General features: G+C 32.7%; 10 protein-coding genes across 14 annotated transcripts; 3 read left to right on the plus strand and 7 right to left on the minus strand.

The window, feature by feature from the left end:
• Positions 1 to 13470: 13470 nt before the first annotated feature.
• LOC112747762 (uncharacterized) lies at positions 13471 to 13896 on the minus strand. The gene has a single exon (XM_025795952.1). It carries the CDS (start codon positions 13894 to 13896, stop codon positions 13471 to 13473), a length of 426 nt encoding a protein of 141 aa, XP_025651737.1.
• A 5670-nt stretch (positions 13897 to 19566) lies between these two features.
• LOC112747751 (homeobox-leucine zipper protein HAT4-like) lies at positions 19567 to 21466 on the plus strand. Its single transcript, XM_025795942.2, has 4 exons — positions 19567 to 19998; positions 20208 to 20536; positions 20619 to 20698; positions 20780 to 21466. The coding sequence occupies exons 1-4, from the start codon at positions 19875 to 19877 to the stop codon at positions 21093 to 21095; spliced, it is 849 nt and encodes a 282-aa protein (XP_025651727.1). The 5' UTR covers positions 19567 to 19874; the 3' UTR covers positions 21096 to 21466.
• A 2241-nt stretch (positions 21467 to 23707) lies between these two features.
• On the minus strand, positions 23708 to 29700 carry LOC112747749 (uncharacterized). 5 transcript variants are annotated; one of them, XR_011872726.1, is made up of 14 exons: positions 29447 to 29700; positions 28724 to 28808; positions 28504 to 28555; positions 28390 to 28410; positions 28239 to 28292; positions 27511 to 27561; positions 27080 to 27142; positions 26342 to 26407; positions 26199 to 26237; positions 25858 to 25980; positions 25664 to 25756; positions 24877 to 25117; positions 24203 to 24306; positions 23708 to 23865 (listed from the first exon to the last, which is right to left on the minus strand). XR_011872726.1 is itself a non-coding variant. In XM_072217554.1 (13 exons), the coding sequence occupies exons 1-12, from the start codon at positions 29523 to 29525 to the stop codon at positions 24905 to 24907; spliced, it is 939 nt and encodes a 312-aa protein (XP_072073655.1). In that variant the 5' UTR covers positions 29526 to 29700; the 3' UTR covers positions 23708 to 23865; positions 24877 to 24904. The 5 variants fall into 5 exon arrangements, 4 of the variants coding, with proteins under 4 accessions (XP_072073655.1, XP_072073656.1, XP_025651726.1 ...); XM_072217554.1 differs by lacking the exon at positions 24203 to 24306; XM_072217555.1 differs by lacking the exon at positions 23708 to 23865 and having other exon boundaries at positions 24009 to 24306.
• Positions 29701 to 32130: 2430 nt separating this feature from the next.
• On the minus strand, positions 32131 to 33425 carry LOC112747752 (RING-H2 finger protein ATL22-like). Its single transcript, XM_025795943.3, has 2 exons — positions 32631 to 33425; positions 32131 to 32442 (listed from the first exon to the last, which is right to left on the minus strand). Exons 1-2 carry the CDS (start codon positions 33271 to 33273, stop codon positions 32294 to 32296), a joined length of 792 nt encoding a protein of 263 aa, XP_025651728.1. The 5' UTR covers positions 33274 to 33425; the 3' UTR covers positions 32131 to 32293.
• Positions 33426 to 34696: 1271 nt separating this feature from the next.
• On the minus strand, positions 34697 to 37873 carry LOC112747753 (deSI-like protein At4g17486). The gene is made up of 4 exons (XM_025795944.2): positions 37294 to 37873; positions 36268 to 36555; positions 35591 to 35671; positions 34697 to 35115 (listed from the first exon to the last, which is right to left on the minus strand). The coding sequence occupies exons 1-4, from the start codon at positions 37445 to 37447 to the stop codon at positions 34970 to 34972; spliced, it is 669 nt and encodes a 222-aa protein (XP_025651729.1). The 5' UTR covers positions 37448 to 37873; the 3' UTR covers positions 34697 to 34969.
• A 2913-nt stretch (positions 37874 to 40786) lies between these two features.
• Positions 40787 to 41680, plus strand: LOC112747763 (uncharacterized). Its single transcript, XM_025795953.1, has one exon. It carries the CDS (start codon positions 40787 to 40789, stop codon positions 41678 to 41680), a length of 894 nt encoding a protein of 297 aa, XP_025651738.1.
• A 49-nt stretch (positions 41681 to 41729) lies between these two features.
• Positions 41730 to 42603, minus strand: LOC112747764 (protein MAIN-LIKE 1-like). Its single transcript, XM_025795954.1, has 2 exons — positions 42532 to 42603; positions 41730 to 42122 (listed from the first exon to the last, which is right to left on the minus strand). The coding sequence occupies exons 1-2, from the start codon at positions 42601 to 42603 to the stop codon at positions 41730 to 41732; spliced, it is 465 nt and encodes a 154-aa protein (XP_025651739.1).
• A 14570-nt stretch (positions 42604 to 57173) lies between these two features.
• LOC140179068 (uncharacterized) lies at positions 57174 to 57566 on the plus strand. The gene has a single exon (XM_072217661.1). It carries the CDS (start codon positions 57174 to 57176, stop codon positions 57564 to 57566), a length of 393 nt encoding a protein of 130 aa, XP_072073762.1.
• Positions 57567 to 58669: 1103 nt separating this feature from the next.
• LOC140179069 (protein MAIN-LIKE 1-like) lies at positions 58670 to 60655 on the minus strand. Its single transcript, XM_072217662.1, has 5 exons — positions 60364 to 60655; positions 59971 to 60216; positions 59258 to 59379; positions 58973 to 59170; positions 58670 to 58816 (listed from the first exon to the last, which is right to left on the minus strand). Exons 1-5 carry the CDS (start codon positions 60653 to 60655, stop codon positions 58670 to 58672), a joined length of 1005 nt encoding a protein of 334 aa, XP_072073763.1.
• Positions 60656 to 67542: 6887 nt separating this feature from the next.
• On the minus strand, positions 67543 to 68737 carry LOC112747760 (ethylene-responsive transcription factor 5-like). The gene has a single exon (XM_025795950.3). The coding sequence runs from the start codon at positions 68465 to 68467 to the stop codon at positions 67694 to 67696; it is 774 nt and encodes a 257-aa protein (XP_025651735.1). The 5' UTR covers positions 68468 to 68737; the 3' UTR covers positions 67543 to 67693.
• Positions 68738 to 71410: the final 2673 nt, after the last annotated feature.

The raw sequence follows: 71410 nt of genomic DNA on the forward strand, positions 1-71410 counted from the left end.
TTGCTTTGTCGTTTAACCATCACTTCCAATTATTGGGGTGCCTGATGACACGACATGCATGGTATTTCACCCCCCAAATATCTTTCTTTCGTTCTTTCCTTTTCTTTTTTAATTTCTAAGAACAACGAAAATGAAATAGTCCCAAAAAAAAAAGAGAAAAAATTTCTACGTTTTATTGTCTTGCCTTTCTCGCCTCTAGCTATAATATAATATTATATGATTAATAAAATTTATAAAAATACTGCGAGTATATAAAAAATCAATCATAATATATTATATATATCTTTTACTTAATTTATTTTTAATATTTATTTTATATTTTAATATATATTTTATATAAATGATTAACTTAATAATTAATTTTTATATGCAGGTAACATATTATAAAATTTGTCATTTTAGTCAACATCAAACAACAAAAGTATTTTATATTAAATTTTAAATTATAAATTTTAATAATATAAAAATAATTAATTGAGTATATTATTACACAATTAGTGTAAAACAAATATCCCTTTTTTAAAAAATAAACAATGTATATAAATTTAGTGAAAATATATACATATTGTATTTATGTAAAATTAATATTTAAAAATTATTATATATTTAATATATTTAATTAAATTATTATTTAATATAATTTTAACTATTAACTTTATATAAAATCAACTATACATTAATTTTTATCATATGAATTCAGATTTTAATGAGTTAAGAAAAATGAAGAGTTAATTAGTGTAAAAAATGAGGGAGTAGAAGTAGATGATGAATAGGAAATAGAGGGAATAATGAGAGGAGAGAGAAGAGGAGGGGGAGGGGACCTAGTTCACGTGAAAATCACATGGGGAGAATGAGAGTGAGGGCTCGCCTCGTACGGGGAAGAGAGGGATGAATAATGATGATGGGTGGTTTTGTCGGGTAGTGGCGTTAGGTAAGTGCACAACGCCAGGGGACACGTGGGACAGCTAGCACGCACTCGTGGGGGCACTTTTAATCATCACCCGACATCTTGTCTCTCTTTAATCACCCCCCTAATCCCTTTCTTCCTTTCCAATCAATCATTTTTTAATCTTTTCAATTTCAAAATTTAATTTTAATGTATGTGAGACTAAAACAATTAAAATAAATATATTTAATTATATAATATAGTATTTAATAACAATAATTAATTTTTATTAATAATATAAATAATTTAAAAAATATTATTAAATAATTATATAAAATATTTTATATTATTAATATATTAAAATTAAATTTATATAAAAATATTTTAATAATATTAAATGACATTTGATGCATACTATGTAAATAATTTAGTCATATATATGAATTACGTATAATTTTCTTTTCTTATTCTATCGCATGTTTAACCGTTCGCCTTTTAATTTTTATTTGAGTAAATGATATTTTTGTTTTTGGTCATTTTTTTCGCGGACATTTTTGTCTTCAAGCAATGGAAAATACATTAAAGTCTCTAACCCCTGAAAAACATGGATATTTATGTCCTTTCGTTGAATTCAACCGTTTGCACTGGATGGAAAAGGCTGAGCTGACAGAAGTGGCACGTAACGGAGGCGAGGTGGCATGGAGCATTTCGTAACAGAACATATAAGTCCATAGAGACAAAAACAACGCCGTTTTTGTATCCTCCCCCATTCTTTTAAATTTCTCTACCATTTTCTTCTTCCTTCGTTCTTCTTCCCTTCCATTCTTCTTCCTCGGCCCTGCCTCCATCACCGCCGCACAGTCCCGCCTCTGTCAGCCACCATTAACGTCGACGACCTCCTCCTTCCTCTCTTTTCACGTCTTCTTCCCTTTCTCACTTCCTTACTCCCATTAGTCTCTCTCTCTTCTCACCCTCCTTCCAATGTGAGATATACGAGGGCGAAGAAACAGAATCTGGAGAGAGATACGAGGGCGAAGATGATGATATAGATGATGAGGATGGAGATGAAGTTTTTGTTGAATGAATACAAAACATGGAATCGGAATAAATCCTTGGAAGGGATGACTTAGGGGCTGTGACAATCTCCTTCATATGAGAAGAGGAAACTTTACGCCTTAAGGCACTCCAACTACTCTCTCTTGCAGGAAGATGGGTTTCATGTTCATCAGGCTGAACCTTAGCACTTGATTTGAAACTTTCTACTTTACTGTAAGATTTATCCATCAAAGGCAAGAACTTTGAGAATACTTCCCAGAAGTTAGCAGGTTCATGAGCTTTCCTACTCACTTTAACGGGTCCTTCCGCTTTCTCATAGCGAATAATCTGACCAACAGCACCTCTGGCATCCCTTTCCATGATGGGATCACACTTCATACCAATCCAAACAAATATTGCAGTGGGAATATGTTCCAAAAAAGCTCCACTGGAGTCCAATGCAAAGAGGTAGGAATAAGAGGAACTGCATGCACCCTCTTCTGGCACTGCAACAACTGGCAAGCAAACCCTATATTCGGATCGGCAATACCCCTTGCAACCTTCACCAACTGAAAAGTCAAAAACATTTCATGTGAATCTCATTGAATTTTTTACTCCCCATCAGAAGAAAAACAACATCCCAAAGGTCAATTTCAACGGTTTTCTCGCAAAATAAACAAAAACAACATGGAAAAAAAAGGAAAAAAGAGTTCACCTTTACAATTATGCAAATTGAGGACCCTCAAGCATGTGAAACCATTGGCAATGACGTCGAGGTCGGAATCGGTGATGCCGGGATAGAACGACCGCAAAACAAACTGGGCAAGGTCCAATTCGAGCATGCGCGTGAATCTATCAGCCATTCTGCGAAGCCTGTGTGGACCTGCACGCGCCGCAAGCTTCTTCCTTTCGGTGCTCTGCAATCGGAGCCACCTATTACACACCAATCCAAAGATCTCCTTGTCCTTCTCGCTCTCCAGCTTCGCCAGGATCGACCGAAGCTCGTCGTCACTGAGAGTATCATTTATGCAGAGGTTCGAGGATCCCGATCCGACACTGTTCATTATTGTTCGTGCGGAGGAAAACCCTAACCCCTCGAGTTTTGAGACTAATTTTTGCAGAGAGGCGGCGGCGCGGCAGTAGTTGGTTGTCGAGAAGGTTGTCGCGGACGAACGGTGGGTGGAAGGAGGGTAAGAAGAGAGACTAATGGGAGTAAGGGAGTGAGAAAGGGAAGAAGACGCAAAAATAAAGGAAGGAGAATGTCGCTGGCGTTGATGGTGGCTGACGGAGGCGCGGCTGTGCGGCGATGATGGAGGCAGGGCCGAGGAAGAAGAATGGAAGGGAAGAAGAACGAAGAAAGAAGAAAAGGGTAGAGAAATTTGAAAGAATGGGGGAGGATACAAAAACGGTGTCGTTTTCGTCTCTAGGGACTTATATGTCCTGTTACGAAATGCTCCATGCCACCTGACCTCCGTTACGTGCCACCTCAGTGCCACCTCTGCCAGCTCAGTCTTTTCCGTCCAGTGCAAATGGCTGAATTCAACGGAAGGACATAAATGTTCACGTTTTTCAGGAGTCAGGGACTTTAATGTATTTTCCATTGCTTAAGGACGAAAACGTCCGCGAAAAAAAGGTCAGGGACGAAAATGTCCTTTACTCTTTTTATTTTTTTAAAGTTAATTTTTTTAAATAAAATATTAAGGACAATTAATCTATTTTATAGTTAAAATATATAATTTTTGTGAAATAAGTAATAAAATATTATATTTATATATTTTAATTAATATGTTTATATTATTTAGTGTTATTTTAATTTTAAAATAATTTATTTTAATATAAAAATTATATAATATTTATTACATTTAATCTTTGAAGATAAAAAATTATTAATCTATTATATAAATTAAATTTACAAAAATGTAACGCTAATTATATATTGTGTCGATTTTGGGGCAAATGACTTGATTAAACCCAATGGCTTTCAATGTGTCGTGAATGTTCCAAACCAATAAATGCAACGTAAAAATCCTAAACCACATTTTTATATAAATCGAATGAAGTGAATTCGATTTAGCGTAATACGTAGTAAATCGAATCCAATTGATTCGAATTAGGTAAAAAATGTAGTTCAACTAAAATCGAATCAAATCAATTCGATTTGAACAGATGAACTTAAATAGAATGTAATAGATTCGATTTATAAATGAACGTAAATCGAATCGATTAAAATCAATTTATACATGCACCAACGTTATGGTAAATCGAAACTAATTGTTTCGATTTACAAAGAAATTAGGTATATAAAAACGAGTTCATACACGAAATTTTGTAGAAGAGTGAGATTCACAATGGCTAGTGATGAGAGTTTTGTAGCTCTTGTGCACTATAGAGGGTCAATAAAAAGGAAAACGCGATAAGGAATTAAGTTTACTGACAATGATCTGTTGAGTGTTTTTCTCAAATCTTCGACCAATTTCGCTGAGTTTAAGAATACTATACTCTAGAGACTAGGACTGCATGGCGTGAAACGGGTGGAGAAGTTATTCTATAGAATTTCGATTTCTGTGTTACGCGATAATGTAAAGTGCGATTCATTCGTTATTAGCAGTGACGAAGATATGCAGGTGCTGTTTCATTGTCGCCGTCAGTTTTCTGAGGTGAGGACTTCGGAGTTGTTGGCGAAGCTTGTGGATGTGGCATCTAGTTCTGGAGGTTCGAATATGAATCTACACTCCACAAGACATCTAGCTAGCTCTAGTGTCGTGCCCGTTGGATCCTCGTCAGCAGTGTCGGTGATTGTACCTGTGCTAGATTTAGTGACTTCACCATCCTTTGCCGTTAATCTGAATCCAGGGGCGGAACTACATACTGCAAAAGGGGGCAATGGCCCTCCTAATTTTATTTTTTTACATGTAAATCATATGTAAATTTTAGTTTAGTCCAGCTCAAAAATATATTTTAATATTATTTTATTGTGTAAATAGTTTTAGCCTCCCTCTATTATTTCTTCTAGCTCCGCCCCTGTCTGAATCGCAGCTGTGATGCATTAGTTGGTGAGGCTGGACTGTTGAGAGAGGGTTCTTCCGCGGTGCCCAGCTCTCCTCCATTTGTTCCAATTTTCGGAGAGGTTGGAGCACCCAATGGGATTGAGGATGCATTGCATGTTGATGAAGATGATGATGTGGAGCCCGCAACAATTGTTGATGATAGCAACGAGGAAACACGACAGACGACTCTGCCTGTGGGTGGGGGAGCATCTAGTTCAGGTACTAATCAGTACCCCCCGCACTTCTCTGCTTTGGACTTGGATGCCATGGCACCTCAAGAGGATCCCTCTGTACCTGTTGGCTTCGGGGCAAGAGACACGCAAAATGCAGGAGGTGTAGCTGAATTTCAAGTCAGTCAGCAGTTTCAGCATAAAGAGAAAGTCGTGTTTAGCGTGAAGACCTATAGCATTCGCCGCGGAGTTGAGTACAAGGTATTGGAGTCGGATCATCGCAAGTACCATGGCAAGTGCAAGGAGTTCAGGAGCGGGTGCGTGTGGCTCATCTGGGTCAGCCGCTGCAAGCACAAAGGGATTTGGGAGATAAAATGGTACAATGGTCCTTGTACTTATCTAGCCACATCGATCTCTACTGACTACAGAAAGCTTGATTATCATGTCATATCGGCCTTCATTATGCCCATGATCAGAGCTGACGCTGCCACGTCGATTAAGGTACTACAGAATGCCACGGAAGCACACTTCGGCTTCAAATCGACGTACATGAGGGTTTGGATGGCCAAACAGAAGGTCGTGTCACAAATTTATGGAGACTGGGAAGATTCGTATAATGAGCTTCCACGATAGGTATTCGGCTTGCAGATCACTATGCATAGCTAAAGGGAGACTACCTCGACGCCAACGGGCATACCTCCTAACCGTCTCCTCATCTGTCCCCTGTGGAAGCTCATTAAATGTCTCTTCAAACTATGTGCACTTCACTGTGAACTTGTCAATACAATTCGCAGGAGGTAATACCCCAAGCAGCTCCTCAAACCACACCCATGGTGGTCGGCCACCCGCTATATATCGTGAAAAGTCTATCAGGCATCCGCTAACATACTGATCATTGATCAGGAGACCAAGGTGGTACGCTACATGCTGTAGGGTTATCGTGCACTCTTCAAATGGCATGTGAAATGTATGCGTCTCAGGGCGCCATCTCTCTACGAAGGCGCTGACCAAAGGCTCGTCCAATCGAAACCAATTCTCGTTCAATCTTGCAAGATGGTACATACCAGCCATCTGCAAGTAAGGAACGATCATATCATCCAAAATCATATCGTGCTGCCATCTCATATTGTTGATGCATCGATGGGAATGCATAAAAATAGAAAATGATGACTTTTCACATTTGTCACAAAAAAAACTACTCGATGTATCAAAATTTCTAGTTACCACAGACATTATATGCCATCACTTTGCAAACATTTTTACAATAAATTCCTACCAATCTTTTATAGATAAAAATGCTAACCACTACATTACTCACGATCCAATTCTTCATATTAACAAAAAAATTATTTATATGAGATAAAAATATGTTCTTTTTATTAAAGCACGTAAAAACCTGTACTTAACCTTGTTAACGACTCTACAGCTAACCCTATTCTATAGTTAATGACTCACTAAGTCTCACATGAACTAAATTCAAATATCTGCTTTTGGATTTATTTTAAAAACCCCACACTAACAGTTCTAACTAACTACTAATATATTTAAAAAAATATATATAGATATTAAAAAACACTAACCTCGAGGTGGACGGCACCAGCAATATGCGCGACTCCATCTAGTCGATACAGACGTTTCGGATCGTCCTCCATGCATGCAGATTTGGTTGTTCCCGGGTTGCTTTCAGAGAATTTTGAATCTGGGTGGTGAGGTTAGGGGTGGGGTATGAGGTTTATACGATCGAATTAACTGATTTCAATTTGTTTATATAGCAAAGATCCAACGAAATTGAATCAATTAGATTCAAATCATGCTCGACAACAAGTACATATAAATCGAAACAAGTAACTTCCATTTTCAAAACCATCAAATTGAATCAAGTGGTTTTGATTTAGATTGGGCTTGTAATCTGTTGGCTTAATCAAATCGTGTTAATTCAATTTACATGTATTTAAAAATCGAATTCACTAAATTCAATTTATTCATATTTTTACCATGAATATAATTCGAATTGATTTGATTCGATTTTCGTTCAAGTTCTTTTTTTAATTAATTCGAGTCTAATGGATTCGATTTACTACGTGTTTCACTAAATCGAATTCACTCAATTCGATTTATATAGAAATCTTTTTTTAGGACTTTGACATTGCCTTTTTTATTTTGGGACATTCAAGACATATTGAAAGCCAACGGGTTTATTCAGGTTATTTGCCCTCAATTTTGATTTGGTGTGATTTCATTTAGTCTAAAATTGGGTAAGAATATAAAAAAAAAAAGACCTGGTCATTATTTCGGGTCAGGTCCGGATCAAGGCGAGTCCGACTTTACCGGACCCATGTGTACCCTAAAAGAATTAAAAAAGATGTATATGTTTTAAATTAATTTAAATATTATATTATATTAATTATAAGCTTATTATTTTATTTTTAATCACACTTGTTGAATTAGAAAATAGATCAAAGAAGCATCAAATTAGAATTTATGGTCAAATTAAAGTTTAAATATAGATATCAACTTTTCGATAACAAGATTCTTCTTTATAAATAAGTGCATCATAAATAAGTTTTTTTATAAATTTTTTTTATAAATCATTGTTAAAGCTTTAAAGATCCGGTTTTCACCTGATTTGAACTCGGTATAGTTTTGGCCCGAAAATGTTTAGGTTTTATCGGAGTCTAAGTCCGGGTTAGAGTCTAAAAAATAAACTCGGTATATATTTAAGGTCAGGTCTAGCTCGGCATAAACCCGATTTTATCCGATCCATGAACAACTCTAATTCCTGCCATCCATGATCCGTACTTATTCTCGACTCGTTCCCGCAATAGGTAACAGAGATTTTTTATATGTTGGGGATCGAAATCTCTACGAACATTGTAAATTTTAAAAAACTAAAAAAATTAAAAGCAAAAAAAAAATTGAAAAAAATGATAATTCTCAATTATCATTACAATCATAATCTTCATCACCAACAATAATCAAACATAAGTCTACAAACTATACACAAACCAAATCAATCAAATACCAAAAAAATCTAAATCATAAAAATTTTTAGATCCATTCATTCAATTTAAAATCCACTTTAGCCAAATATAACTACATACCAAAATAATCAACCAGTCACATCAAACACCAATTTACATCTAATAATCACTAATTCTTAAAGAAAATTTAAACCAAACCTAAAATTATTTACCACGATCTTATACAAACCAATCATCAACCATCAACAACCAATAAATCTTTTGTATATCTATCTCAACCATCATAAAAAATAGAAACAGATTTAAAAAGAATTAGAACAGTATTTTTTTAGTAATAAATAAATCAATTTCTAAAAAAAAGATAAATAAAATACAAAAAATCAATTAAAAAAAAACCTTTTTTTTCGCCGACTGTAACATTGTCAATGGCAGAACAGTAGCGTCGCCTCTCTTTCTTTACCAAACGCTTCTTCGTCATGCAGCAACACCACAACCCTTCTTATCTCTTCTTAGGAGAGTGACGATTTTGCCTCCGGCGACGATAATTTTTTTTGGGTAGGTGTCAGGTGTACACCGACAGCTCTACTATCTGCAGTGACCTTAAGAGTGAAAGGTGGAAGCAGAGAGAGAGAGAGAGGGAGAGAGAGAGAGAGAGAGAGAGAGAGAGGATATATATATATATATATATATATATATATATATATATATATATATATATATATAATAGGAGTATTTTCGATATTTTCGCAGTTCTCGCTCTCATTCTCGCCTCCGCAAATGAAAAAAAATATCCCACATCCATATCCTAGCAGATAAATTTTTCAGGTATTTGCTCCGTCGAAAAAAATTATCATACCTACACATATGCCACGAAAAATGTGTACATATAATTTTAACAAAAATATTATAAAAATACTTATTAAATATATAATTTATTTTTAAAAAAGTGAAAATGTAAGAATTTACGGAAATATTTAATTATTTAATATCACATAAATAAAAATTATCATTTTTCACCTTTATTATTTGAATGGTTATAATTTTTTTATTATATAAAATATTTTTATATTATCCGCACATCAAAATAAAATTATAGTATATTTTTCTTCTTTTTTGCCGATAAAGGTGAGTAAAATTGGAACTATTAGTTATATATTAATTAAAATTTTGTTAATTACCCTGATTCCTTCACAATAAATAAAAAAAATTTATTTTACTATTTTTGTAATATATTTATTTAAAAAATATTATAATTTTTACACGTGTCTTTAAAATATTGACTGTCAAAATTATTTTCGGTTTAACATACAAGTAAGTGTCATCCAAAGTAATTGAGAAACTCGAAAATAAAATCGCCCATTATTTAGAATGTGAAAGGGAATGAAGAGAAAAGAATGATTTAATTGACTAAGTGAGTAATTACAAGTAAGGTATATATAAGAGTCTAACTAACTGCTATACAATAGGAAGAATGACTAATTAATTGCTAACTAATTAAGTTAGGTATCCATAATATCTCCCCTTAAGTTGGCAGGTATATCTTGATCATGCCAAACTTGGAGATGAAACTGTGGAACTGGGTTGGAGTAACCAGCTTCATAAAGACATCGGCAAGCTGATGCTAAGTTCGAACATGGATCAATTTGATGAATCTTGCCACAACTTTTTCTCGAACAAAATAGCAGTCTACCTCAATATGCTTGGTCCTCTCGTGGAATGTGAGGTTTGATGCAATATGGATGGCTGACATAGAGTCACAAAACAACACAGAAGATGGTGCCTTGATTTGAAAATCAGATAGGAGTCCTGTCAACCAAGTCAATTCAGCAGCCACAGCTGCCATAGCTCTATATTCAGATTCAGCAAATGATCAGGAAACCGTTTGTTGTTTCTTTAATCTCTAGAAAATCAGAGAGTCCCCAATAAACACACAGTAACCTGAAACGCTTCTCCTAGTGTCGGGACATCCCGCCCAATCTGCATCCGCATAAGCCATTAGCCTCTTCTGATTTTGCAGAAAATAATAACCATTGACCCACAGTTCCTTTCAAGTATCGCAAGAGATGGTGAAGTGCATTCATGTGAGTAGTTCTAGGCTTAGACGAGAATTGACTAAGGGTAGACACCGCATAGGTAATGTCCGGATGGGATATGGTGAGGTACATTAACCTCCCTATTAGTCTCCGATAGATGGAGGAGTCTGCAAGCAAATCACCATCGGAATCGCTCAGCCTGATGTTAGCCTCCATAGGCAGAGAAATAGACTTAGAATCTGTAAAATTAGTGTCCTCCAAGATGCTTAAGGTGTACTTTCTTTGACTGAGGACAATTCCATCACTGGAGCTTGCTAGTTCCAAGCCTAAGAAATACTTCAAATATCCCAAAATCTTCAATTTGAAGGAGGCCTCTAACAGTTTCAGCACCTTATGCATCATATCCTTGGAAGGACTAGCTAGTATGATGTCATCTACATAAACCAGCAAGTAAATAATCTTATTGCCACTACCATAAGAGAAGAGGGAGTAATCATGCTTAGACTGTTTGAACTTGTGAATGAGCAGCGCTGAAGTGAATTTATGGAACCATTGTCTTTAGGCTTGTCTCAATTCATAGATGGACTTGTTCAACTTGCATACGAGTCCAGGGCTTTTGGACTTGTAACCAAGAGGCAGGTCCATATAAACTTCTTCGAACAAGTCACCGTTCAAGAAGGCGTTGTTCACATCTAGTTGCAATAAAAATCAATTGTTGATGGCTGCCAAAGAAAGGAGAATCCTGACAGTGTTGAGTTTGGCCACAAGAGAGAAGGTGTCCTTAAAGTCAATGCCTGCCTGCTGCGTATAGCCCTTTGCAACCAAACAGGCCTTATAGCGCTCTAATAAGCCATCTGCCTTACACTTGACTTTGTACACCCAACGACATCCAATGGTGTATTTTCCTGGTGGAAGAGGAACTAAAGCCTAAGTATTTGTGGCCTCCATGGCTTGGAGCTCCTCATCCATAGCCTGCCTCCACTCAGGGTATTTCACAGCTTGATGGAAGAAGGAGGGCTCAGAAATTGCAGCAACATTAGCTATGAAATGAGAGTGATGGTGTGAGATGTGTTAAAACCGATCTAGAGTCCCATGAGAGACAATATTGCATTGATAATCCTTGAGGTAAGATGGTGGTCTGTGTTGTCTGGACGATTTTCTCAAGTTAATTGGTTAGTTTGGAATATTAGACTGATATTGTGAAGTAGGTTCAGTGACTAGCATATCCACAGATGGTTAAGATGGTGGTTGGGCAGAAGGAGGGCTGGTAAGTGTGACTAGAGGGACTGCATCACTGATGGATGCTGGGATAACTATGTCAGAAAAATTGTCCACCATGGACCTAGAAGTATCGATTAATTGTCGAAAAGGAAATTCAGTTTCGATAAAGGAAACATCTCTGGAGATGAAAATCTTCTTGTTCACTGGGTCATACAATTTGTATCCCTTGTAACCAGAAGGATAGCCAATAAAGATTGCACGCACTGCTCTCGGGGAGAACTTGTGTCTCTGAGATAGAAGAAAAGACGCATAAGTCAAGCAGCCAAAGTCTCGCAAAGACTGATAGTCAGGTTGCTTAAGGAAGAGTTTCTCATATGGAGAGCAGTGTTGAAGTGCTGGACTTGGTAAGCAATTGATGAGGAAAGTGACAGCCAAGACATAATTTCCCCAAAAGGTAATTGGGGCCTTGGACTAAAAGAACAATGCTCTGGCCACATTGAGTAGATGCTGGTGCTTTCTTTCAACAACGGCGTTTTGTTCTGGCCGCTCCACATAGGAGAATTGATGAAGCATGCCCTTGGAATTCAGATAATCAAGGAGCATTAATTCACCAGCATTGTCTGATCTCACTTGCTTTATCCTAGTATTAAATTGAGTTTTAATCATATTAAAGAAATTGATGAGAGTGTGAGAAGCATCAGATTTGCATTTTAACAAAAAAGTCCAAGTGAATATGGAATAATCATCCACAATAGTAAGAAAATATCTCATGTTATTATAAGTTGGAGCTCTATAAGGGCCCCAAATATCACAGTGAACCAAATCAAAGGAATTATTACAAAAATGATTATTGGATTGAAAAGACAAACAATTGGTTTAGCTAAGGGACAGACTTCACAAGTAAAATGATTGTATTTAAGAGTTTTATTGGACAAAAAAGGACTCAATTTGTTAAAGCTTTTTCTGAAGTGTGACCTAAATGAGCATGTCAAATAGTGCTATTAACATTGGTTACTGATTGACAGCTATGAACAGAACTCCTGGTATGGACTGTGTAGGGTGATTGTAGCAGAAACAGGTCATCAGTTTCATCACCTCTGCCAATTACTTTCTTGGAGGTCCTGTCCTGTATGATGAAGGCTAAGTCAGAAAAGAGGACTGTGCAGTTAGACAATTTCAATAAAGAACTAACAGAAAACAAATTAACTCGGAAAGGGGAATGAATATGACATTGTAAAGGATTAAAGAAGAATTAAGAACAACATTACCAATAGCTAAGGCACGAATTTTGGTATGGTCAGGTAAAGCAACAAAATGATTTGTAAGAGGTTTGGAATTTTCCAAAAAGTTAAAGGAATTAGTGATGTGAGTGGTGGCTCCGGAATCAACTATCCAAGAACTAACCTCTGCCATTTGATTCGAATAACATGAGAAAAATACTTCATCTGCACAAATTTCAGGTTCAATGTCCTGAAGAGCTTGCTGAGTTTGCAAGAGAGTCATCAATTGGTTGTACTGAGCCGCTATAAGTGAAAAGGTAGATATTGGAGATGGATCTTGACTTTCTTGATCATGAGCGACCTTGGCAACATGATGCACTTGGGATTTAGCATTCACAAGCTTGTTCTGGGAATATCCAGGAGGATATCCATGGAGACGATAACATTTATCTTCAGTATGTCCCAACAACTCACAATTAGCACAGAATGGACGATCTTTTCTCACTTTTATCTTGGGTCCAGAAGGAGCGGTGGGTCTTAGAGACTGTTTAACAGCAAAAGTCATATGTTGGCTTGGAGAGGTGAATGCTCTATGCTTCTCCTCTTGGAACACAAGGGAAAAGACTTTTCCAATCGGAGACAGTGGATCTGACAATAGGATCTAGCTTCGAACACTTGCCAAATTCTTATTGAGACTCATAAGGAACAGCATCACATATTCTTGATCAAGAAAGGCTTGAATCGGCTTAACGCCACCACAGGAACAAGATACCACTGGCTTGAAGGTGTTGAGTTCTTCCCAAAGTATCTTTAACTTTGTGAAATACTGTGAGACCGAGAGAGAGTCTTGAGTCAGAGACATGAGTGACCTGTTCAGCTAAAAAATGCGACGTGCATTGCTCTGAGAGAAGCGAGTCTCCAAATCTTGCCAGAGTAAAACCGCGGATCCAGCATAGATGACGCTTGTCGCAATATCCTTGGAGGTTGCATTCAGCAACCACGTAGTGACGATGTCGTTCGTGCACTGCCACGATTCAGCGAGCGCAAGGTCAAGAACTGGATCTGGCTTCGGGAGGGAGCCATCGATGAAGCAGATTTTGCGTTTTTCACTCAACGCAAGCCTCATCGATCTGCACCAAGAAGCGTAGTTGTCTTCTTGTAAGGGTTGTGAAACAAGCACGAACCCTGGGTGATCGTCGGATTGGAGCAGAAGATACGCATCAGGAATCGGCGAGGGCGGAGACGGAGCTCGAGGAGTATTGAAATCTTCCTGAGAAACTGTGGATACAGAAATCGCAGACATTCTGATTGATGAGTAGAAGAATAGAGAAAGAGCGAGAAGGTTCTTGTCGAAATGAGAAAAAGCGAGAAAGAGAAATGAAAAATCAAAAATTTTTTCTAAGAAAAATCAAAGAATAAAGAGAGAAAATAATGCGAAAGTGTGAAGAAGAATTATATGTGATACCATATTTAGAATGTGAAAAGAAATGAAGAGAAAAGAATGATTTTATTGACTATCAATTACAAATAAAATACAAGAACCTAAGAATGACTAATTAATTACTAACTGATTAACTTCGTGATGATGTACTTGGGTTTGTGAAACATCATATCACCTCCTTCACCTTCTTTATTAGTTCAGACTCCAATCTAGGAACCAGGAACGTAGCAGTTGATGAAATAAAGTTTGAGACCGCGAGATTTTTTGAAAGAAACATATATTGAAATAAGACTAAACATACTCCCGCAAATAATTAAAATTACAGCTACCATGTGTCGTTATCATTATGATGATCATGACGATATCATAATGAATTATTCACGATTTCACGCGATCCAATTAATTTGGTCGAACAGTTTAATTTTATTCAAGTTATTTTCTCTGTCTTTTTTCTTTCAAATCTATTCTATTGACGGACATATTCCTTACGCGCATATATTTTTGTGTAATCCACAATTTTTAGTTCTTAACAAAATGGTTTATTAATGAATCTATGATAAAGTTGAGAGGAAACAAAGTAAGAGCATGCTATGATTGGGGTGCGAACCTTTTTTTTTTGTCATTTTTGAAGGAAATATATTTTTCTAAAATTACTTCGGTCAAATGAATAGTGGTCAAAGAGAATTAGAATTTTTTTTTTTTTTATATATTTGTTTTTGTATTTTATATTTTTTAATTATTGTTGAAATAAGTTAGTAATTATAAATCTAATACATATGTTATTATAAATAAATATTATATATAAAATTACGAATATTAAGTTAAATAATTCTAATATTATTTTATAAAAAGTTGAGTAATATATAGATTAAACATTCATGTATAGAAAATAGTAGAGAGCTAATATTTCTAATAAAAGATAATTACTATTAACCTAAATATAAGATAAGTACAAAAGAAAAATATTGACTTTTAAATATGTATGCTTACCATTTAATTTTATAAGTAGTTTACATTTATTTTTAAATTTTTACCTTTAGAATGTGATAAATTTTAACCGGACTCCATCCTAGCTTTCTAATAAGATCCACAGCTGTATATTATGTGTTCATGTATTCAAGGAGAGTATTAGGCATATTATTATCTATTTATAAAATTTTAACCATAAACCATTTTAAAATGGAGAGAATAATTCTAACTAACATTTATATATCTCAAAAAGTTATCAAATAAAAAGATTTTGCTAAATTAAAATGCTTTCTTTCTAAAATAAAAATATTATTTTTTAATTATATAAAATATCATCAATATTATATTTTATATTAAAAATTTAAAATACAACTTATAAAACAACATAAAAATGTTATTTTCATCAAAATTTTTATTTATAATAATTTTAATAAATAGATGCGAGACACTTAAAATTTAAAATATAAAAGTGTCGCGAACAAAATCCGAGAAAATTGACTACTTACATAGAAATTATTAAAATAATTTGTATATAAAAATAATAATTAAAATATTAATATATATTATATTAAATAATTTATTATTATTTAACCATTTTTAACTACCAGTTAATTGCATCTGAGTATTTATATTTTATCTAGAAATTAAATTACCCTTAATATAAAGAGTATGATAGAAATAATGAAGTTCAAATGATTGTGATGTGGAAGATGTCGGTGCGTGAAGGGACAGGATGACACCCAGGAATTTGTAAGGGAAGGAGAGGAGGGGGCCCCACGTAGTGAACAGAATTAGTGAGATGGAAGCGGGTGTTGAAGCACGTGTCCTGAAGCCAAGCATGTTGGTCCACGTGACTAGGGGGGGCAGTTTTCCCATTCCACGCTTCCTTCTTTTCCGCATCTCTCATCCCCCACGTGAACTCCACTCGCACTTGTCCCCAACGCCTCTCCCCCTCTCCGTTTCTTCTCATTATAAATCCAAATCTATCATCACATTTACTTTATGTCAATAGTCAATTATTAACTTCTTATTTCTTTTCATTTATCAAAAAATCACTTTTTTTTTTTATAACCAAAAGAGGTGTTAGTAGTTAATTAACTAGTACTAGTAAGTTACTTATCACACTCACAAAGTTTTTATTGTGGACGTATGATCATGCACTTTGAGAAAAATAAGGACTATGATGTTTTTTAAAAATTAATTTCTTATTAAAAATTAAAAATAAATTATTTTAAATTTAAATTATTTATATAAAATAATAAATAAAAGTTAAAAAATTATTTAATTAACAAAAAATTCATCGCTCTTAGTAAAAATAATTTAGGATAGATAAACCATAATTATGAGCTTATAAGGAAGGGAAAGAGGAAATAATGAATTTCTTTTGCAAATTAATTAACCATCTATGAAGTACGAATATTTTACTAATTTATTATATTTGTGTATTCAATATATTTTAGATACGATATTTGTTGTTATTTATCCAATATGTGTATCTTTTATATCTAATTGTGTCTTAAAATAAAATATAAAATTATTATTAAGACACTTTTTGAATATTCCTAAATACTATTATGTATCAGAGTATTTAGCTTTATTTTTAACATGTATTATTGAAATGAGTTTAAAAATAATATATATTATTAATTATTAAAATAAAATTTTTTTAAATATTTTATATCAATAAAATATCAAAATATAATTATAACTTATCTAAAAAATTTATAAGAATTTCAAATTAGTGTGTCTATGTGTTTCGTGTTGTGTTGTGTTCGTACATCATAGCTAAGTAGCTAACAGCTAATGCGTTTAATTAGTTTGTATTTTTATTTTCAAAATTTTTTGAATTTTGTGAAAAAAAGAAAACAAAAAGTGAAAACAGAAAATAGAATTTTATTATTTTTACTATTTTTACTTTTTTCTTTATAAAATCTAGAAAGCAGAAAACACTAAAAATAAAAACAGAAAATAAAAACACAAACCAAATATACCTTTAAAATTTTGAATTTTTTATAAATTAAATTTTTATAGATAGGCAGACTAAAAGAATTTTATACAAAATATCACTAATATATTATTATATTATTAAAAGTCACTAATATTTAAATTTATTATTTCAGTTATATATAACAATATTTTAATTAGTTAATTTTAAAAAATTATTTATATTATTAGTATATTAAAATTAATTTGTAATACTTTTAAAAATCAAATATATTTATTATTGTCTTTTTCTAGAAAATAGGAAGATTATTAGGCATAATATTAAAAGATAAAAAGATAGATGATTCCTAAAGTAAATGTGTAAATAAAAAGTTTATGTTTCAGGTGTGGAAAACTCACAAGAGATGGTTGTTGGAAGGGGAAAAAAGGTTTGAGAAAATGGTGTTGATGGCTGGGGAGGGCCCTCGCATGGTAACCGCACGATATGTGTATATGAGTGTCACATAGGGTAAGGGATACAATATTATAAAATAATACAATAATTAATAACATGATGGTATAATAGGGACCCAGCATGGGACAAGAAAAATAAGATGAAAAGGTTATCTGTTTGGTTCATCCAACCCAATCCAATCCAATCCAATCCAATCATGACCATTACCTAGCTTCGTTGAATTGGACAATGAGTGCTGTAAATTGTAAAAAACAAGTCAATGGATACATGATGATGATGTTTCTTACAGTGACACTTCACCTAAGCCGTTCATACTTGGAGCCACCTTATCTTTTCCTTTAGGAGAAAATATTTCATTCATTTTTCTGCTTTTATTTTCACACAATTAAATAGTAATTAAAATATAAAAAATTATTAAAAAATTATCAGATTTTATTATTTTTTATTATTAATTAGCTATTAATATTTAAAAATATAAAATATATAAAATATGTTGTTAAATTACTAAACTAAAAAAATTGAGTTGATAACTAAATAATAATTAAAAATAATAAATTCTGATAATTTTTAATATTTTTCTTAAAATATTTAATAAAAAATATAATTTCCATCAATGGCAATTTTATCTAGAACCCTTTTTAGCCACTTTTAATAATTTAATATATTATCAGTACAAAATAATTTTATATATACAATTAATTATATAATCTTAAGTTAATAAAAATAATTTTTTATAATTATTAAAAAATTAATATAATTAAATTATTGTATAAAATATTTTATATTGTTAATATATTAAAATTAATTTTTTAAAGGTTTAATTAATAATATTATTTATTGACCAAGAAATTATAGTATAATTTTTCATACTCATTTAAGAGGTCGTAAGTTCGAATTTCTCACAAAAAAAAATGTTGTTTATTGCAATTCGGTACTGTGGACAGTATGGAATGGAAACCATGTGGGTTTATTACGGGCTTGTTGGATTTGCCTAATAAAGGAATTTAAGTGCACCATCCCTCCTTCCTATTTTAATCCCAATAAACGGTTCAATTATTTTCTTATTGTAAAAGATGGAGATCTTTGGCAATATTCAAACTACAATTATTAATGCCTCGCATTTGTACATGCATCTTGCAGTCATCATGAAACGAAAACAAAGAGATTCCGTGTCAATATCAATTGATGACCTTATTTCTGATATATAGCTTTTAGAATTTTAGTGTCAAAAGAATAATAATTTTTAATTTGAATAAATAGGAAAACAAAACCACTTGGTTTTAAAATGTACTAGTGCCACTATGAGCATGTGTTAATTGAATAAGTAGTTTTGTAATAATCATTTAATGATATTATGTGCACCTAGATTTGAATGACCTCTTGTCACTATATTCTCTTAGTGGGAAAACAACATTTTATCTTTTTTATTTAAAATAAATAGAGTTGTACTAAGCATAAGCGATGTATATAAGAGAAATTAAATTAGTACTTTTTAAAAGAGCATTTTTATATTAATTTTGAGTATTATATTTAAGTATACATTTTCAAAGTTTATCAAAGGAAGTTGTAATTACTAAATTATTATTCATATATATTTAAGTTTTAATATCTAATTATTTTAATAATAAACAAAAAATATAGTTATTACCTTTATTCCAAATTACCAATTTCTTCTTAAAAACGTGATAAATTAATAAGTAAAAATATAGAATTTAATTTTAAAAGTTATGTGGATCATTAGAAATACTATTATAATAAATTTAATATTTAATATGTGTAATTTCTTCTTAGTAATTGAGATATGTTCATTTTTATCCTTATACATAACTCCATTTAATTAGTATGCATTTGAAATAAATAAAATACTTTTAAACTTTATATACTTTGTACTGATAATTAGGATCATGGGGCATATGATAGGAAATAAAATTTCTCAAATTTTTTGAATTAATGTCATCAAATATGATTTTTATATATCAATTTAAAAGTTTTTACATTAAAATTAATATTATATTATCATATTAATAAAAATATTTAATTTTAAATTTACTATTTAAAAAAAATTAATCTAAATACATTTTTGATATTGTGAATATATTAAAATTAATTAGAATAAAAATGAGCATTTGTAAATTCCTTTGGTTGTGACTTGTGAGGAAGAAAAGGTGTAAGGTGTGAAAAGAGCCTATGTATTTTACCAAATGGTCAAAGGGGGTGTGAGATGAAGAAAGTGGGTGGAGAGAGTTAATGAAAATGAGTAATAAAAGGAGAGAGAGAAGAATCAAAAGAAAAGGGTGAGTATTATTATTATTTGGGGGGCAACACCCATGATTCTGATTATTCATAATTGCCCCCTCCCCTGTCCCTGACATCACTCAACACACCACCACTTCCCCACTACTTTCTATATAATCCCCCCTCTCCTCTCTAACTTCTCTCCAAACAAACCACTCCAAACCTCTCTCTCACTCTCATGACCATGGAAAACCAAGATTTGGGGCTCAGCCTAAGTTTGAGCTTCCCTCAACAACAACTCAATCTCATCCCTTCTCCCTACAAAACCCCTTCTTGGAACAACCAACCCTTCAATTCTTCAGGTGGGTATTTTTTTTCGATTATTCTTTCTTTTACCTTTTTCTCCCTTACATGCATGCTTCTAGTTTATTCGGATCTGGTCCCTTTTTTCTTTGCCTCAATTAAAAGTAGCATGCGTGGCCTGCTTACGTTCCTAAAAAACAACCTCTTTCTTCACCCTCCCTCTTTCACTCTTTTTTTTCTTAATTAAAATTTGTTGTTTCACATGCAGATAATCGAGATTCGGAGACATGCAGGGGCAGTGCTGAAGGTGGATCGTTCCTCCTCCGGGGGATCGACGTGAACAGCTTGCCGTCCGGCGTGGACTGCGAAGACGACGCCGGAGTGTCGTCGCCGAACAGCACAGTTTCGAGCGTGAGCGGCAAGAGGAGCAGCGAGAGAGAACAAAATAATGCCGAAGATCACGACACGGAGAGAGCTTCTTCCAGAGGCATCTCCGACGAAGAAGACGGTGAAACCTCCCGCAAGAAGCTCAGGCTCTCTAAGGACCAATCCGCTGTCCTGGAAGAGAGTTTCAAAGAACACAACACTCTCAACCCCGTAAGCAACCACCACCATACTCAAATTAAACAACCTTCATAACTCCTATGTTTTTGTCTCTTACCTATGCCTTCTTCTGCAGAAGCAAAAGTTAGCACTAGCAAAGCAGCTTGGCCTTCGCGCAAGACAAGTTGAAGTCTGGTTCCAAAACAGAAGGGCAAGGTTGGTATTTCACACTTTCTTCCACCTCTTTTATTTATTTATTTATCACTTTATTTATTTACGGTTTATTTCATTTTTCAGGACGAAGCTGAAGCAAACAGAGGTTGACTGTGAGTTTCTAAAGAGATGCTGTGAGAATCTAACGGAGGAGAATAGGAGACTACAGAAGGAGGTTCAAGAACTGAGAGCACTCAAGCTTTCCCCTCAGTTCTACATGCAGATGAGTCCGCCAACTACCCTCACCATGTGCCCTTCGTGTGAGCGCGTCGCTGTTCCTCCCTCAGCCGTCGATCCCGCCACGCGTCATCATCAGATGCCACAACCCCATCACCACACTCGGCCCATTCCAATTGGGCCCTGGGCCGCTGCTCCTCCTGTCTTCCGTCCCAGGTCGTGACGTGCACGCCTAAGACGAAACAAACGACATCGTTTGGGACAAAAGAAACGCACCCCCAAATTGAAAATATTAATAGGGTGTAATAGCGTACCCATGAATTCTGCGATCAAAGTATGGTCTAAGATATGGTGGTTAGGGAAATGATTTGGTGGGTCTACAATGTTTTGTATTAATTTGACCCATCATCTTTCTTTTCGTTTAGGGGGCATGACCTATTCTAGCTAGTACTAGTTAGGGTGTTTTTTGTTTCCACTCTTCAAAAAAAAAATATATACTTACTTTTCGCCCCCCTTCAAGCTCTCATCATTAATATGAGACTTTGTGTAAAGTGAAATCGTCTAATTAATTAATTAATTAGTTATATTTTGTAATTTTTTTTCTTTTAATTTCTCCCCCTTAACCTAACAGCAAGTTGAATTTGGTTGATGAGATTAAGGAAATGTTTCAAAGTTTGATTTTTGTATACGTGGAGATCCGTAGGGACTAATTGCGGTTTAGCGTGTCAATTTGTCTGAGCTAAAGATAAAAATAATAATAATAATAAAAGGAATAGTAAATCATTTGAATAATTTGTTGTCAACTTGTCATAAAAAGCGGCAAACATTAGCTTAACATTTTTGGGATATTAATATTATTGAGTCCGGAAGATGACGCTTTCTAATTATAAAAGGTGAAGAACCTGAATTGGTGAATCACTATTAGAAGGGATTAAGGAGCATTTTACTATTGTCTGGTTAAATTGGCTAAATACACATTAAGCGTGTGGGGGCAATTAATTAATCTTCTTTGGAGCCTAGTGCGTTTATTCTCTCATCATACTCTACATTATTGACTTTGCCTTCTTTGTAATTTTCTTCTTCCCTATTCTTTTCGTTTCCTACCTCTCACAAACTCACCAGGAAACACGTGGATTTAACGCTAAGATATTTAGTTAATAATAGATATGTTATATGTAACCCAAGAAAAAAGATTAAAATCTTTTTATGTACGTGCTTATGTATTATCATTTATCACAAAATACTGGTGCAGCTGCGCAGGGAATCAACTTAAAGGAAAAAAGGAACATACAAAATTCTAAGCAAACTATTATTCTATCTCGTTTGACATAGTTGTTATGTTTACCCCTAACTTTTTCTTTGATTTAATTCTGCGTTATTAAAAAAATAATATAAGAGTCTTGCTGAAAGACACATTTTAAGAGTATCGCAAAAGAAATTATTTTGTTAAAGTTATTGATAAAATAATTTTTTATATTTTTAATACATTAAATACATAAAAAGTTAAAAATATTATTATATTATTAAAATATAAATTAATTAAAGATTTAACTAATATTTGCCTTAGGGATACATAATAAAATTACTATTCATAGAAATTTTTTAAATTTTTTAATAAATACTAAATAAATATATTAAAAATTTAAGTTTTTGTATTTTTAATACAAATTTTTTTAATTTGTAATATTAACATTTGTCTTTAGGACACAAGGTAGTTAAACCCTATAACTAAATTCTTAATATAAATAGATAAATGTGTATTCAGTACATTTCTTTTTTAATGAGCATTAAAAACAAAACAGAAGATTAATTTAAGAAGGATGAAATAGTATACTTAGAAAGAAGAAAGAAGGAAGGAAAAAAATATCTATACATACATTGGCTGTTTCATTTTCAAATATTGTTCAAAATCATATACTACGTTGAAATTGGCTGTTTTAATTTTATATTATACCATGATTTTCTCCCATCAGCATTCTCCAAGGATATTGTTCAAAATGTTGAAATCCAAATCATATTCCACGTTCCATGGTAGACTTCATAAGATTCTTGAAGGAATGGATTTCGAAACACATTCAAACTTGAAAGTACATGCATGCTAGGAAATAGGAACTCTTGTTTTATAGATCGCCGGTCAATAACACTTTCAAATTAAACCTTCTACGTGACTACTTGAAACTATATATATATTGCTACTTGGTATCATGATTTCATCATTGGGCGAATCTTGACTAGTCAAGAACTATGTGTTGTTGAAACAAAATTCTCAGATTGAGCAATCTCTTTTAAACAAGTGCTTGTGTTTGCATTTGAATGAAATTGGATAACCCGTAATCTGACTATGCTAACTGACTTTAATTTTCTGGTTTTCAAAACTTATTTTGTCTGTATTTAGGGACACATGCAGTTTGCCTACGTTCTTCTTTTCAAAGGTTGACTGGGTCCATTAGTAAAGTTACTTTATTTATTTCACTATAGCTAAGAAATATATAAATGATTGACTAATTCTTTTCTTCCCATAAGAGTTAGGATCATCTCCAATTCAATGGATTGCTGCTAGGTGGGACAATTTTATCAAAGCTAGCTTTAAATTGAGACTGTCCTTAAACCCATTATTTACTAAGGATCTGATTTTTGTTTTTTAAAGGCTAGCTTATTCTATAGGGAGTTGCTTTTTACTTAGCTCAAAGTTATTATCACTACCTTTATCTTTTTCTTTATTCTTTTACATGAAAATGGAACTTTTTCCACTTTACCTATTATCCAATATTGGCAGAAATAATTTATATACAGTAAAGCGTAAAATCTATATAAATAAATAAAATAAATGTATCATGATCAACAATCATTGTATTTGTATTTGAAGCCCAAGTGTTTCACCAATAATTCAATAAACACCGTTGAAACGGAAAAGGCTGAAAAAAAAAGGAAAAAGGAAAAAAGCTTCTTCACCTGTGAGTGGCATGATATTAGGGAAGGGGCCCATTGTTTATCTGCACATCCGAATGGCCCAGAAATTTCAGAGAAAAAGAAAAAAAGTATTCCCCATGAAATAGGAGCATAATGGCAAGAACAAACATATGTTGCAAGCAAGCTTTTCAGTTTTACTAACCTCCTGTATGACTTATTCCATGCATGATGATAAATAGAACAATGTTTCTTTTCTAATACAATAAATGTTAAATAAGGTAAACTGTTTTTGGCTAATTATTTTTTATTACAAACATTTTCGTACTACTAAATAGTCCTAGGTTTAAACGTAACCTGATCATACGTGGTTCATTTATTATTGACGACAGTTAGAGTTTCTACTACTTGATGAGGGCTCACTTTTCAAGGCATAGATGCAATGCACTCAAATTTCATTAATTTTGTAGCGCCCTATTGGTCTTGGTGGTGTAGACTGGAGTCCAATGAAATTTAAGCCTTGAATGCTGTAGGCCATGAATACGACAAGGACCCATTTAGTAATAAATTAAGGATTTAGAGGGGCCGAGAAAATTAACTTGCACAGGACATTTTATGGGTAAAATAAAAATGACTCATAATAACCAATGTGAGTAAATTAGCTACATGGTAGGTGGTGCTGTCCTTCAACCAACCCTTGTGATTATGAATGTCAAAAAGCTAACTTTTAATAATAAGGTCTACTATTGGCTTATTGAAATCGTGAAAAAGTTTGCTTTCTAAACTACAGTAGATGATAATGGACTTTTTTGCTATGAATTAATCATGGAAATACTTGGCCACCAATCCCAATCAATAAGTAGTATACTCTTGTAGTGTAATTTGGTGCAAATATCAGTTCAAACACATTTTCCTACAATTTTTCAAATGTTGTACAACAATCATCAAGTATAATAGGATGACCTCCCTTTTGGTTAGACACTGATCTTCGTTGTTGCCAATCAATCAATTAACCAATGAAACCATGTATGATGTACAATGTAAGGCCACCAGTATGGCAATGATCTATTTACTTATGCTTAAGCTGATGGTTATACCTCCATTGTTCGAAACAAGGCGGCTTCATTAGTGCTCTGATATAATTTTTCGCATTCTCGAGAAACCAGCCTTGCTGGTGTAATCTTCCTTCGATGAGTGGTCCTTCAAGTACGGCACTACATGTTTCTTCATATCTTCCACGGAGATTCCAAGGTGTTTTCCCGGAACACTAATGAAGTGGACTCTGCCAGCTTTATCCAGTGTTCTTAAACCAATCCAGTCTTCAATGTAAAGTTTTGTCTGAAAAGCAGATAAAGTAAGAAAAGAGGAAATATGTCAATGAAACAAGAAATTTTGTGACAGCTCACATTACATGGTTTGAAGAACCTTTCATCATAGTTTTTCAAATCTCACGTTGCATTGCTATGCTTTGATTTATGACTTTCAAAACATATGATTATTTGATATTAAAGCATTAATTTTTACGATATGCCATGAACTACAATTTCAACTATGAATTGATTCATATCTTAGAAGGCATTGATCCTAAGATCCTTCAATAGAAACAATGCGTTGGTGCTGATAGACTGAAACTTTTAGCTACAAAAGTCCCCTGCCAAACCATATATAGTGCAACAGTATGCAGCAAACAATTAGCATCAAATAATGCTGGGAAATGGGAAGCAAGTGTTTCAGTCTTTGGTGTTACGTTTGCTACTCAAAGGAAACTTATAGAATCTACTTTTAAGAAGTCGGGATGATAACAACACTTACGAACTCAAATAGATGACAGAATCTGAAGGCATGACAGCTAAATATCTAGAGCAGTCAAATTACAAGACATACCTCTTGAGGTGGTAAAACTGGGTTGAATTCGCCATCTGGGTAATATCCAAACCAGGAAGTTTCCTTTGGTATCAAAACAGTGTCTTGCTCAAACTGTTAATGTAGAAAGAAAGATGGTAAATAAATCAATTTGGCTTTCAGGAATTCAGCTAGAAAAATTCATAAATCATCAAAGATACCTGTAGAGGACTCACCATGATAAGTACCAAGTTCTTCAAGCTACTAAATCTTTCCTTGTAAGTGAAATTTCTCTTACTTGGTATCTCGTTGTTAAGCACTGGGAGAAACCTACATTTCTCCAAATAATCGGGTATAGCCTGAATTTAGAATTGATCTTAATGTCAAGGTTTGGATCAAATTTAAGCAAAGCAACCAGACAAGTAAGAATGGACGACAGTTGACTCCATTACGGTGATCGATAAAGATAGATATAACAAAGAAGTGAATTTTCATTCCTCAAATTGCTCTAGTTAGAGAAATAAGTCATCAGTCACAACTTCTTATCTTTTGAAGTATTAAACAGAGGAATACTCACATTTGGTAATTTAAGATATCCACTTGGAGCTAAGTGTTCCTGCAATTTTAAAAATTTGAGGTAAGTTCAATAACATGAGTTGCATGATGCTAAGTGCCAAGACAGTGAAAGAAAAAAAAAAATGAAATGATAGAGATGAATACTTGAATATAGTCACTGTAAACTTGTCCCTTGATGAGGCTGTCTGCAAGGATGCAGAAGATACCAGACTGTATAAAGCCAAAATGAAATACAATTTAATATATCAGAATCAGGCAAAAGAAAATTGGTATTTTGTCAAAATGTAGAGATAAAATCAGACAGAAGAGTTTTTATAAGTTTATCTAATATAATACTCTATAGAAGATAAATCTCCTTAAATAGCTTTGCTGTATTTCATGGAATCAAACATTGGGAGGAAATGAAATGAAAAATAGAGAAAAAATATAAGTTCTCACTAGGTTTTAAAGAGGACCATATGTTCGTTCCCGATTGCTCCTAGTCCTAGTCTCTATCTTCAGAAGGGGACAAAAGAGCTATGGTGAAGAAAGGTAGCTGAATCTCTTTTACATTATCCATCTTTGCTATTCTATCAAGGTAAAAGACATCGTTTAATTTTCGCTCCTCGTCTTCTCTTACACATTTTACGTATTTAATTGCAATATGTCAAGGATGCCATCAATCCAAATTGTTGAAAAGAATTTTCAAAATAAGATGCAAATGATGAGAGTTTCACATATTATTATTAGTTACATTGTTTGCACCTTCTTATAAAATAGCGGAAGTGGAGATTGATTAAAAAAAATATATACGGGAAGGTGGTAATATAGCATGCAGTATTTCCAAAATCAATAGCACAAGACACAGGAATTACAAATACATCATCCTGGAAAGATACTCACACCACATAGAGGAACTGAAGCAGTACCAGCATGAGGGCCTGCTAAGGATATAAAGTTTTTAACCTGTTCCAACAATAATATAGAACAAACCTCATGAATAAATTGACAATGGTAGAGGTAAAGTCATATTTATTATCTATAAACTTTTTCAGCTGTGGTACTGATAGCTACTTAATGTACTCAAATTTCATTGCATTTTCCAACAGGAAAATCAATAGTTCTTTATTGAAGAACTAATGCAGTCAAATTTCCCAATAATTTCGGAGACTGAGAAAACTTTCTTCATATTTCAGGGAAATTATTTTTAACTATATTTCCTGTTATTTAGATATTTGTTTATAATGCCAACAAGGAAATAGGTAGAGATATACATAAATCATCAGGTAAAATTTGGAAAAAAGTACTACACTTGGAATATTATAGATTCTTACAGGAGGTCCTCCTTCACAAAATTCCACAATGCCCCGGCCAATTAAATTTCCCTACAGAGCAAGAGAAATTCAAGAATAAAACAGAAGGTTTTAAGTTATGGAAGAAGCCAACAGGAATGAGCTATGAAACTAAGTAGTTGTTTAATATTACATGATGAATAGCTGAAAAAGGAAAAGTAATATCAGAGTTAGGTCATCTGCCCTACCCATCTCTCTTCTCAAACAAAATAAGTAACTAAATAATAGAAAATGTAAAATAAATATCACAAATTGTTACAAAACATGCTAAAAAAAATGCATAACAAGGAAAAGCAATGAAATATGTAACTAAGTGTTACAAAAAATATAATAAACTAAGATGAATTGCAAGAAAGCACACATAAACGACAAGGGAAATCAACAGCATTGTCACCAAATATCTGTCAAGGGGGACTTGGCTGATGCAAACCTTTACTAATGTCATCTATTTATAAAGCTTGGGTCTGAAATAACAGATAAATCATAACTTCATTGGATTACTTTGAATGTAAAAAGATTAGTCACAAGTATTCTGTCAGCATAACTTCCCTATTTTGTTGGAGGCACCTTAAATTCATTTAAAGCATTTGCAAAAACTTTCTAATATAGCACTCGTCAGCACTCATTGGCATTCCAAAGATTGAAAGAGAATTCACATGAACAGAGAAACAAAAGGAAAAAATTAGAAAAATCCAATTCTGTTGTCATACTTGTGAGAGCCCAACAATGTTGTATCCTCCCTTCAATTCTTTCATTTGCTTCACCTGCACGTGGTGGCAGGGGTCACATTTTCAAAAGGCAAAATTAGGTTTAAAAGCATAGCAAGAAATGTTACCATAATACTGCAGGAATCCTAATCACCTTTTCACAAACAATATTAGTCTGCAATCAAGTAAAAGAACACAAATGTTAAATAATAAATACTAGCAATTCCTTCCACTCAACATACCAAATCCTCTTTTTTCTTAACTATACCTGCTCTGTCAAAGGCAGAAACCATGAATCCCATGATCCATTGCCTATCTCACTGGAAAAATTGGGATACTTTATCAGTGAAGAAAGTTAAATTACAGCTTCAGCATGCTGAGTTCAAAACAGAACTGGGGAAAATACTAGAAATGATGCACCATAAAATAACTGTACTCTACATATAGGGAAGAAATTAATATAAAGAACAAGAGTAATGCAAGCATACACGCAGTATCCTTTCACACCCGAGAAGCTGTTCAATTCCTCAGTGAAAGTTTTCACTCCACGATTGGAGCACTGGTCTCCAATTCCTGCCACAAGAATTCATTGTAATACTAGTATAATGCTACCTAAAGATGGTGAAACCGTAACAAAATAAAGAACAATAATATAGCATCTTTAAAAAAAAAATCCTAAACATCCTCCTAAATACTGAATAAGTTAGATAATTTCAAAGTCTTGAAATCTTGTAAAAGAATCACTCATTCCTTGACTTAGCTACACTTAAATCAGCAAACTCAACTAGTAAACTTGTAAACTCAGTCTAGGGCCTAAACTTGTCAATCATAAGAGTCATGAGTTTTAACCGGATAGTTTGATAACCTTGTCTAGGAGGATGTATTTAGAAAGATAATCAATAATTTAACTAGAAATAGAATAAATTCCCAAAAAAATGCAACAAACAAGTAGCGCAGGCTGCAACCTATATGAGTAATAGTATATGATGTGATATGAAACATGAAGGCTTTTCAGAAACCGAATCCGTGTAAAATCGGAAACATATGTGGCAGAAATTGGAAAGGAGTAACCGAAATTAAATATTAGAACTACTATAGTCAAATGGAAAAGCAGAATGAATAATAATTAAAAAGACAGTGTAACTAAACTCATTTATACCAAAGTTTACTACATTTATATGAAGGTAAGCAAGTAAGTAAAAGTGAGATACCATGGAGGACGATAAAGGGAATGGAGTAGGCGAGGGGGAAGATTATGAAGAGAATCGCCATTGCCATGGCCATCGCCATCGCCAAGTCGCAAGGGGTTGAGGAAGGTGCGTTTGGTGTATTGTAGTGTAGTCAAGGCTTCAACTTGATTCTAACCAACTACTACTCCCAACGCTTATTATTGTGTTCCCATTCCTGTTAGGCTGTTAGTTACTAATAACGACAATCACGCCCTTCAATTAAAATTGCTACCCTCAACTCACATTAAGTATTTTTCATATTTAATAAACTTGACTAAATTATTATCTAGTAATTTTTAATTATTAATTTTATATAAAACTAACTACATATAAATTTTTATTATTTTCGTTCCCTCAATCATATATACTCACCATATCTTAAATAATAATATTATAATATTCAATATTTATGAAAAATTTAATTATTTATCTCTATATAAAGGTTTGATTGTTATTATGATGATAAATTATTCTGTAAAAAATATAAATAATATTTATAAATACATAAAAATAATCAAGTTTTAGGAGTTTTAATATTTTTAGAGTTTTTTAGTTTTTAATTTAAAAAATTAACTAATTAATCAAAAAAATATAATAAAATTATGAATTTAATTTTAACAAACAGATAATTTTATTTTTTAAATAATGAGTGTTATATATGTATATTAAAAACCTGTCATTCATCAAATTAATTATCTGTAAAAAATATATATTAGAATATAAAATATATATTAAAAATAGATTAAATAACGTATATATTTAACATAAATATAATAACTGATTTAATAGTTGATATTATGACTAGTTTTTAGTATATATATAACGTTTTTGTTTTAAAATAACAATCCATACAAATTAAATACATGAAATACTATTCTTTGAACTGAGAATTCGCTCTTATGAGAAGAAATTATTATGGTGCATGAGGTAGATAAGTTTGTTTTCTTTCCATTAAATTCAAAGACGATGCAAGGCTAAAATTTACAGGGAAGATTGATTTCCAGATGACTTAACCAGCATGTGCCTAATCCTTTTACTTGTAAGCTTCCATTACTTCATGGACAACCAAGCCGACAGTTAAAGCGTGCACGACTCATATATGTGGCCAATTGGCCCTTAAGCATTAAGGTTAATTTTTTTTTTTTTTTGTCAGTGAATTGGACAACTTCCAATTCTAGGTACCCTAATAAATTGAACAATCATCAATTCTAGATACATATTCCATCCACACACTCTTCACATTTTTTTACCACATTTTTTCTTCAATTGCAATCTCTAGAATTTGAACCTTAGACCTTTAAAGTAAAGAGGAGGAGATATGTCATGTGAAATAAGGTTCGTTGGTATTAAAATTAATTTTTAATTTGGTGTCAAAGCCCATGGTCTTTTAGCCCATCTTTAAAGTTGGATCCCTCATCACTGAACCTCATTCCCATTACATGGGCTGTGTCACTGGCCCGTTTTAATAACAAGAAAAAAAAAAAACTCCCAGCCTTATTTACAGTTTGATTTCTCAATAGGTTAAACCACTAAAAATGCATTTGAATTATTTTGTCATTGCAAAAATTTTTAAAAATTTTATTATCAACAAAAATATTTTTAATTATTTAAAAACGTGACAAAAATGCGCATCTATGAACTGAAATGTTCTAGATTAATGCAAAAGAATCATGTGACAAACGGTAGTTCTTATTTGGAACGTGGGACTCTAACATTTGCAAATAAATCGGTCCAACCTATTCGAATAGAGTAAACTACCCGACCCACTGCAGATAGGGTAGAAATCGGTTCAGGTATGCCTGCGGGTAGGGTAGGATACGGGTTTAGAATGTATCCTATTCTACCCTATCCGCACCTCATATATAACACATATTTTATAAAAATTAGGTATATAGTGAAGGAAGTGAGAGTTGAACTAACTCACAACCCTCCTCATGTAATGACTTACAATAAGTGAACAACCATAAATTAGTTAGTTAATTTAGTAATTTAGAATATTAGTTTTTTATTTTATGTTATTAATATGTATGAAATTCAGAATGATTGAATTTTATATTTACTTTAAAAAATTTGATATTTCTGCGGATAGAATAGGGTAGAGTAGGGTTTAAAACTTTAGGGTGTGGGTAGGATTAGGGTTGAGAGATTCTCAACCCACAGATAGAGTAGAGTAGAATTTTAATGAAATTTTTAACTTGCGAGTAGGGTTAGGGTAGGATTTAGACCCTACTTTATCTTACCCATTGCTAACCTTAGAAGCAAATCTTTAATCACACTAGATATTTTTGACATATTTTAAAATTATTTACAAATATTTTCGTTGATAATAAAATTCAAAAATATTTTTATCAGTGCCAAGTTACATGCATTTTTTTTTATCGTTTATCCTTTCTCAATACTATCCGTTGACCAAAATGGCAAAAACTATGATATTGACTTGAAGGTAGACTGTCTTTGAGTTTGAGGTGCAGGCAAGAAAAAATTTATTTAAGAGAATACTAAAAGTCAGAAATTTAATTGTCAAAGTTTTAATTAGGCATGGCATCTACAAGTAATCAACACCCATTGAATCTTAACATATTCCTACTAGAATTCTGGTTATATATACTCGTAACCAATCTTTTTTCCTATGAATATTTTCCAACCATTAAAGCAAGTTAGCAATCTAACAGTAACAGCTTAAAGGATATATGAATATATATGAGCCATTAGTAACACCTCTGTTTAAAGTCTTTTTTACATTGAGCAGTAATATTTTGCTCTTGGCAAAGCTTACAACAGCTTTTTCTTTTTCCAATTTAGTACAAAACATATAACTATCACAAAACTTTAGAATATAGTGGAGTAGACATTTGGCAAGCTCTGCAATAATGGGTCCTCTTTCTCACTGCAATTCCATGTGGACCCAGTAACCTTTATTATGCTTATCATCATAAGTGCAATTGCCACCGCCAAAGAACACATGCTCAATCCTAAAACTGGACACAAGGTTCAAACATAAAGTTAAAAATTATAGAATCTTCATGCAATACAATAATTACTGATGTACTATAAGAAATTTCTTAATGTCTCATAAAATATACATGCTGACATTAAAATTTCTACTCGCGTGATTATGAATTAACAAAGTACAAACTAATATAAATGAAAAAAGATTAATTTTTACCTGTGTAACGTGTTGTGTGGGAATCTGTGGTCTTGCTTATTGCTTTATCTTTTCTTTCTTCAGAATGCGGCAAGTTCCATGTCAATGCAAGACCAAGACTATTGTCTGAGATATAAGGGCTATACTCAAAGGGAATTGCCACGGTTTTGAAACCGTTGCAAGAACCAGGCACATGCAGTTCAGGGTCGACAGTGTAAACATGAGAACCTGAGGCACTCAAGCATGGAACCTCAGTGAAAGAAGGGGTAGATAGCTTTGTAGAGCAATTGAGGTATGTGTAGTTCTTCAGAACATGGTAGTATTGGAAAGGTGTAGATGAGAGATTGAGGTTGAGAAAGACACCATGAACACAGTTCTTGGGATCAAGAAGCTGAATCTTTTTGGTATCATAGCTAATGGATTTGACAACCAAATCACCATAAGATGGAAAATGGATAGTGGTGAGGTTTTCCTTGCAGAGGAGTTCAAAGCCAGGGAGGGATCCTTTTATGTGGAATGGATAGTGGATGGAAGGGCCATCATGGCTGCACTTGGATGAATCATGGTAGCTTGAATATGTGGCTTTGGTGGTTGAGGTTTGGAAGGTTAAAACCAAGAGGAGAATGAAGAAGAAGAAGAAGGAGAAGTAGGTGAATGAAGCCATCGGTTATTGACTTGAAAATGCAGAACAAGTCTTGAAGGACAATTAGAATAATAGGATGTGTGAGGCACTCTTTGCCAGTTCTTAACTAGTTATATTGGTTGGTGGGGTCAGGGGTGGAATAAAATTCCAACACCAGCAATCCTAATCTACCATTTAAAGATCCTTCACAATTCTAGTAGCACATTTTCTTTCTCTTTTTCCAAGTTTACTATTTGGAATTTTTTTTTTCATTCTTAAGGGCTTGTTATTCAATAAAAAATATTATACTATTTATTAATTAGACAAATTTTAACTTTCTATTTTGTTAAGTTTTATATGAATAGTTGAGATTTAAAAGAGTCATCTACTAATTAATTGAGTTAGCCATATATTTTTCTTTTTAACTTTCAGATGGACTACATATTTTTTTTTTACAAATTGTAAAACATACAATTTATTTATTTTTATTTATTTCCTCTAATAGCAGGTGTTTTTCAAAGAGCGTTGTACTCCCTATTTATTCAAAATGCATTATCATTGGCTGAGTTTTTTCAATAATAATAAAAATAAAAGCAAAATTGAATGGACAAACGCCACAAAACTAAAAGTACATGATTTCTTACAAGTTTCTACAAGGTATGGTGTTGATGTGGGTCATAAAGGTTAAAGATGAGGACTTTGGGTGGGGACAAATAAATAAACCTGTAAACCCCTTGCTAAGGAACGAGCAGGAGCAGAATCTCTCAAAAAGTTACACATGGGCCTAAATTGAATGTTGACCTGAAACAGAAATGTGAAATGTCCCTTGTGACCTGGTCGCCTATCACCATCATAATTTTCTGTCTCATTTGCTTGACTTGGAGCTGTACTAGTCTATGTGGAAAATACAAGTCATTTTTATTAGAAAAAGATAAGAAAGTTCTCTTAATAAATAAGAATCCAACGAGGGTGTTATGTAGAGTAAACTTGTCAGCATGGTTAAAAGGCAATCAAGTGATTCTGTATTTATATATAATGTGTATGCCAGTATCTGTATAACAATATTAATGACAGTAGCCTATTTAAGATACCATATGATTATATTCCGTTCCTTGTTACTATCAAAGACTGTTTCTTTACGAAATTTGCCGGTACAAAGCACAGCTAGAACCTAGAGCATCATCCCTTTGCGTGACACACTCAAAATCTCATCTGATATTCGACCATGTCACAGTTATACCTTTTTTTCCCTCCTTCTGTAGTCTCTGAGCTGAGACTATAACTATCCACATACATTTATCATGTTAAAACCGTCTACACTGCACTTTTTGTGCACTGAATCCCTCCCTTTAGTCTACGAGACTATGACATTGATTCTATTTAATGGGGGAAAGCACAAATATATTTAGAGTAACTGGTAATTTCGAATGTAACTTTAACTACAAGAGAGGGGGAGGCTGGGGGATAAAGTTAAACTGGCATAGTACCCACATCTTGGTGTATATTGCACTTGGTAATTAGTAACATCTACAACAGTATCATCTGGTCCATATTGACACTTGCATGATAAAATATACAACACACTATTGTCTTCAGTCTACAAGCTTAACCCTTTGACTTTCAGTCTAAGATATTTCACTTATGAGAAAATTGTTGTACTATAAAGGCTCATTATACATACGGTACAAGACAGTAGAACAACCGGACAATAATAACCCAGAAGATGAAGGAATAACAATCATATGACCTCTCTTGCTACCCTAACTGGTTTCTCCTTTAGAAAGGCGATATCACCGTTTGGTGCAGTTAGGAGATGGTGATTTGAATCCTCGTCTTCACTTTCGACTGACAAGGAAAGGCCATCGGATTTTGATCCATCGTCATCTGCAATGACAGTTATTTAGATCCATTTTCTCTCATGATTTCATATTATTACAGAGGGGCAAGAATCCTTTCTTCTACAGTCCACTAAGAGCCCCCGAATCATCACAAGGAGCATATATTTTAGAAAATATTATCACAAAAAACAGGATATCCATCCTAGATTGTATAATAATACACAAACAAAATATTCAATAGTTTACAGAAGTCTTTATAATTCAAATATATGCTATAATGCTTCATATTTCTCAAGGGAAGAAAGAAAGTTCAAAAGCACACTCTAAATCTGCCTCCTTCTGGACTCACCTGAAGTGCAACTTTCCCTCAATAAGTCTTTGACAGCAGTTACACACAGAGACCAACATATTTTAACATATTCAATGTGCCCGTCTATAACAAATATAGTCTTTCTTGCACAACCATTAACCAATAAAATCAAAACAAGAAATCATTAAGGACAACCAATTGTCTGTCTTACCAGAATATGTGAGGCATTCCGGGAGATGTCTAACTGCAGCGACCTGAAGGCTTTGTGGAAGCAGACAACTGCAGAAAGAACCTGAAAGGCAAAAACACATCAAATGCAAGCCTGTGTTTGGATATGCATTTGCACTCTTAAAATCCCAGATGCAAACTTGATTTTGTTCCAAGTATGTTAGGATCCTCCTTCCCAAAATCAATTATAGCTCTAAACCAATGTTTTGGAAAAAGTATCGCTTTCTTCTTTCTCGTTGGAACTTTTTCACGGTGAGTTATTTTAATTGTAAACTTCCCAAATTATCCTCTAAAGTGTAATCACATGTTATTTGAGTATAGGCAATAAATAAATAAATAAAGACACTATAAAATTCATAGCCATCGATATTATGATTTTATCAATATCCAAACAACAATTTATTATATCAAATAACCAGACATAAATTACTATAAGTTAAAATCAATTCTAACCAAAATAACTATAACAGAATCAGTCTATGAAATAAAATCAAATACATCCTAAACTCACACCATATTGTGGAACAAAGTCCAATTGTAAGCATGCTTGCAGCATCTTATTTAAAAAAAAATGAAATAAAGCTATAGAACATAAATTGCATTTGCATGCTAAACATTCAAATTACAAAATATACAACATCAGCAAGAAGAAATACTTACCGACATGAGCCAGCCGATTTACCCATGCAGGAATTGGCTTCCCAGTTAATTGTTGGGAAACTTCATCTGTAAAATGGTTGCAATTCTTGGCAATAAGATGGTAAGTGTCTCCATGATATTTTTCAGCGAGGCGCTCAATGAAAGACCGGAACTCTGATTTAGACATATCGGTGCTGCCCAACAACACTGATCGTCTAAAGATGAAACCGGGGCAACTTCTTGGTTCTACCTCAAACACACCGCTCGATGCGTACTCATGTGCTCCAAAGCCATATTCCATACCATGCACTGTTCATGAAAACAATAAGTTAGTACAAGATGGTCTTGATAAAGTACATATACGTTCCTTCACTGACATGAAATGGTCCTGCAAATTTGACACCCATTGTTCAAGAGCTGGATGAATTTATTGTCTAATGTTATTATATACATTAAGTTGTCATATGCTGTAGCTCAGTTATTGTAGATTCCCTCTTCCAGCTGTACTTCAACACAAAATCAATAGTCTCACTACCCAAATAAATCAAATCTTGAGGATAATCATACAAAATTAGAAAGCGATAAATTCGTCCAACACTTATCAACCGTATTTAACAACAAATGAAGCTATCACATCACAGTTAAGATTGGGAAAATAAGAGGAGATCCAGCCTCTTATGCCAGTTTTATTGTCTAAAGTATAAACTAATGCATCAACAGCTCATTTCACATGTGACATACTTATGGAGACAATTCAAAGATCCCCAAATGTAAATGCACATACTGTTAGGAGAAAAGAGAGAGACTTGTTTTTATTAGTATCATAAATTCATCAATGAAGAACATAAATAACAGAATCTTAAGCCATTAAAATCAACAAAACACGACATTTTGAATCAGAATGTTTCAATAGTGTTTAAAATTGTATCCTCAATCTAGCACCTAATGCTAAAAAGTGCTCCATAACAAGCAGAGCAGACAACAAAACATGACATGAAGGAGTTGAAAAATAAAAAATTAGCATAAAAGGAAGAGAATTAGACAAACCTTCAATACCAGAATGAAAGACCCCAAGGCCAAAGAAATAAAGATAATTGTTTATGGGAATAAGATCATAAACATTGAGGTACACCGTGACACGGCTCTTCTGGTCACTGTTCTGCTCCCTTTGCGACCTTATGCTCAGTGGAAACAACCGCATTGTGGTCAGCAGAAACAATTCCTTGAACTTTATTCGAAGAATCGAAACCACATCTTGCAATAGTTTGAGAGTAAGAAGCCCTAGAAAATCTCCCCCAAAAAAAGTGAATTGAAGCCCTTGAAAGAATTGAGGAGAGATGAGAAGGACTTACGATTGGAGGAGTAGGGAATATAATAAGAATAAGAATAGGAATTGAAATTGAACAAGAATTAGGAAGTGAACTGGTTGTGGCCCCTTCCTTCCCCCTTAAGCTGGGATTAGAGTAGTGAGAGTGATGGTTATGGTGGCTTGGGGGTTTTGGCCATTTTGCCGCCGTAATATTTGTTAATATGCCAACTGTTATGGGTGTAATAGTAACGGCCATTGTCAATACTGTTACTACACCACATTCTCACATTCTCCTTTCTTTTCAACCTCAACTAACGGATTTTTGACGGAGTGTGTCTGTGTTGTATATAAATTAGAAAATGCAGCATTTTTTAAAAGAATAATGCTACATAAATGATAAATATTATTATTTTTTATTAATACTTTATTAATAATAATTATATATATTTTATACAAAAATATATATAATTTATATTTATATTTATTAAAATTTTGTACATATAAATTAATACAGTTTGTATCTATATTTTCTAAAATTTATACTTATAAATTAATAAAATTTATTTGTTAAAAATAATTTAATATTTATACTAGTCAAATAATGATAAAAAATATTAAAAATTACTTGTCTCCAAAAATTTCTTTATTTAAAATATGATTTGTTATTAGAATTAGAAATGACAATTTATATTACTCAACCTGCTCCTATTCAATTGGACGAATAATCACTTCAGCCCAACATAGAATAGATTTTGATTTGGGTATGTATTTCAACTTTGTTTAAATAAAAAATAGAAAGAAGGAGAAAATTTTATATAATAATTTTAAAGGAGTAGAGTCTACTAAAAAAATTTTCTCTTTTCTTTTAACCAGAAAACTTGAAATTTAAAAGTGATAAGAAGAAAATCAAATTTCTCATGTTACCTTTTTTTTTAAATACTTTGTTATGTAATTAAGAAAATATGATATTCTTAATGGTTGTATTTAGATGAAAACAAATGTTACTAGAGCGGGGGTGGTTTTCCATGGACTAGCTAGCAATCATTTGCAGCACTCAGCAATGAATATGAAGCACGCAAGGCGTGGTACAAGGGTGAATAACATTAAACAAGTGTGATGCTCACGCATGTTCCGCTTCAATCCATTCAGTAGCACTAACATTATTAACGTTGTTCGCAAGTCTTTCCAACATTTATGTTACATCTATTGTAGGCTTAGCTTATAGCCATCTCCATGTTTCAACTTGTAGGCGTAGTAGCTACTGTAAATATGTTATACGCCTAACAAGAATGCTCTACAGCAATGGAATTATGTAACATGTTTCGTTAATCAACGATAATCTCATTGAATTGGTAATTAAGTAGTTGCTTATAATACATTTCTTTTTTATTTCAGTTTAGACAGACATGGCATCAGTAACTTATAATTATTATTTCATATATATAACCTTTCTTATCAATTGCTATAGTTGAATATAAATGATGTTGTTTTCAATAATAAATTCGGTAACAATGTGCAAGACAAGAGACTGGGCAACAAGGAAGGAGCGGCAAATTGCTCCAGCCCAATGAGACTTTACTTTTAAGCAATAATAATTGATAGATTTCCCATTATTTATTTATCTTTCTCTTATCCATTTAAATTTTTAAGACGTATAATAATTTTATGAGAATAATAAATAAAATATAGAAATAAGTTCACCATCAATGCCACTATCAAATACGTATACCACAGAAAATTGCTACAATAATATATAAGAAGTTACACATACAACATTATGTGTTTTAAAAACGCAGCAAGTATTTGATGGTCTTTGTGAATATACTAAAATATCAACATGATTTTAAGGAGATATCAATTCTAATATGATTTTCTCATTTTTCTTTTTTTTATGTAAATAGGATTAATTATGATATTATTTCTTTTTTAGTTTAAATTATATATTTTTACAAGTTTTGCGATAAAAAATTTTTCTTTTGTTTTAGGTTTGTATTTTTTTATCTTAGTTCTTAGGGCAAAATGGACTAATAAATCAAATGGAACAAAAAAATTACACAAATCAACTAAAAGCAAAAACGTTACATGGATCTCCCAAAAGAACAATTTTATGTAAATGAATGAGACCCATTCGATTTACACAATCCAACACTAATTCGAATCAGGCCAAATCAAATTAGTAGTGATGCATATAAATCGAATTTGACCAATTCAAATTATGCATGCAAGGACGTCACTAGTAATTCGAAACAACATGTTTCGAATTATCAAGAACATGTAAATTGAACGAGGTAAATTCGATTTACTTAAGCCTCCACGTATATAAATATAATGTGAACGTGAATTCCTCCCATTGGAGTGAAACACAATGGCTAGTGAGGAGAATTTCTTAGTGTTGGTACACTATAGAGGGTTGATTAAGAAAAAAAACACGCTCTAGTATTAAGTTTATTTACTGATAAAGATCCTCTCAGTGTTTTTCTAAAACCTAAAATGAGCTTCGTTGAGTTCCTGAATTCTATAATCCAGAAACTGGGGTTGCAAGGCGTGAAACGGGTTGAGAAGTTATTCCATTGCATTTCGATTTCAGTTTTGCGAGAAGATGCGAAATACGATTCATTTGTCATAGGGAATGATGAGGATTTGGAGGTTCTGTTCCATTATCGTCGGCAATTTTCCGATGTCAGGACACCTGAGCTGTTGGTCAAACTTGTAGATGTGGTCTCTAGCTCAGATGGTTCGAACTGGAATCCCCAAACTCCAGAAACAGCAATCTGTTCTAGTTTGAGGTCTGTTGGTGCCTCTTCATCCGTGCCTGTGATTGCACCTCAGGCAATGGTGGTTGTCTTCCCGTCCTTCGCAGCTAATTCAACCGCAGTGGCGATGAAGAAGTTGGTATTATCTATACGGCGCCGGTTTCTTTACATGGTGGAACACCGGATGGTATAAACCATGTATTGCCGGATGATGATGACGCTGATGATGTGGATCTGAACATCGTTGCCAATGATAGCGGTGATGATATAGCAGCAAGTAATCCAGCTGGGGCTGGCGGAGCGTCCACCACAGGGACTCAACAGTATCCCCCACACTTTTCATTTTTTGACTTGGATGCCATGAGACAAGGAGGGGATTCCTGGCGAACCTGTTGGATTTAGTGCCAGAGATACACAGGGTACCAGAGGTCTATCAGAATTTCAGGTTGGTCAGCAGTTTCAGGACAAATAGGAGGCCATGTTAAGCGTGAAGACCTATAGCATCCGATGCGGGGTACAGTACAAAGTGGTAGAGTCCAATTATCGCAAGTACATTGGAAAGTGTAAGGAATTTGGCAACGGGTGCACATGGTTGATTAAGATCAATCTTAGCCATCGTAAAGGTATTTGGGAGGTAAAACGATACAATGGACCTTATACTTGTCTGGCCACATCGATCTCAAGCGATCACAGAATTCTTGATTATCATGTGATATCGGCCTTCATACTGCCAATGGTTAGAGCTGATGTAGCCGTGTGTATCAAGGTACTACTCAATACGACAGAGGCACATTTCGGGTTTAGACCGACTTATAGGAGGATTTGGTTGGCTAAGCAGAAGACCGTAGCACATATTTACGGAGATTGGGATGAGTTATACAATGAGTTGCTGCAATGGGTCCTAGGTGTGCAGATGAAGATGCCTGGTAATGTTGTAGTGTTGAGAACGAATCCTGTGCGAGTGGGTGGGCAGGTAAACCAGTCGCAAGCCTATTTTCACTGGCTTGTTTGGACATTCCCACCGTGTATTGAGGCATTCCGGCATTGCAAGCCGTTGGTTAGTATCAACGGGACCCACCTATATGGCAAATACAGGGGTACGTTGCTAGTTGTAATTGCACAAGACAGGAACTCCAACATCCTGCCTATTGCATTTGCACTTGTGGAGGGTGAGAATGCTAAGTCGTGGTCTTTTTTCCTATCCCACATCCGCCAGCACGTGACACCACAGTCGGGTATTCTGGTGATATCAGATCGGCACAATGGTATCAAGGCGACACTTGAATCTCCCGACGGAGGTTGGCTACCACCTGCTTCATACCGTACAATCTGTATTCGACATGCTGCATACCGTGCATTGTATACCTCTTAACAGTGGCCACATCGGCACCATCAGGAAGGTCTCCGAATGTGTCCTAAAATCAACTGCATCTTACTACGAACTTGTCAATGCAGTTCGCAGGAGGCAAAATACTCATCAGCTCCTCAAACCATGCCCAAGCTGGGCGACCACCTTTGATGTATTGCTCAAAATCTGTCAGGAAATCACTGACATAATGTTCATCAATTGGTAGCCCTAACTGGTACGCTACGTCCTGCAGTGAAATCGTGCACTCCCCGAACGGCATATGAAACGTGTGCGTCTCCAAACACCATCGCTCAATGAATGCACTAATCAACGGCTCATCCAACCTAAACCAAGTCTCGTTCAGCCTCGCAAGATGGTATACACCGACCATCTGCAAGTACGGAACGATCCTCTCGTTCAGGCGCATACCCTGCTGCCATCGCATACTCGTGATACATCGATGGGGCTGCATAAAAAAATGTAGCAAGTTGTCCCTCAGCTTAGAACGTATTTATATAACACATCAACTAATGCATATCTTAATCCAAATAATACAATTTGTACACAACCAAATAATGTTACGCGTTAAAATGCAAAATAATATCATATATACATCAAACTAGGACCTAATAAAAAAATATTTTCTTAAAAACAGTATAACATTAACATAAAAATTTACTTTAATGACTACTATTCATATTAACAAAAAAAATCCTAATCTTAATAAGTTTCACCCCCATTATCCTAAACCACTAATATAACCACTCTATCTAACTTAACAACGGTAAATAATTACTAGCATTATAAGAAATAAAAAATAAAAATATAAAAGTAACACATTAAATCCTATTTTAAAAAGAAAAGTGTGCACTAACCTCTTCATTGATAACACCAGCTATATGGACGACTCCATCCAAACGATAAAGCCGGTCCGGGTTATCTCCCATTAGCGGAATATAATGTTGAACACTTTGTTGGAGTTGTAGGGAAAGGATTTTCTCTAGAATTTGGTGGGACAGGGGTTTGAAATTGTAGTTCGAATGAGTTTAATTCGAACTCTATTTATAGGAAAAGCTTTAGTAATTCGAATTACCATGTTCAACAAACTATGGGCACTTCGAATTTGGTTGGACACTTCAAATTTGGTTGATTTAAATTAGTGTAACTCACGTGCAAATGTAATTCGAATCAATGTAATTGGATGTAGTAGTACATTCCATGCATGTATAATTCGAATTAGTCAAATTCGATTTGTGTGCATCACTACTAATTCAAATTGGCTTCCTTCGAATTAGTATTAGGTTGTATAATTCGAATGAGACTCATTCGATTTACATAAAAATGTCCTCTTGAACCATTCATGTAATGTTTTTGTTTTTTGTTGATTTATATAATTTTTTCCTCCATTTAGTTAAAATGTGCATTTTGCCCTAGTTCTTATTTCTACAATCCTTCCATAAAAAAAAATATATATTTTATGTATATTTAAACATACATTTAAACACTTCAAGTTATTACAAGAATAATATATCTATAATGTGGTTATGATTTACACTCATAACTAACAGTTTTTTAGGAACTAATTTTCTTTTTTTTATTTTTATAAATCAGGCACTAATTATGAATAGAAATACACCATTTTCACTTCATCAAATTCAAAATTTAAGTTATAAATAGTTGTTGGTGGTGACTTTCATTCAATTTAAATTATTTCATTTTGATTTAATAGGTGGAACTATCTTGAGTAGTTCCTATGAATCCAAATATACATCTGCAAAAAAGAAAAGATTGAATAACACAATAATAACTTAATAAGTAAAGCCAACCTAACACATAATATAATATGTGAGATACTAAAAATTTAAATATGATAACATAGTAAATTCAATAAAAATAGATATCAGCAGTAATTATATATACATTATACTACCACCAAAAATATTGTAGGACAATGTCAAAGAGATGAGTTTTTTATTTTCGAAATTAATTCTACTAAATGAACAATGAGAGATATTAATAACGTGAATAACCGACTGTATTTTAGTTTCACTAAATATTCAAAATAAAAATTATATTTAATTAATTTAAAATTTGATTTTTAAAATTAAAATTAACTTTTTTTTAACTTATTATTTAAGTTATTCAAAAAATTATTTTTCTATATTTTTTCTTTCAAAATACATTCTAAAATGTATGAATTCACTCCCTTTAAGTTAAAAAAAATTGGACAAAGAATGACAATTTGAGCAAATATTTCACTACAACGAAGAGGTCCCGAAGGACCTTGATTACTTCAATGTCTACAAATGAAATTAAGCTACTAGCATTGACATGTAATAGTGGATGGGAGGATATTTCAATTTCATGCAGGCAGACATTAATGAAGAACTAGATAAAGTTTGTGACAAATTTATTGAAAGAGCAATTCTACTTCTAATTGGTGAAGTATTTGTAAAAGTTAGAAGAGATAACACTCACATAATTCCGATATGAAAAAAAAAAGATTGTATAAATTTTTTAAAACTCATCAATATACTCTTTGATTCGTCCGTATTGGGTGGCCTAGTTATAGCAATTCCGATCAAGGTGTCGTCAAAAAAGGGAGAGAGTTATACGTTGGTCAAGACTGAACACCGCGACAGAAATATCTGTAAAAAATACTCCGACGTTCAAGTCAATAAGGAGTTTTAGTGAATATATCAAGCGAATATAAAACTGAGAATAAAACCTGATCCTTAGTCGAGATTGTGTACTCGACTTTATAGATCATGTTTTGTTCGTCAGTTGCAGATAGGTCTGAGATTCTGGGTTAGTTATCATGTTCTGTTTTGGATGATCAGCTTTTTTTTACTACGTCTCTCCATTCGAATACTCGGGTCCGGATTTATTATTTCGTTCCAAGCTTTTCGAGTGATCGAGGTATAGATCATATATCACTCTTAATAAAATTTATTACATCTGCTAGTATAATAAACCTTGTCACTACCAAAAAATCTGTTAGAAGAATCATAGAAAACCGTCACATCATAAAAATAGTAAAAATGACTATAAAATACATTCCACTTCAACTGTTCATAAGGTCACAAAAATCAACTTCAAGTAAGGAATAAATTGAATAACTCATAAAATTGTTAAAATACAATTTTATATCTAATACTTATAGTGGTTTTTTAATTAGCTCAAATAAATAATTTTAATATTTTTTATTTTTCTTAATTGTACTTTAAAGTTAAATACAGTATGATGGATTGTTAATTTAGGTACATCTACCTATATGGCCAACCTTCTCTTTATTTAAAACTTATTTTATTTGTTCTAGAAATGAGAATATTAGATTTGTCGATGCTCAAACTATTGAATAAATAGATTTTTTTTCCTGCATGTTTTTTTTTAACTCAAATACTGTCACCCATAATTTTAAGAATTGAATCAAATTGGCTGCTTCATCGGATTAACCGAACTGGCTAAAGAATTGATTAATCAGTTTAAAATAATAAAACATAAAAAATTACTTTTTTCTGAAAAAATATATTTTATACATAAATATATTAGTTTATTATATTCAATTCAACCGGTTGATTAAATTTTAAAATCTTTAAACTTCTAATTTTATTATTTCAATAAACAATTCAGTTTTTAGAACTTTACTATCATCACCTAAAAAATATATATATTTTTTTTGTAAATTCTTACTCTAGTTTCTTCATTTAACTTGTTCACTTCTCTTACGTAAAATTGTGGTTGCTTAAAGTCTTAAACACCATCCCATTTTTATTCTACACAGCATTTAGCAGCAAAGTCAAATACCTGAAGAACAATTCCTGATATAGTGCCTTCCATGCATCCAACAAAGACGATGGATTTCAGGACAAGAATGTTTCTCTTGAACTACAAGCTAAGTACATATATCTTTACAAAATTTATAACATGCAATAGTATTTAAATTAGCATTTGTCTAAAGACTAAAATTTTTTATTATGTATGAAGTCTTTGTACAATTCAACAATGTTAGCTTTGCATGTATGTGTTTTTTCTTTTGGGTATGAGAATAAGTAATCGGACGTCGATGACCCTCCGATTACTTTGCATGAGATTTTCAAATTTTTTTAATATAAAATCGATTGGTCCCATTTTCTTTTTTTAAGTTTTCAGTTCACATATCAGAATTTTTTATTTATGTATTTTAAATTTTTTATTTTTAAACACAAATCGAATAATTCGAATATAAAAATTAAAAGATTCGGATGGTCCAATTTATATACCTCTAAAAAATTGAATAGTTTAATTTTTACTTTTTAAATTAAATTATCCCACAATTCAAAAAATATTATAGTAATTTATAATTTAAAAAAATACTATTATTAATCTAACATAAAAAAAAGTGTGCTTGTCTAAGTAGATAATTAGACGTATTTTAATATGTGAAATGTTGTTAAATAAAATCTATTTTTTTCTAATTAGCATCAGTTTGCCTTTCTCTCGTGCATGCATATATATATATATGAAAGGTTTAAATGTTGATAAAATTAATCATAAAAAATAAAGATAGTTTAGTCATTTTAATTAATTTTTAACAGAATTAATAAAAGTTTAATGATTTATCATTTTTGTCTAATTTTTTATGGATACAATTTAACTTTATTTTTTTATAGTCGGTTTTGTGAGCATTCAAATTTTTCATGGTTAGAAATGGATATTTACGTGGTGAAAACTCATCTATAGTCGATTTTACATGAAGTTATTTTTGGATGGTTGACACGTATTACCATTTAGTCTAAAAAAATCAATTTATTTTATACAAATAATTTAAAAAAAAAACTGTTTGGAGAGATCAAATAACCACTTTAAAAAAATTCAATTCTTTATGTATATTATCCCTAAATCTTTAAATAATGACGAATTTGGTACGTTCTTTTTTTTCATCTTTTTTGACTAATCTTTCTTTAAATTTATCTTTTACTCTTATTTATTTATTTTTCGTCAAATATATATACAAATTATTTAAAAATATAAAATTTAGTATTATGAAAAAACAAAATTCATATTTTTTTGTCTATAAAGAAATGGTGAAAAAGAAAAAATTAGGAATCGAAAAAGAAAAGAGAAAAAAATTATAATTCACATAGAAGGAAGAAACCGAATTTGCGATACGAACAAAAAATTATAAATGGTATCGTATATATCTATTTTTTCTATTTCTGTTCCTATATTCCTTAGGAGCTTTGTTTTGTTTTCAATGACTCAAATTTTCGGTCGTTAAATTTATTCTCTAACACAGATTTTAAATTAAGTTGTAAAAATATGTTCAATTACAACTTTACAGTTAAATTAAATTTCATAGTAATTAACCAATTAGCTTTCATATTAGTTATGAAAAATCGGAAGATAATAAATTTCAAAAGTGCAACGAAAAAGAAGAGAGTAAAAATAACTGTTTGATCTAACTTAAATTATTTTTTTAATTAAATTATTTGTATAAAATAAATTAATTTTTTTTAAACCAAATGAGGTTGCCCTTCTGAATTCAGCCTCCAAGAGACGTTCGAGAAGTATATGTCTGCAAGAATCTAATCATGCCTTCAATCGCCACTCATCTTCTCACTGTAGGAGTATAATAAAATAATTTATTATTATCATATTTAACATTATCTTTTTATTAGAGTTATTTATTTTTTTTAGTTTTTATCTTTATTTTTGTGGCTCATTGTTTTTGTTATGGAAGCTGTGAATATGTCGTGCGTGGTTATGAATTTTAGAAGTGATAGACTAGTTTGTGGGACAGCTTTTGCTCAGCTTTAGCGTAAAGAAATTAGACCATTTGATTTCTTTGGGGGACAAATTTTGTAAGCAAATCGGAGGGTCTGTTTTTCATGGAGGAAAAATTTGAATTTTCAGATAACTAATCGTACCGTTCATTTTGTATATACATACACACACATAAATCGATTAGTGTAAGCTAATTCAAAAATAACATATAATAATAAAATCGGACCATCAGATTTGATTTTCCGAAAATTATATATATATGAAGGTGTGTAACGCGTAAACAGCTGATGAAATCCAATCTTTTTCATCTTCTTCGACTTGCTCTTCTTCTTTCTTATGCTCTTGTGTCTCTCTAGTTGGCTTTGAAGAAAAAAAATTGATAGTGAAGTTTCTGTTTCTGTTTAAGTGAGTGAGAGAAATGGATGATAGAGTCCTTTTGAAAGTGTAGTATTTTGGTCAGATTTTGTTGCGAACATCTGAAAGAGTAAAATTTATTTGTGAAGATTCATTAGATATTGTTATTCCCTTCACAATCTCATTTGAAGAGCTTAAAGGTATAATTTGTGAGAAGATAGATTCGGAGATGTCAAGAAAAATATCATGTATTTTATATAGATATCTCATACCAGTATTTGGTGGATTTGTTCAATTTCAAATCAAATATATAACAGATGAAGCGAGTATGCAAGAGATGTTTTCAATGTATATTGAAAGTTGTGCTCAAATCTTGTTCATCGAGTTGTACATTGAATTCGAACAATTTGAGGCCGACCGAAATATTTTACGGGAAGATTACAATAGTGATAATGAGGAAGAGTTCGAAAATAATTACGAAGTTATTAGTCCAAACGGAGATGAAGATCAAGGTGAAGGCACTATGGCTCCGAATGTGATAGATGTGGCAAATGCACTCGCAAACGAAGTGCCGTTTGAAGAGCCATCTTTCATGCGAGTTTTGGATTTGGAAATCATGCATGCTCCGGAGTTTCTGGAATATATGAGTGCAGGTACGTAATTACGTATATTTATAAGAAGAATTAGAATTTTGTAATAGTTGATATTGATCGATGGACCAAATAATTAAGTGACTTGTGAAAATATACTTAATTAGCATTTGTAAAAGTGTTTATTTAGTCAAGTTTAAGATAATAATATTTTTAGTTAATTAGTATTTAGGAATCAGTATTTATTTAGTTATTTAGTTAATTAGTATTTATTAATTAGTATTTATTTTAGTATTTATGAAGTTAGTTAGTTGATTAGTATTTATTTTTAGTTATTTAGTTAATGTGTATTTATTAATCAGTATTTATTAATGTGTTTATGTTTTTATTTTGTTAAGATTGAGATAATAACCTAATGTAAAATTTATTTATATCATTATTGATGTTATGAGTACTGATTTACTTTTAATTTCGGTTTTTAAATAATCGTGCATTAAATACTTATGGTATGGCTGCCGTCATGGCAGAAGTTTCTATTGTCGCAGATGGTGAATTCGCCGTGAGGATGGAATTTAGTTGTAGGGAAGCTGTTATTAAGGCAATGAAAAAGTATACCCTCCGAAGAAGTGTAGACTACCGGGTGTATGAGTCGGAGCCGTTGACATTTTATGCCAAGTGTACACAGTACGGGTCAGGGTGTGATTGGCTTATCAGAGTTAACATGATCAGCAGAAAGTACGATTAGGTTATAAGGAGATATAACGGCAGTCACACTTGTACCAGAGCCACCATTTTTTGCGAGTATGAAGTGTGTTACCAGCGTTTAGGAGAGCGAGGCGAGGCCTACACTAACTGGTTAAACCGTGTTCCCCGCGAACAGTATGCGTTGGCATCCGACGGTAGTTACCGATGGGGTTACATGACGACAAATCTAGTGGAATGCATCAACTCAGTCTTGAATGGTGCACGCAATCTCTCCATCACTGTACTTGTGAAAGCAACATTCTACAAACTTAATGAGTTGTTCACTTGGAAAAGAGTTGAGGCGGAGGCTCGGATTAATACTGGCCATTTGTTTTTGAGCTTGTGACCTCAAAATTGCATGCAAATCAACCTGCAACAGGAAACATCCAGGTTAATTGTTGCAATAGGCAGAATGAAGTCTTTGAAGTGCGTGAGATGTCAAATGGACTGGAGTATGCTGTCGACCTCCGTTGTCAATGATGTGACTGGGGTGAGTTCCAGGTGGACCGGATTTCTTGTCGACATGTGTTTGCATATTGTGCAAATCAACGACTAGATTGGCAAGTATATGTGCATGACGTTTATAAGATGGACCAAGTTAGACAGGTTTATTGAGCTAGGTTTAGGCCACTCGAAAATCCTACTACGTGACCTTCTTACAACGGTCCTCGATTCGTACCGAATCTGTACCTGAGACGCGTTACCAAAGATCGCCCTAGGATGACGCACTTCTTGAATGAGATGGACACGCGAATGTTACGTCGTCTTAGGCGATGTAGGCAATGTGGGGTTGAGGGACACAATCGTAGAAGATGCTGTCAAACAGGTGGTCCAAGTGCCGACAATAATGCGCAGTAGAATTATATTTTATGGTATTTGAAACATTGTAACTTATGTCAATGTACTCTATGAAATATCTGACTTTAGATTCTGTCCATACAGTTTACAATATTCGAAACATTATAACTTGTCCAAGTATTCCATCATATGCATAGTAATGATACATATAATAGTTAAATGAAACTTAGAAAAGTTAATTCAAACATAGAATAGTTAATTGGTACTTAGGAAAGTTAACTCATACATAGAATAGTGAACTGATACTTGGAAAAGATAACTGATACAAAGAGAAAATTAACTACGCCACAACTACTTTCTCGTTGCCCACTTTACACCTTTCACAAGATTCTTGCATTTTTTGGCAGCCTTTTTGAACACAGATGGAGTGTATCGACTAGTGCTATGACGCGGCAGATCAACCCTGAGATTGTAGCATTTGCCTGTCTCATCTGGAGTACATGCGTCACCTGTATATAATATAATCAGACCATGCAAGTATATAATATAATCAATCCTAACCAAGATACCATAAATGAAACAACATCAATTGACCAAACAAGTATATAATATAATCAATCCTACCCAAGATACCATACATGAATATAATAACATCAATTGACCAAACAAGTAAAGCAGTAATAGGACCTGCATCATTACGGGATTCTTCATCCTCGTTCATGTCCTCATCTTCATCCTCCTCCATGTCCTCATCCTCATCCTCCTCTTCGTCCTCGTCATCTGGTTCATCCACTAGATACTCATCAGTCTCATGCTCAAGTGTCTTAACATTTTCTTCAATCAGAGTCATCGAAACACGGTGAGAGTTTTGACTATTAAGAATTCCTCGACCACCGTCACTCCTACTAGAATCACCAGATACCAACCCTTCAGAAACACCCAAGGAAGTGCAATATGGATGCCTCGCATCGAAGGAATACCTACCCGCGATGAAATCAGGCTGATAGCCATATTGTACTTGGTCGGCATTTGAAGCCATGAACCTAAGTAACTGGCTAAAAGAACCTCCGTCTCCTGAGTCAAACTATGGCGTACTCCAATACTGTTGATGTATTAGGAACGATGGGGTAAATTGTGTTTGAGGTATATATTGGCTTGAGGACTAAAGTTGTTCTTGTGGAGGTAGAGGTGGAGGTGGAGGTGGAGGTGGCGGTGACTGTGCCTCATGCCCTTGATTGTCGTCATCCATAACCTGATTACCCTCAACATCCTCTTGAACCACAAAATCCGACAAGTTCAAGTGATTGCCATAGTACATGTAAATATCTAAGGGATTTTGTGAAGCCATGAGAAGTTCAGTAAGAACGTGATTATACCTGTTTATCCAATGCATCTCCCAAAATGAATGAGTCGTGGCTGTGGCCCAGTTAAGATTCTTAGGACCAGTCAAGACTTCTCCGTGTGCCTTGTCTAGATTCCGTTCATGATGAGAAACTCCCTGAACGAAACCGAACTATCGTCTAAACCTGTCGGTTGCATGCCATTCAATACATTCAAAAGACACCAACGGCATCGTAGTACTCCACACAACCGAGTGCATGTAGATATCTGCAGGAATTATGTCCGAATCAATGCGATCAACAGCATATGCAACCCACACAAACTTGGAATAATAAAGCAAACAAATGATTACAATCCAAATAACAATATCACTAAACCTAAAACAAATACTACTTTAATGAAAACACACCTGGCCTTCCTGAAGATCATCCAAGGCCTTCCTAAAATGAGCAAGCTTAAGATATCTATAGACTCGGTCTCCACGCTCCTAGTTACGCCTAATATGACTTATTTCATTAACATAATTGGATTCTAAATATGAAGATACCGGGTAAATGTAAGATAATGTTACTTATTTGCAAGCAGAAAACTGCGGGATTCCCTAGGAATCGGCGCTAGATATGGTAGGTAGGGGTGGAAAAAGGTCAAGCGGCCTGTTATAAAATAGGCACAGGCTCAGGCTCTTATAAAAGCCTTATTATGTTAATAGGCCAGGCTCAGACTCACTAATTAGCCTTATTAACCTGTCAGCCCTGCTTGGGTCTGTTAATACATAATTACATATATAAATAATTTTTTATTATTAATAAACTTATGAGATATTTTAAATTTGTTATATTTAATTATAAATAGTTGTGTATATTTTAAATACTTTAAAATTTAAAATTTTTTATAATTATTAAATATGACATATTACATTTAAATATGTTTATTAAAAAATATTTTTTTAAATAATATTTTTATTTTTGTAAAAAAAATGATCAGGCCTTTTAACAGGCTGCAGACCAGGTTAGGCTGAATAACATGTCAGACTTAGTACATTAAAAAAAGCCTATAACAGGCTGCAGGCCAGGCTCAGGCTAATTGACTGCATGACAGGTCAGACCTGTTAAGAACAAAACCTAGCCTAGCCTGGCCTGTTTCCACCCCTAATGGTAGGCGAATCTAAGCCCAACTAAGCAGAAGTATTAGCGGACCATCGATTTTCTTACAGTCAAAATGTGATGCCCGGCATAACGCTCTGTACAGGAGTGCTAGGCATGCTGATCCCCAGCTATATTGTCCTATACTAGCAAAATCACGGAGTAGAGGCAGAAACTTCCAGTGCACAGATGTCCCAGACTTGTCTCCAAACAAGATCGTACCGACTAACAACATAATTGGTACTTTACGTACACCTGTATACTGTTTTCATCAGTCAACTATAACCGTTCTTTTAAACCCTGTAGCCACGTCAATTTTATGCAGCTTCCTCTACAGTCTGACTTTCTCGGTGCAATCCCAAATTGGTGCAGACACTCTGCCTCTAAGACTTCAAAATTACTCAAAATCATCCCTGTGACTGGAAGACTGTCCGTCGGAAGACCGAGGATCATACCCACGTCTTCCAGTATCACGGCACATTCACTAACTGAAAGGTGAAAGGTATGTGTGTTCGAATGCCACCTTTCGACTAAAGCATTTACCAGTGCTTTCTAACATTGGACTACTCCAATCTAGACCACATGGTAAAAACCAGTAAATCGTAAATGCTCCTCCACCCTCTCATTGTACCGATTCGGAAGGACAAATCATATGTCAACATTCGTGAACTCTACAAAAGAATAGCAAAATCACGATTCAAATTCCACAACTATTATAGATAATTTTAAAAAATCTAATTAAAACATATAATTTTACTGAATCCAATTTACTAAATAATAACATTTTAACTTCTAACTTTAATTAATATTTCTAGAGCTTATTTCTAACTTCCTACAGATAATAATCCCTAATATATACTTCCAAATACATTATATTTTACCGATCCTAATTTCTAATCGAAATTATCAACATTATTTTACAGATAATAATCACATATCAGAATTTTTTATTTATGTATTTTAAATTTTTTTATTTTTAAACACAAATTGAATGATCCGAATATAAAAATTAAAAGATTTGGATGGTTCAATTTATATACCTCCCAAAAATTGAATAGTTTAATTTTTACTTTTTAAATTAAATTGTCCCACAATTCAAAAAAATATTACAGTAATTTATAATTAAAAAAACACTATTATTAATCTAATATATAAAAAAAGTGTGCTTATCTAAATATATAATTAGACGTATTTTAATATGTGAAATGTTGTTAAATAAAATCTTTTTTTTTTCTAATTAGCATCAGTTTGCCTTTCTCTCGTGCACACGCGCGCGCGCGCGCACACACACACACATATATATATATATATAAAATAATCATAAAAGATTTAAATGTTGATAAAATTAATTATAAAAAATAAAGATAGTTTGCTCATTTTAATTAATTTTTTAACAGAATTAATAAAAATTTAACGATTTATCATTTTTGTCTAATTTTTTATGGGTACAATTTAACTTTATTTTTTTATAGTCGATTTTGTGAGCATTCAAATTTTTCATGGTTAGAAATGGATATTTACATGTGAAAACTCATTTACAGTCGACTTTACATAAAATTATTTTTAGATAACTGACACGTGTTATCATTTAATCTGAAAAAAATTAATTTATTTTATACAAATAATTTTTTTAAAAAAAACCTGTTTAGAGAGATCAAATAACCACTTTAAAAAAAAATTAATTCTTTATGCGTATTATTCCTAAATCTCTAAATAATGACGAATTTGGTAGTTCTTTTTCTTCATCTTTCTTGACCAATCTTTCTTTAAATTTATCTTTTACTCTTATTTATTTATTTTTTGTCAAATATATGTATATAAATTGTTTAAAAACGTAAAATTTAGTATTATGAAAAAACAAAATTCACATTTTTTTGTTTGTAAAGAAATGGTGAAAAAGAAAAAATTAGGAATCGAAAAAGGAAAAAGAAAAAAATTATAATTCACATAGAAGGAAGAAACCGAATTTGCGATACGAACAAAAAGTTATAAATGGTATCATATGTATCTATTTTTTCTATTTCTGTTTCTATATTTCTTAGGAGCTTTGTTTTGTTTTTAATGACTCAAATTTTTGGTCGCTAAATTTTTTCTCTAACACAGATTTTAAATTAAACTGTAAAAATATGTTCAATTACAACTTTACGGTTAAATTAAATTTTATGGTAACTAACCAATTAGCTTTCATATTAGTTATGAAAAATCGGAAGAGAATGAATTTCAAAAGTGCAACAAAGAAGAAAAAAGTAAAAGTGACTGTTTGGTCTAATTTAAATTAGTTTTTTTAATTAAACTATTTGTATAAAATAAATTAATTTTTTTTAAACCAAATGAGGTTGCCCTTCTGAATTCAGCCTCCAAGGGACTTTCGGAAAGTATATGTCTATAAGAATCTAATCATGCCTTCAATCGCCACTCATCTTCTCACTGAATGAGTATAATGAAATAATTTATTATTATTATATTTAACATTATCTTTTTTTAGAGTTATTTATTTTTTTTAGTTTTTATCTTTATTTTTGTGGCTCATTGTTTTTGTTATAGAAGCTGAATGTGTCGTGTGTGGTTATGAATTTTAAAAGTGTTAGACCAATTTGTGGGACAACTTTTGTTCAGCTTTAGCGTAAAAAAATCAGACCATTCGATTTTTTGGAGTAGAAAAATTTTGTAAGCAAATCAGAGGGTCCATTTTCCATGGAGAGAAGATTTGAATTTTCAAATAACTAATCGTACCGTTCATTTTGTATATACATACACACAAATAAATCAATTAGTATAAGCTAATTCAAAAATAACATATAATAATAAAATCGGACTATCCAATTTGATTTTCCGAAAATTATATATATATATATATATATATATATATATATATATATATATATATATATATATATATATATATATATATATATGAAGGTGTGTAACGCGTAAACAGCTGATGAGATCCAATCTTTTTCATCTTTTTCGACTTGCTCTTCTTCTTTTTTATGCTCTTGTGTCTCTCTAGTTGGCTTTGAAGAAAAAAAAATTGATAGTGAAGTTTCTGTTTCTGTTTAAGTGAGTGAGAGAAATAGATGATAGAGTCCTTTTAAAAGTGTAGTATTTTGGTCAAATTTTGTTGCGAACATCTGAAGGAGTAAAATTTATTTGTGAAGATCCATTATATGTTGTTATTCTCTTCACAATCTCATTTGAAGAGCTTAAAAGTGTGATTTGTGAGAAGATAGATTTGGAGATTTCAAGAAAATATCATGTATTTTATATAGATATCTCGTACCAGTATTTGGTGGATTTGTTCAATTTCAAATCAAATATATAACGGATGAAGCGAATATGCAACAGATGTTTTCAATGTATATTGAAAGTCGTGCTCAAATCTCGTTCATCGAATTGTACATTGCATTCGAACAATATGAGGCCGACCGAAATATTTTATGGGAAGATTACAATAGTGACAATGAGGAAGAGTTCGAAAACAATTACGAAGTTGTTAGTCCAAACGTAGATGAAGATCAAGGTGAAGGCACTGTGGCTCCAAATGTGATAGATGTGGCAAATGCACTCGCAAATGAACTGCCGTTTGAGGAGCCATCTTTCATGCGAGTTTTGGATTTGGAAGTCATGCATGCTCCAGAATTTTCGGAATATATGAGTGCAGGTACGTAATTGCGTATATTTATAAGAAGAATTAGAATTTTGTAATAGTTGATATTGATCGATGGACCAAATAGTTGAGTGACTTATGAAAATATACTCAATTAGCATTTGTAAAAGTATTTATTTAGTCAAGTTTAAGATAATAATATTTTTAGTTAATTAGTATTTAGGAATCAGTATTTATTTAGTTATTTAGTTAATTAGTATTTATTTTAGTATTTATGAAGTTATTTAGTTGATTAGTATTTATTTTAGTTATTTAGTTAATTTGTATTTATTAATCAGTATTTATTAATGTGTTTATGTTTTTATTTTATTAAGATTGAGATAATAACCTAATGTAAAATTTATTTATATCATTATTGATGTTGTGAGTACTGATTTACTTTTAATTTCAGTTTTTAAATAATCGTGTATTAAATACTTATGGTATAGCTGCCATCGTGGCAGAAGTTTCTATTATCGCAGATGGTGAATTCGCTGTGAGGATGGAATTCAGTTGTAGGGAATTTGTTATTAAGGCAATGAAAGAGTATACCCTCCGAAGAAGTGTAGACTACCAGGTGTATGAATTGGAGCCGTTGACATTTTATGCCAAGTGTACACAGTACGGGTCAGGGTGTGATTGACTTATCAGAGTTAGCATGATCAGCAGAAAGTATGATTGGGTTATAAGGAGGTATAACGGCAGTCACACTTGTACCAGAGCCACCATTTCTCGCGAGTATGAAGTGTGTTACCAACGTTTAGGAGAGCAAGGCGAGGCCTACACTGACTGGTTAAACCGTGTTTCCCGCAAACAGTATGCGTTGTCATTCGACGGTGGTTACCGATGGGGTCACATGATGACAAATCTAGTGGAATGCATCAACTCAGTCTTGAAGGGTGCACGCAATCTCCCCATCACTGCACTTGTGAAAGCAATATTCTACAAACTTAATGAATTGTTCACTTGGAAAAGAGCTGAGGCGGAGGCTCGGATTAATGCTGGCCATTTGTTTTCTAAGCTTGTGACCTCAAAATTGCATGCAAATCAACTTGGAATAGGAAACATCCAGGTTAATTGCTTCGATAGGCAGAATGAGGTCTTTGAAGTGCGTGAGATGCCAAGTGGACTGTAGTATGCCGTCGACCACCGTTGTCTGTGGTGAGTTCCAGGTGGACCGGATTCTTTGTCGACATGTGTTTGCATATTGTGCAAATCAACAACTAGATTGGGAAGTGTATGTGCATGACGTTTATAAGATGGACCAAGTTAGACGGGTTTATCGAGTTAGGTTTAGGCCACTCGGAAATCCTACTACGTGGCCTTCTTACAACGGTCCTCGATTTGTACCGAATCTGTACCTGAGACACGTTACCAAAGATCACCCTAGGATGATGTACTTTTTGAATGAGATGGACACGCGAATGTTACGTCGTCCTAGGCGATGTAGGCAATGTGGGGTTGAGGGACACAGTCGTAGAAGATGCTGTCAGGAAGGTGGTCCAAGTGCCGACAATAATGCACAGTAGAATTATATTTTATGGTATTTGAAACATTATAACTTATGTCAACGTACTCTATGAAATATCTGACTTTAGATTCTGTCCATACATTTTACAATATTCGAAACATTATAGCTTGTCCAAGTATTCCATCACATGCATAGTAATGATACATATAATAGTTAAATGAAACTTAGGAAAGTTAATTCAAACATAGAATAGTTAATTGGTACTTAGGAAAGTTAACTCATACATAGAATAGTGAACTGATACTGGGAAAAGATAACTGATACATAGAGAAAACTAACTACGCCACAACTACTTTCTCGTTGTCCACTTTACACCTTTCACAAAATTCTTACATTTCTTGTCAGTCTTTTTGAACACAGATGGAGTGTATCGACTAGTGCTACGACGCGGCGGATCAACCCTGAGATTGTAGCCTTTGCCTGTCTAATATGGAGTACATGCGTCACCTGTATATAATATAATCAGACCATGCAAGTATATAATGTAATCAATCCTAACCAAGATACCATAAATGAAACAACATCAATTGACCAAGCAAGTATATAATATAATCAATCCTACCCAAAATACCATACATGAATATAATAACATCAATTGACCAAACAAGTAAAGTAATAATAGGACCTGCATCATTACGGGATTCTTCATCCTCGTTCATGTCCTCATCTTCATCCTCCTCCATGTCCTCATCCTCATCCTCCTCGTCGTCCTCGTCATCTGGTTTATCCACTAGATACTCATCAGTTTCATGCTCAAGTGTTTTAACATTTTCTTCAATCAGAGTCATCGAAACACGGTGAGAGTTTTGACTATTAAGAATTCCTCGACCACAGTCACTCCTACTAGAATCACCAGATACCAACCCTTCAGAAACACCCGAGGAAGTGCGACATGAATGCCTCACGTTGAAGGAATACCTACCCACCATGAAATCAGGCTGATAGCCATATTGTACTTGGTCGGCATCTGAAGCCATGAACCCAAGCAACTGGCTAAAAGAACCTCCGTCTCTTGAGTCAAACTATGGTGTACTCCAATACTGCTGATGTATTAAGAACGATGGGGGTAAATTGTGTTTGAGGTATATATTAGTTTGAGGACTAAGGTTGTTCTTGTGGAGGTAGAGATAGAGGTGGAAGTGGAGGTGGCGGTGACTGTGCCTTATGCTCTTGATTCTCATCATCCATAACCTGATTACCCTCAACATCCTCTTGAACCACAAGATCCGACAAGTTCAAGTGATTGTCCTAGTACATATAAATATCTAAGGGATGCTGTGAAGCCATGAGAAGCTCAGTAAGAACGTGATTATACTTGTTTATCCACTGCATCACCCAAAATGAATGAGTCGTGGTTGTAGCCTAGTTAAGATTCTTAGGACCAGTCAAGACTTCTTCGTATGCCTTGTCTAGATTCCGTTCCTGATGAAGAACTCCCTGAACGAAACCGAACTGTCGTCTAAACTTGTCGGTTGCATGCCATTCAATACATTCAAAAGACACCAACGACACCGTAGCACTCCACACAATTGAGTGCACGTAGATATCTGCAGGAATTATGTCTGGATCAATGCGATCAACAGCATATACAACCCACACAAACTGGGAACAATAAAGTAAATAAATGATTACAATCCAAATAACAATATCACTAAACCTAAAACAAATACTACTTTAATGAAAACACACCTGGCTTTCCTGAAGATCATCCAAGGCCTTCCTAAAATGAGCAAGCTTAAGATATCTATAGACTCGGTCTCCATGCTCCCAGTTACGCCTAATATGACTTATTTTATTAACACAATTGGATTCTAAATATGAAGATATCGGGTAAATGTAAGATAATATTACCTGTTTGTAAGCGAAAAACTGCGGAGTTCCCTAAGAATCGGCACTAGATATGGTAGGTAGGGGTAGAAAAAGGTCAAGCGGCCTATTATAAAATAGGCACATGCTCAGGCTCTTATAAAAGCCTTATTATGTTAATAGGTCAGGCTCAAACTCACTAATTAGCCTTATTAGCCTGTCAGGCCTGCTTGGGTCTGTTAATACATAATTACATATATAAATAATTTTTTATTATTAATAAAATTATGAGATATTTTAAATTTGTTATATTTAATTATAAATAATTTTGTATATTTTAAATACTTTAAAATTTTAAATTTTTTATAATTATTAAATATTCCATATTACATTTAAATACATTTATTAAAAAATATTTTTTTAAATAATATTTTTATTTTTGAAAAAAAAAATGATCAGGCCTTTTAACAGGCTTCAGACCAGGTTAGGCTGAATAATAGGCCATACTTAGTACATTAAAAAAAAACTATAACAGGCTGCAGGCCAGGCTCAGGCTAATTGACTACATGACAGGCCAGACCTGTTAAGAGTAAAACCTGGCCTGGCCTGGCATGTTTCCACCGCTAATGGTAGGCGAATCCAAGCCCAACTAAGCAGAAGTGTTAGCAGACCATCGATTTTCTTACAGTCAAAATGTGATGCCCGGCATAACACTCTGTACAGGTGTGCTAGGCATGCTGATCCCCAGTTATACTGTCTGATACTAGCAAAATCACGGAGCAGAGGCAGAAACTTCCAGTGCACAGATGCCCCAGACTTGTCTCCAAACAAGATCGTACCGACTAACAACATAATGTGACACTACGTACACCTATATACTGTTTTCATCAGTCAACTATAACCGTTCTTTTAAACCCCGTAGCCACGTCAGTTTTATGCAGTTTCCTCTACGGTCCGACTTTCTCGGTGCAACCCAAATTGGTGCAAACATTCCGCCTCTAAGACTTCAAAACCACTCAAAGTCATCCCTGTGACTGGAAGACCGTCCGTCGGAAGACCGAGGATCATAGCCACGTCTTCCAGTATCACGGCATATTCACTAACCGGAAGGTGAAAGGTATGTGTGTCCGGATGCCACCTTTCGACTAAAGCATTTACCAGTGTTTTCTGATATTGGACTACTCTAATCTGGACCACATGGTAAAAATCAGTAGATCGTAAATGCTCCTCCACCCTCTCATTGTACCGATCCAGAGGGATAGAGTAATCATATGTCAACATTCGTAAACTCTACAAAAGAATAGCAAAATCACGATTCAAATTTCACAACTATCATAGATAATTTTAAAAAATCTAATTAAAACATATAAATTTACTGAATCCAATTTACTAAGTAATAATATTTTAACTTCTAACTTTAATTAATATTTCTATAGCTTATTTCTAACTTCCTACAGATAATAATCCCTAATACATACTTCCAAATACATTATATTTTACCGATCCTAATTTCTAATCGAAATTATCAACATTATTTTAAAAAATTATACACCGATTTAATTTATCTATTGTTACGAAAAATTATTATAATTTATAAAATTATAATTTTTAGAATTAATTATAACAGTTAACTAATTAATTATAATTTTTAAAATTATTACAAAAAATTATAAACAAGTCATTTTTAATATAATCTATTATATTGAAAAAAAATTCTAAACAAAAATTAATTACATTTAAAGACACATATTTCTAACTATTATTTAAACATATATTCCGAAATTTTTAAAATTAATTATAACAGTTAACTACTTAACTATAATTTCTAATATTATTACAAAAACTTCTAAACAAGTATTTTTTTTTATTACTATTCTATTATAATACAAAAAAATCTAAATAAAAATTAACTACATTTAAATATATATATTTCTAACTATTATTTACACATATATTCCTAAATTTCTAAACTTAATTATAACAATTAACTACTTAATTATAACTTCTAATATTATTGCAAAAAATTCTAAAAAAGTATTTTTTATTATTAATCTATTATATTGCAAAAAATTCTAAATAAGAATCAACTACATTTACACTTTATTTAAACATTTATTTCTAAATTTTTATCAATAAAAATAATAATAATTAAGTCACATATATCTTCTTCAGTTCAACTTCTAACAACAAAAAATATAATTAAATTTCTAAAAATAATAATCATAATCTTGAGATATAAAAAAAATAATAAATAAACTTACATAATCAAAATGGCTGAGATATTTTACAATGTGAAGTTCAGGATGATCAATATTTTTAGATTTTTGTTTCTTTGATATTTTAATTTTTTTTTTTTTAGTGAAGTAGATGAACCAAACAACGTTCAAGGAGGAAGAAGAAGAAGGAATGAATGTTAAATGGGGATGAAGGAAAAAGTGACTCGAAGGGTGGGTACGGTGTGCGTGCAATGAAGGAGTTAAAGGGGCACCGTTTGTGGGGAGCAACACGTATGCAACACATGGTTGGAGATACAGAACTCGGACCGTCTGTTTTATCACGAGGAACTCGGACCATCCAATTTGTCAGCTCCAACTCGCACGGTCCGATTACTCCATCGTTGACACCACAGGCAGGTAAAGTACGACTGTTCTCCATATCGGAATCCTACTCCATTCTAATCTCCATAACAAAATTAAAAAGTATATTTTTGTGTCATGTGTCAGCAATTTAGAAATAACTTCATGTGAAGTCAACTGCAGGTGAGTTTCTGCTTTTTTATGTATATACAACTAAAATTGGATTAGTTTAATAGTTAACTCACTAATCTGCTTAAATAAATAAAAATTCAAATCCTGTCTTAACTTATACATATAATAATTTATTGATCAATAATAAATTTTTAAATAAAATTGACAAATTGATCATTATTTTATTAAACTGGGGATACGGTGGAAAACCGAATATTATTTATACCCACGAGTGTGTTCAACAATGAGCTATTTTCTTAATTTGCAACTAGAAAATTAAATGTAGTAATGATAGAATCTCTTATTAATTATTATATTGCGTGATGTGTTTGCATTGCTCAAGAATTAGTTTGTAATCTTGTATCATTATATTACATGTGTCCAAAAACAAGCGCTCTATGATAGTGTTTGGTGGAGAAACAGAGACAGAAAGACTGATATTGAGAGATAGAGACTAAGAGATAGGGATTGAAATAAATTCCAGTATTCTGTTTGGTGTAAAATGGGAGACAGTAATTGAAACAAGAATGAAACTCTAATTTAATTTGTACAAAGGGTAAAATTGGAATTAATTAATTAAAATGAAAGTATTTTAAGTATAAAATATTATTAAAGTTTCAGTCTCTATTTCTAAAAATTTCAGTCCTCTGTGTCCCTATTTTTTTGAGGTACTGAAATACTGAAATTTTAGAGACAGAGACAGAAATTTTAGTACCAGTCTTTAGACTAACAAATACGATACTGAGTCTCAATTTTTCAGTCTCTGTCTCAATATCTCAAAACAAACGCTACCTATATGTCACGCCTACGCCAGCATTCACCTGGAACCTGGAGAGCAAGTAAAACAATCAAAGCGGCTTAATTAAATAATGACCTGAAGATATAAATAAGAATTATTTTTATTTATATAAATAGAAAGGCAGCAATAACAATTAAAATAATGATAGCACAGAGTTGAAGTCAATAGAGAACCTAAAACTACAAGACGACATTAAATTATATATTTTGAAAAAGTCGCTATTCACTCCAATGTAGATTGTAGGGAGTATTGAAAACTAATTAAACATTGATGCAGAGAAGGGTGAGGACTGAGGACCCATCGGTGATTTTTCAATTTGGCACGACTTTAATTAGCACTGGAAGGAAGTAATGATTTTGTATATAAAGAAAAATAAAAGGGAGTTATGACTTTTTATTCTACACCTTAGTTTACATACCCTACGAGACAATAATATTTCATATGAATAATTGAGTGTCGTGTCCATCAACAACTGAACATTTTGAAAAGTACCCAAAATTATTTTGCACTTTAAATATTTTTCTATAATTAGAATGTTTCTTGTTTCTTGAAAAGTTGTAAGATTTTTTACTTACATTTCGAGACAAACAAAATTCGAACTCGGATACCGTATTTTTCTTGTTTTTTAAATCGATCTTTCTTTTTTTTAAAACTTTTCAATTAAAGACGTTTAAAACGCCTTTTTTTCAAATATTTTTTATTAATTAAAATTTAATACATATAATCGATTAAACCGTGTTATTTTTGTTAAAATTAGGTTAGACAAATTAATTTAACTAAAAAAATAGTAAATTAAATCTTGAACCAGTCTAAATTAATATTATTTTTTATAAAAAATAATTACAATATCCTTATTATAAAAAATGACTAGAATATTTTTATTATATATATATATTTGAAAACTCTAAATCTTAATCCTATAACGACAGAGAAGTAAAGGACTATAATTTAAGATTCATAAAATTAATATATATAATAAGAGTATTTTAGTCATTTTTTTATAATAAAAGTATTGTAATCATTTTTTATAAAAAATAATATTAATTTAGACAAATTCAAAATCTAATTCACTATTTTTTCGGTTAAATTAATTTGTATGGCCTAATTTTAACAAAAATAACTTAATTTAATCAATTATATAAGTTAAATTTTAGTTACTAAAAAATATCTTTAAGAAAAGACATTTTAAACGTCTTTATCTGAATGACTCCTTTGTTTTATCTAATAAGTTAATCATTTGTTAATAAACTAACTACTAAACAGACATAACAAATTAATTTAGACATATTCAAAGCAGTTGTTAAATAATAATTTGATTATTTTGACAAAAAGAAATCCTATATATTCGAAAATACTTTTGTTATTTTCTTTTTTAAAAATAATATTTGTTATTTGTTAACACCGAAATCTTTAATAGCCTATTTTACTGGTTAACCATTTGCTAATTCAAAGAGTATATATATCATATACGCACCTTCTTATATCATATGTTGTTAATTTTGACCGGTCTTTATGAGTTCACAATCATTCATAGACGGATGATTATTGAAAGTTTGAAACATGAAATGCTGACCAAGTTCCAGAAAACTATTACATATTTAGTTATTTACATGTGATGGAATGAAATTCAAACCACGCTCGTGGGTTTAAAATTTAAATTAATTTGACAATATCGGCATATCACTAACAATATTATTGGAATTGACAATATATAGCCGTATACCGTACGTAGTAATAACCATTATTACTACGCATTATTTAATTTATTACACCAAAAATAAAACAAATGATAAACTGCAATCTGCTAATAAAGCTATATCAAACTAAGGCATCATAAAAATTATTACCTTCGTTTAGGTTATATGAAATTGATTCACAAGATAACAAGTTAATGCAATTTCTTGGAGGGTTATGCTAGGTATACACTAAAATTAGCTATTAAAGTCAGTCACTAGTATAAAATATATATTAGAATATAAATATATTATAAAAATAAATTAAAATACATATATGTATTTATACACAAATGCATTAGTGGTTGATTTTAGTGACTAATTTTAGTGTACAAATAGCATTTATCTTTCTTGGACTTACGAGATAACGGAATGATGTTAGTTATTATATATTCAATAAGAGACTTTTGACAAAAGGCATGTGCAGGAAATTATAAAATGATTTTATGACAATCACCAAAAAGAAAAAATTTGAGTAGATTTGGGTAAGGTTTAGTTTTAAGAAATATATTGAGGTATTTCTCTTCTTTTACGTAGCATTGTAGTAGGTTAGGGGATTCAATTAGCCCCTCGTGCTTACCAAAAGAAAAAGATATGAGCCAAAATTCTCTTAGTTCATAAAGAGTTAAAGACTAATCAAGTGTACATATATACTTTCAAATAAAGATTAATCAAATGAATATACATTACCTCCAAAAGGCCAAAGCAGTGGCGGAGCTTAGGAAAATTTTGTTGGGAGGCCAAATTTTTTTTAATACAAAATATATAATAATAAAATGAACATTACTCATACTATCCAGAATAACCATCTGGATACCATGGATAATAAACATCTTATGTCATAAAACCACTCATCCCAAAAACTTAAGCTAATTTTAAGGTTCACCAAAGATCGAACTCTTGACCTTTCGGATTTATAACTCTAATACTATATCATGAACCCACTCATCCCAAAAGCATAACTTGACAAGACAATGTAACACTAATGGTCATATCTCTAATACTTCCTAAACCTCCATTGTACACATTGTACGCTTAAGTCATTGGCTCCCTATAATTTCTCTAATAAAATTAAATTGAAGTTTTGTTAAGAATATTTTAATTTTTTTTATCTAATAAACGAGTGATACTTTAAATTATTTTTTGAGAAATATTTAGTCAAATATGTTAGTTCTCAACAAGTTTTATTAACTAAATCGGTTTCTAATTAAATTTTTATTTCGTTAGACAAATTAATCCGCATATTAAATTATTGTCTATATAAAATGGCTAATTTAAAAATTTTAAAAATTCTTAACGTTATTTTGGCTTTATAAAATAATAACATATTGATTTGTCAAACTTTTTTTTACCAAAATTTGATGTTAGTACTGATATGTTCAATAAAAATAAAAAATGAAAAAGTTTGAACAACCAATATTTTTATTAAAATTTGGCCAGCACTTAATTAGTAAAAGAAAACTGAATAATTTTACACTATTAGATATAATTTTATACCATTAAAAATATTATTGATGGCTAATTAATAGTTACAAATCACAAAAACTGCTAGCTTTCTAACACTCCTCATAAAAAATTATAGAATGATTAAGTGATTAAATTTTGTTAAAGATCAAATTATTTAACTAAAAATTTTTTTAAGACTGATTTGACATTACTCTTTAATAAATACATTAAAAACTTAATTTTTAGTTATTTAATAAAAAAATTGTTCTTTCGAAATCTTTTTAAATATAGCACTTATTATTTTATTAGTTAAATCATCAAGTTATTTATATATTTCGAGATATAATTTAAAAAAATAATTATAAAAATGGTGGAGAATAGAATTTAAACCTACAAAATTATAAAAGAAAAATCTAATTTTAATATGTTAACCAAAATAATTATAAAGATTTTTGTTCTACCAAATATATAACTAATAATTTTTAAAATTTTGGGGAGCCATAAGTCCATAATTAACCACCCATTACCATAACTAAGATCCGCCCCTGCTGCAAAGTTATAAGGTTTTCATCAGATTCTACTCAATTTTTATCCAAAAGTATGTAGAAAGAGTAAATATCAACTGTCATTTTCAAAATTTATCCCCAACAAATGAAGCATACATCAATTAAACATTTTTCTGTTTCAAGTTTTTGGATTTCAATAATCTCTTTTTATGGTGTGTTTGTCTCTTTTTTTTTTTTAATCTTTATTCCCTATGATCTTTATGAATTATTGACATCATGATGCAAACACAAAGAAAAAGATATATTGAAAAAAGTTTTTCGTGCATGAAAATATTTTTAGAAAATAATTTAAATTTAGTTAAAAAAAAAATAGCTTATAATAACATTGTAATATTTTTTATGTAAATTAGAAACTAGAATGACTTGAATTTATCTATATTTTTATTTGTTAACATTTTTTTTAATAAAAAATTATACTTTTTTAGATTTGATATAAAAAAAAAAACTTATTTTTTCTTTAGTTTTAGATTTAATATTTTTTCATTAGTACATTGATTATTTACATGATTAAAAATAATTAATTAAATTATTTTATACAATATTTATCTACATCTTAATTATTATTTTTAGATGATATCTTTAGTCTAATACCCTTACAAATTAACAACTTATGGTTATCGAATAGACAAGGGATATATGCTCAAGAATTTATAAAGAATATTATTAGGAAATCAATAGTCTAAATATGTAATGGATTATTAATATTTATATTATCTAGAATAATTATCCAAATATTAGGAATAATAAACATTTCAGGTTATAAAATCAGTCATTCCAAAAATTTAAATTGATTTTGGAGTTCATCAAGAATCAATTTTTTGACTTTTCAGATCTAGAGTTCTAATATCATATCATAATACCCTACATTGTACAAATATTTCATTAACTTCCCATACTTTTTCATTTATAAATAAATAATGTCCATTATCAGCATATAATGTACTTAACAGTTAACATCCCTTAAATAGGATGCAATTAACTTTAAAAAAATAAAAATAAAAAGAACACATACGAAAAACTAAAAAAATTCACACAACCATAAGCTGTGGAAATCCGAACGCCGGGTGGGGAGATAACGGCGATAACGGTGGCACACTGAAAATACCAGTTACGTCAGCGTCCCAAAAGCCAGTCCAACTAGACGGCGTTAACGGAATATCTCTTACACCACTAACGTCAGATGATTCCTCCATCTTCTCCTTCTTGACGACCGGCTTCTCCTCCACCTCCTCCTCTTGACGGGGGCGCTTCCTGTCATCGGCGCCGGCTTCGAGAGGGAAGTTGAGGATGGCTTTTGAGCCGCGGAGCTTAAAGGCGGCGCGGTCGTAAGCCTTGGCGGCATCGATGGCGGTGTCGAATGTTCCAAGCCAGACTCTGGAGCCTCGCTTGTTAGGATCTCGAATCTCGGCGGCGTACTTTCCCCACGGTCTCTGTCTTACCCCTCTATAGTGCTTCTTCTTCTGTTGTTCGCTGCTCTTGGAAATCTCCTTCTCCTCTCCGAATTGGATCCATTCGGTTTTCTTAGGGAGAGAGATTTGCAGAGACGGTTTTCGGTTCGACGAAGACGCCGATGAGTGCGGTTTGGATCTTGGCGTTTCTAGGTTGTTGACCACTTCGTTGCAGTTAAAGTATTGGTTGACCGAAGCAGAAGAAGAAGAGGAGGAGGAGGAGGAAGAAGAAGTAGTAGGGTTAGTTTGGTAAAATTGGAAGGAGAAGGAAGAGTTATGAGGAAGTGGTGAGAGTTCTCCAAGAAGATGAATTTTGATTTGATTGAGGGCAGAAAGTTCAGCTGGGTTCGCCATAGTTTAAGTTTTTGAGTTTGAGTGGAAAAATGAGAGTATGTATGTATATATAGAGGCAAGGTCATGGATGGATATGTGATATGTGAATGTGATGATTATTAATGTAAGTTTTAAAATTTCAAAGGATTGGTTGCTTTGTCAATGACGGAAACTCGAAGGAACCATCCTCTATCTCTATCGTCTATCCTTCTCTCAATTATTATGGAATTTTTATCCTACGCTACTCTCCACGTTACCTTGCTCTGCACCCTATCTATTCTTCTTTGACTTTCTTTGGGTTCATCCATGCACTCAGTACCCCATTCTTAATGCATTCTTGCCATTGCTTTAACCTGCCAACTCGAAAATAATATTATCATTATATATTATTAATCAAAATATATCACATATACTTCTTTAATTATAATAAAACAAATTTTTTATTATATATTATACAACAATTATACTAAATTATATTAAAATTAATCATCAAAATCATTTACTAGTATAAAATATATATTAAAATATAAAATACATTTTAAAAACAAATTAAATAATACATGTATTTTTCTGTATTGATTTGGCCTAGTCTATCAAGAAGCAGGGTCCACCTAACGAACCCGCGACTTGACCAGTCCCCAACATGCTTGAATGGCAAAATGTTCCTCACATGACACAATTAGGGCTGACAATTCATACCTTATCCGCAGGTACCCAACTCGATTCAACCCGTTCGGATAGGGTAGGCTATCCTATCCGCTGCGGGTAGGGTAAGGTACAATCTGGATATGCCTGCGGGTAGGGTAGGATACGGGTTTAGGGTGTACCTTACCCTACCCTACCCTACCCGCACCTGATATATAACACATATTTTATAAAAATCTCTTTGTATAATGAAGGAAGTGAGAGTTGAACCCACAAGTGAACAACCACTAAAGTAGTTAGTTAATTTAGTAATTTAGAACATTAATTTTTTATTTTTTATGTTATTAATACGTATAAAATTCGAAATGATTGAATTTTATATTTACTTTGAAAAAATTTGATATTTCTGCGGGTAGGGTAGGGTAGGGTAGGGTTTAGAATTTTAAGGTGCGGGTAGGGTTAGGGTTGAGAGATTGTCAATCCGGGGGTAGAGTAGGGTAGAGTTTTAATAAAATTTTCAACCCGCGGGTAGGGTTAGGGTAGTATCCAAACCCTACCCTACCCTACCCATTGCCAGTCCTAGACACAATTCCCTTACAGCTAGCAGAAGTTTTTAGACAATTAGGCCCAAATAGAAGGACCCACCCGATAAAAAAGAATAAAAGAGAGAGACCTACCTCTCTCCTGAGGTACATCACTATAATCCTAATTAGCCGTCTTATCATACGGACTCTTACTTTGATATCAGAGTGTCCTTGCAAATGGTCTTACCCGCCAATCACTGACGGATCTAGAAAATTTTGGTAGTGGGGGCAAAATTTATATTTTTGGTGATTGAACATAACACAAAGAAAAAAGATCTAAGAGAAAGAGTAGCACTCCTCTCTAATAATAATGTCTAAATTATTAGGAGCAGTAACCACTCTAAATACACCTGCTTGTTTAAAGCAGCAGTCTTAGCCATTAAATCAGCCGCTCTGTTTGTTGTGCGCTGGATGAGAACTAAAGTAGCTGTCCAATTGCGTTGGAGCATCTCTTTGATTTTGTCAAGTAGATCAGAGTCATTCCTAATCATGTTGGTTGTGCCTCGCGAAACAAGAAGAAACGCATCAAGATTATCAGTTTCACAGATGACCTCTTTGCACTCGTAATCCCAAACCATAACAAGCCCTCTCCAAATAGCATGAAGCTCACAACAGAGAACACTAGAAAGAGGTATACTGGCAGATAGGGGTGGAAAAGGGCCAGACGGCCTGCCAGGGGCCTGCAGCCTGGCCTGTGTTTGGCCTGGCCTAGCCTGGCCTGTTATAAAATAGGCACATGTCCAAACTCTTTTAAAAGTCTTAATACATTAATAGGTCAGGCCCAAGCTTACTAATTAGCCTTATAGGCCTGTCAGGCCTGCCTGAACCTGTTAAAATATAATTAAATATATAAATAATTATTTATTATTAATAAAATTATGAGATATTTTAAATTTATTATATTTTATTATAAATATTTTTGTATATTTTAAATATGTTAAAAGTTTAAATTTTTTTATAAATATTAAATATATGACATATTACATATAACTATTTTTATTAAAAATAATTTTTTAAAATAATATTTTTTTTGTAAAAAAAATTATCAGGCCTTTCAACAGGCTTCAGGCCAGGTCAGGCTGAATAACAGGGCAGGCCTAGTACTTTATAAAGAGCTTATAACATGCTATAGGCCAGGCTCAGGCCAATCAACTGTATGACAGGCCAGGCTGTTAAGAGCAAAGCCTGGCCTGGCCTAGCCTATTTCCACCCCTACTGGCAGAACAACCTTTTATCCAAATTTCCATGCTGTCTCTAATAATACATTCAAAATCAGCTAATTGCTCATTTTCAAAAACGCTTGCATCGCAGTTCACTTTATAAACATTCATTGGAGGTGGTTCCCAATTATATTTCAAAGAAGAAGGAATAATATGTTTTTGGTTGGTAACAACATTAGAGAAATCTCGAGCAACATGTTTAACCATGTGAACAATTTTCTCCTTACTCCATGTATCCTCTTGATGGAAGATGTCATTGTTCCTATCCCTCCAAATCCACCAAAAGGCCGCTGCAAAGAGAAACTCATTTTTGTTGAGGTTAGAACGAATCCAAGACACAAAATCTAAACTAGAGTCCTTAGCGGTCGTTCCCAAATTTAAGCTAATCCAAATCTGACGAGCTTTTTGGCAAGTCCTAAAGCAGTGGTTAATATCCTCTTGAGTAAGATAACATCTCTGACAAAAATCAGAAGTAGCAAGACCTCTTTGAAAGCGGTAACTAGCTATAGAAACTC

The sequence above is a fragment of the Arachis hypogaea genome, chromosome 15, assembly GCF_003086295.3.
Source record: "Arachis hypogaea cultivar Tifrunner chromosome 15, arahy.Tifrunner.gnm2.J5K5, whole genome shotgun sequence".
Classification (NCBI taxonomy): Eukaryota; Viridiplantae; Streptophyta; class Magnoliopsida; order Fabales; family Fabaceae; genus Arachis; species Arachis hypogaea.

Bases quoted from the DNA above. Each gene is read 5' to 3' on its own strand.
- LOC112747762 (XM_025795952.1), bottom strand. From the start codon at position 13,896: ATGTCTGCGATTTCTGTATCCACAGTTTCTCAGGAAGATTTCAATACT.
- LOC112747751 (XM_025795942.2), top strand. From the start codon at position 19,875: ATGACCATGGAAAACCAAGATTTGGGGCTCAGCCTAAGTTTGAGCTTC. The intron at 19,999-20,207 runs GTGGGTATTTTT...TTTCACATGCAG, and splicing joins CCAACCCTTCAATTCTTCAG to ATAATCGAGATTCGGAGACA. The intron at 20,699-20,779 runs GTTGGTATTTCA...TTCATTTTTCAG, and splicing joins TTCCAAAACAGAAGGGCAAG to GACGAAGCTGAAGCAAACAG.
- LOC112747749 (XM_072217554.1), bottom strand. From the start codon at position 29,525: ATGGCGATGGCCATGGCAATGGCGATTCTCTTCATAATCTTCCCCCTC. The intron at 26,408-27,079 runs GTGAGTATCTTT...GGCTTTATACAG, and splicing joins CTTCAGTTCCTCTATGTGGT to TCTGGTATCTTCTGCATCCT. The intron at 26,238-26,341 runs GTATTCATCTCT...TTAAAATTGCAG, and splicing joins TTTACAGTGACTATATTCAA to GAACACTTAGCTCCAAGTGG.
- LOC112747752 (XM_025795943.3), bottom strand. From the start codon at position 33,273: ATGGCTTCATTCACCTACTTCTCCTTCTTCTTCTTCTTCATTCTCCTC. The intron at 32,443-32,630 runs GTAAAAATTAAT...CCTTGTGTCCAG, and splicing joins CCACACAACACGTTACACAG to TTTTAGGATTGAGCATGTGT.
- LOC112747753 (XM_025795944.2), bottom strand. From the start codon at position 37,447: ATGCGGTTGTTTCCACTGAGCATAAGGTCGCAAAGGGAGCAGAACAGT. The intron at 36,556-37,293 runs GTTTGTCTAATT...TTTCATGAACAG, and splicing joins CTTTCATTCTGGTATTGAAG to TGCATGGTATGGAATATGGC. The intron at 35,672-36,267 runs GTAAGTATTTCT...TTTGCCTTTCAG, and splicing joins AAATCGGCTGGCTCATGTCG to GTTCTTTCTGCAGTTGTCTG.
- LOC112747763 (XM_025795953.1), top strand. From the start codon at position 40,787: ATGTTAAGCGTGAAGACCTATAGCATCCGATGCGGGGTACAGTACAAA.
- LOC112747764 (XM_025795954.1), bottom strand. From the start codon at position 42,603: ATGGGAGATAACCCGGACCGGCTTTATCGTTTGGATGGAGTCGTCCAT. The intron at 42,123-42,531 runs GTTAGTGCACAC...TTTTTTATGCAG, and splicing joins CTGGTGTTATCAATGAAGAG to CCCCATCGATGTATCACGAG.
- LOC140179068 (XM_072217661.1), top strand. From the start codon at position 57,174: ATGCCGTCGACCACCGTTGTCTGTGGTGAGTTCCAGGTGGACCGGATT.
- LOC140179069 (XM_072217662.1), bottom strand. From the start codon at position 60,655: ATGTTGACATATGATTACTCTATCCCTCTGGATCGGTACAATGAGAGG. The intron at 59,171-59,257 runs GTGTGTTTTCAT...TATTGTTCCCAG, and splicing joins ATGATCTTCAGGAAAGCCAG to TTTGTGTGGGTTGTATATGC. The intron at 58,817-58,972 runs GCATACGAAGAA...TATATGTACTAG, and splicing joins AGGAACGGAATCTAGACAAG to GACAATCACTTGAACTTGTC.
- LOC112747760 (XM_025795950.3), bottom strand. From the start codon at position 68,467: ATGGCGAACCCAGCTGAACTTTCTGCCCTCAATCAAATCAAAATTCAT.